This window comes from Cyanistes caeruleus, chromosome 20 (assembly GCF_971803275.1).
Source record: "Cyanistes caeruleus chromosome 20, bCyaCae1.hap1.1, whole genome shotgun sequence".
In the NCBI taxonomy this organism is placed as follows: domain Eukaryota; kingdom Metazoa; phylum Chordata; class Aves; order Passeriformes; family Paridae; genus Cyanistes; species Cyanistes caeruleus.
Genome location: NC_141720.1, coordinates 2325034 through 2396399, shown reverse-complemented (window position 1 = coordinate 2396399; position 71366 = coordinate 2325034). Strand labels below are relative to the sequence as shown.

Sequence of the window (71366 nt, the reverse complement as noted above, 5' to 3'; positions counted from 1 at the left end):
GTGGTGCCCCAGCTGGTCATTCCTGCTCTTGTTTGTCCGAGCAGCAGAACATGCCCAGCTCCAGTGGTTATGAGTAAGCGAGGATGGAGCGCTGCTGGTGACAGCAGCTTCCCAGAAATGATCCCCAGTGCACACAAGTTCTGTGGAGCTTCCCAAATATGTGTACACATCTGTAAATCTCATTTTGGGCTTTCATCTGAAATGAGATTTGTTCTCCTGATCCTTTTGATAGCCTCCTGTAGACAGGAGATGTACAGAAGCTGCTGCCGAACACAAGGTGTGCTTATTGCATGTATTTAAGGGTTGCAAATAAGTGTTCCTTAGGCAAACATTTCCACCCATGAGGTGATGTGTTTACACACCCTGTGGTTCAGGACCAGCAGTTGCTGGGGATAGACTGTGCCTCTCATGTTTGGAACCTCACAAGCCACATGCTGGGAATCAGGTAGCCTCAAACTGACTTCACTCACAAACACAGCTCCAGATGTGAAACTGCCTCATCCTCCCTTCTTAGAGAAGACTTCCCCCATGATTCCCTTTCTCCCCTACCTAGAAATCTGAAAACTCAAGTTAGCAGAGGAACCATCAGGAAACAGAAGAAATTGTATAGCCTGCACAATATGGAATACATTCGAATAAATCAGGAAAAATGTTACCAAATTAACTACAAAACTTTCAGCTCCCTCCTGGAAAGAAAAGGGCTTGTTTTTCAGCACATGGGAACCAACACATTCCTATGCACAGGGATGCCCAGAGTAGGAGGCACATCAATTTAAATTGATTTTGCCATCCAGCCCCTCTGTTTCTACATCTTTGGTGAGACAGGCATTCAGCTGGTACATATTATGGCACATTCAGAAGGAATTTTGGGAAGAAGCCTTGTGCTATGGAGTCACTTGTTTCCAGAGCAAGGTGCTCTTCCTTTCCATTCCTCAGGGAATAATTACCTGTGGGTGCAGGAAGCTCTACAGATACTCAGATCCTGGGTAAAACACTCATCCAGAGTATTTAACCACACTTCAGTTCCGGGATAAAACTGACACTGGCCCCAAATAACTTGTCTGACCTTACAGAGTTCACCTCCATCATGCTTTCCCCCATCCTCTTTTCCTGCCTGAGCACACTTCTGGGAAGGCCACAGCTCTGCCCTGCCAGCCTTGCTGCTGTGTGAACATCAGTGTGAAGGAAAATTCCCTCTCCAACCATCCAGGAGCTGCTCAGTCTTTTAAAGTCAGAAACCCCAGAGTTCAACCACTTTATCACCTCACCCAGATGCCCAAAGAATGTTTCTGACTCTGTTTTCTGACTCTGTTTGATACAGATCTTAGCACCCAGTGCTTCTTAAATTGTGGTGTTTTAACTTAGACACTTACAGAAATATCCTATGGTTTAAAAATCAGTGTTTACCTAAAAACTGGAGTATGGTGTCCATCACACACCTTAGCTGCTGAGAAAGGCCAGTGTTAGTAGCCAAAATAATTGGTAAAAGCACAAGAAAGGATTCTAAGAAACTGAATTCAGGGCAGGCAGGAGCTTGGAGCAGCCCTGTGATTGGGGCTGAGCATGGAGGGCTCACAGCCCACCCCAGGAGTCCCTGCTGCTCCTCTGCAAGAGCCCAGGAGACCAAGCTCAGCTCCTGAACTCCTGCAGCAAGCACAGAACGCGCCAGGAGGAGCTGCTGGCAAGGCCAGAGAGATGGGAATGAGCTTGTGAGCCCATCTGCAGGCATCCCAGCTCCGACACCTCCCGAGCAGGGGTGTCCCAGGTAAGGGATGGCAGCCCAGCTGTGCCCAGATGAGGGAGTTTCCTTTGAGCACCAGTCCCTGAGCTAATCCAGCAGCATCTGGCAGTGATGCTCTTGTTAAGGCTGCTATTTATAAAGCCTGATTGTTCCTTCAGGGACAGCTCTTGGCACAGGAGGCCTCAGGAGAGCTGCAGTGATCTGGTTAACAAAACATCCAGCAAGCTGGGAAATCAAGTCTGCTTTTGATTTATAACACAGCAAACTGAAATTACGATTTGCCAGGCTCGTTTTGGCACTCTCATAATTCAACTATAGTTCTGATTATTTTTTAAAAATAATAATTAAAAACCCACCGAGTTTAATTACCATAATTATGGGAATACTCAGAGTGAATGGGACACGAAAATAATGAGGCAAACTTGCACAGCTCCAACTCCACCAATTAACAGGATGTTAACTTTGTGAGACAAGTCTTAGCAGGGAAAAAAACTTCTCCATTGGCACCATTGCAGCAGAAGGGACAAACCCACCTCGTGTTTTATTACAAACCTATTGCACCCTCTTGTGCCACAGCGTCAGAATTACTTTGGCTTGGCTGGAAATGAATTGCTCTGCAGCACTTGACCTTCAAATCTGCTCTCCTGCATCAGAACTTGGGAAAAATGTGCAGTGGTGTAGCAGCAACACGTTAAAGGCTGTTAGTGGTGAGCTGGTTTTCTGTACAAGAATGAATATTGCTGACTTCAGGCTTTTGGGGAGTCCCTGGATGTCTGTTTTACATATGTCACCTCAGGATTTTGTTGGACAATGGTGCCCTGGAGCCAGGAGGGACATCCCTGTCCTGGGGGATCGGGGACAGCATCACTGCTCAGGATTGTCCTGCTCTGCTCCGGGCTGGGACAGTTCTGGGCACCACAATAAAGGAAGATCTAAAGGTGTGAGAGTGTCCAAAGGAGGGACACGGGGATGGGAAGGGTCTGGAGGGGCCCATGGGGAGCAGCTGAGGGCACTGGGATTGTTCAGCTGGAGCAGACTGAGGGCAGAGCTCCCCGGGGGCTGCAGCTCCTCCCGAGGGGCAGCTCCGCTCTCTGCTCTGGGACAGGGACAGCAGCCAGGGAACGGCTGGAGCTGGCCCAGGCCAGGCTCAGGCTGCAGAGCAGGGCAAGGTTCTTCCCCCAGAGGCTGCTGGCACTGCCCAGGCTCCCCAGGGAATGGGCACGGCCCCGAGGCTGCCAGAGCTCCAGGGATGCCCAGGCTGGGATGTTGGGGGGTCTGGGCAGGGCTGGCTGATCCTGGGGGTCCCTCCCAGCTCAGGATGTTCTGTGATATCAGAAACTTTGTAGAATCACTTGATAGGCGCAGCATCCCACAAATCTGCCTGGCCAGAGCTGAACTGGCCCTTTCCTGGGTTCTCTAGGAGAGGAAAGAGCTAAAAACCTACCAAGAGGATCCTTATAAAACATGAATATCTCATCCCCTGCTCAGGGAGGCCAAGGCAGAGGAATATTTCTTTGCCTCAGGTGCTGTGCTCAGTGTTTGTGCTGCATTTTAAGCAAAGCAAGGAACAGGAGCAAGTTTGAATAAGGTGTATAAAAAACAGAGAGTCAAGGCAGAGCCACCAGGGACTGCCCTGCCTAGGAAAGATCAACGAGTTCCCCTCAGCCCTCAACAAGGCAAGAGGGAACAAAACCCATTTCTTCACTCTGGTCCTGGCTGATAGGACAAGGAATAACAAGGCTAATTTGATCCATGGGAGATTAAGGTGAAATATTAGGATGACAAAAGAAATCTCCACAATCAGTCTCTTCAAGTAGTCCCTCACTGCAAATTAAGAGCAGCTTAGGCAGGTATGTCAGGGATAACGTGGGTACAGCACATCCTGCAAGCAGCAGAGTGAATTACACAACTTCTCCAGGTCCTTTCCACGCTTGCTGCTGCTGTGCTCAGCTCTGGAATTGCTGCTCTCTGATTAGCACCGAGGTTTGTTTTTCAGGGGATCAGGCACGAGCTTGTCCAGCAGCTAAATAACAAATCTGTTCTCTGGCAATCACATCCCCAGTCCCAGCGCTGCCTCTCTCCTGCTGGGAGCACCGGGGTAACGCTGATTTGCAGCTCCTGAGCTCTGTGAAAACACAACATCTCTAAACATTTCACTGCCTTAACTGCAAATTTCAGCCCGAGCTAAAGCTGCTTCTGCTACAGCACGGGAAAATATTTCAGGTACAGGAAAGTACCTAAATCCATAGATTAAATAGCAAGCAGGATCCTCAGCTGCTGCTGTCAGCACAGCACCAGAGCTCCCCTCAAAGCAGCTTTGGCCCCTTCCTCACTGAGGATGAAATCTAAAGAAAATACACCAAATAACAAAGTTTTAAAAAAAAGGAAAAGGGGAATAAAAAATCACCACAATGCCTTGGTTTAACAGGGATAACCTTCCCCATATATTTTCCTGATGAAGGCACGTGGCTGCAGCAGGAATGGGGGATCTGCTTGGATCTGCCAAGTGCTGATAGGGAAGTTCCCAAAGCTTGGCTCAGGGGCTGTAGGACAGGCCTGGAGCAATTGGAACTAAATTACACTGTGATCCATGAATCAAAGCACTGGCAATTACCATTTCAAGGCAGGTGAAACAATAACAAATAATGAACAAAGAGATGTTTCAAGCCCTTGCTGATGCACTCCCTGTGCTTGCTGCTCGCTGGACACATTTTACCCAGAGCCAAGGTGAGCCTGTGATAGCCTCAGTTAATCACAGCTGAGAAAATGAGGGTGTAATCTCCTGGACTGGAAAGCAGCATTTCAAACCTCCTCCAGCATGCACCCAATAAGGCTTTTATAGCCTCTGCTTAGATTTAAAATGGGAGAACAGAGAACAGGTATGAATTGGGCCAAATTGCACGTTGGCTGAGAGGCAGCACAGCCTCTGAAACCCCTTGGCAGGGGTTAAAAACACTCCTAGGCAGCAGCAAACCATACACATCCCACTTTATGGAGGTTTTTAGTAGACCAGATGAAGCTCTCTGCATTGAAGACATGACATTTTTTACAAGATTTATATAAAAATTTGTATTACATACTTAAATTACTGGGTTTTTTTGTTTGCTTGTTTTTGGATTATTATTATTCCAGGTTCTCCCCCACAAGGCAGATCTCTGCATGCTGGTGACAGGTTCCTCTAAACATCTCTTAGCAACTCCTGAGAAGTGGCCACAAACCACAGGTGGAACACCAGAGGTTTCAGTTCTTTCCTGGCCTGCTTTCCTTTGTCTCTCAACCCATCCAACCTCTGGCCACAGCTCATCTCTCACAAATCAGACACCTTTAACTCTCCAACTTTCTCTTAGCAGCTCAGAAAGAGACACAGCTTGGAAGACAAAGAAGTGATACCTACAGGCAGCACCGTAGGATCATGGAGTTATTAGGGCTGGAAAAGACCTCCAAGATCACAGGCCAGCCCCATGCCCACAAAAACATATCCTAAAGTGCCACATCCACTCATTTTTTGGACATTTCCAGTGTTGGTGACTCCACCACTTCCCTGGGCAGCCCCTCCCAAAGTTTAACCACTCTTTCAATGACTATTTTCCTAATATCCAACCCAAACCTCTCTGGCACAGCTTGAGGACGTTCCCCCTCACCCTACCACTGATTTCCTGGGAAAAGAGACTTTTCAGTATCAAACTAGGATGTAAATTTCTAAATTCAACAGCAGAGTGACAGAGCAGTGCCCAATTCCCTGGCAGCTATCATTTCTACCCTCAGACACAGAAAGGAACTGAAAGCTCACAGGAGGATGGAGGAAAAACTGGGAAGAAGGTTCCAAGATGTGAGTGGGGCTGTTGAGGGCTTCCAGCTGCCAAAATTTATCCCTGTTTTTACTTTTAGGTGCTTGCAAGTGTGGCTGCTGGCACCACTGAGCTACTGATGCTGCCTGGCCCCACACAGCAGCTCCTGTCGAGCAGTGCAGGGTCTTTTGCAGGGATGGAGATTCAACCAAAGTCTGTTTGAATAAAAACAGCCCCAAGAGGAGGATTTTGGCAGGGCAGGTAGAGAAACACAGGGAGTGTTACCCAACCCAGCTCAGCCTGCTGTTAACTCGTGCTAAATTCCCATCAACAGCACTGGAAACCATGCAGGTAAACTGGAAACAACGCTGGGTTCTTGCAGAGGAGCTGCTGGAATAAGAGTGCCTGCAGGAGAAGGGAAAGGGGAGCCAGCCAAGCCTCAGGTTCTCCAAAGAATCCATGGCTGGGCTATTTCTGGGCACCTGTCCTGCTCTTGTTCTCCTGGCATTAAATTCCCATCCATGGAGAGCTCAGGCTGCTGTGGAGCTGCTGACAGTGATTCCCCCTCTGGCAGGGAGGGTGTGGGGGGTCAGGATGCAGGGATGTTCCTCTGCAGCCCTCACCCAGCTCTTGCCTTTGCTGCAGGCAGCAGCTGAGCTCAGCAAGTTGCATTTCCAGCATCATTTCAGCCCCAGTTCTGCACTGGCAACATGACTCCTGCTCCAAATGCCACTTCTCCACCATTCCCTGAGCCCGGGGGGGGAAAATGGGGGGAAAGGAGGAGCAGAGAGAAAGGGAGGCTGATTCTCACCGCAGCTGCAGGCTCCAGCTCTAAACTGCTAACCCCTCTGCTCCTTGGAAAGCTGACTTCCAAATCCCTAGGTGTTTCATTATCTCTTCCACTCCCTCCCAGAGTTTCTCTCAGGTAATTGTTCCCACCATAGCATCTGCTTCAATTTGAGCCTGTTTCCTCCCTCACTCCGAGGTTTTTCAGCACGAGTGAGGTGATGGCTTTGCCTCAGCTCCCTCGTTCCCTGCATAAGCAGTAAAAGGTCTGAGAGGCAAATAAATGAGTTTGTGCAGGGACAAAATTCCTGCCCAGGTAAGAGAGGGAAGCAGCAGCCCCTGGGGAAGCAGTGACAGGTAACAGGCTAAGCACAAAATCAGAAATAACCTTCTACCAGCCAGACAACCTGAGCAGACACTCATGGACGTGGCCTTTAGACCCACACTGCTCTCACACACAAATTCCTCCAGCTCCAGGAGGAACAAAGGAATTGTCATTCCCACATCACTGAGGACAAAGGGCTGGTTTTCAGACAAGTCACCATCCCTGCTATGAGCTGCAGTCAAAAGATGCTGAGAAAAGTTGTATCTTCAGTCCTGGTTAGGTCATCATTACCCTCACATGAGAAGTGAGGAATCATGAGCTCATCCTTTGGCAGGAAGGGATTGACTGTAGTTTGCAATATTCAGAGTAATTTGTGTAATTTAATGCAGAGGGTGAAGTTCTCAGCCAGGGTAAATCAGAGCAATGTCAATTTTGCATGATTGAAGCAGCTGGGTCAGCCTTTTAACAAAAAACTTCACTCTTTTTAAAAATTTCTTCTGTTCACCTTGAAGAAGCCTCCTTTAAAGCCATATACTGTTTTTAGGCTGCAGTAGCTGTCAGCTAATTACTACCTGTGTTGTAACAGCCAAAGTGTTTCCATCACAGCTTTGATTGAACCTGGGCAGATGGAAAAAAGCAGAGAAAGCCCAGTGCAAAGGTGTTCTAATCAATTAGGAGGTACGTGGATAATCATGACTCCCATCAGGTAACTAATTACAGAACTGAGTCAATAACTGGCTTTTTAAAGTGTAACAAAGTTCACTGGGACAAATTCAATGCTGCTGCAGATTCCTGGGAGCACCTCAGTGGCAGAGGAGAGATGGTCTGCCACCTCCAGCTTTTCCCACAAACAGAGATTTAAGAGCAGGCAGGAGTAACTTGTCTCTGGTTTCTGTGTTAAGCAAGAAGGATTGCTGGAGAGCTCTGCCATGGAGAACCCAGAGCAGACCAGGATATTGACACTGCATTCAAAACCCTGAGAGCGAGGAGAGGCTGCTGCTCTGGGCTGGGACACGGCTGATTCTCCCCACAGCAGCTGGCACAGGGCTGAGCCTGGATTTGTGCTGGTAACTCAGGGAGGGTTTGGTTTTGCTCTCAAGTGCTCACACAGAGTCAAGGCCTTTTCTGCCTCTCTTGCCCCAGCAGGGCAGAGGCTGGAGAGCAAGGATTTGGGGGGACACTGCTGATCCAAGGGATATCCCTTGCACAGGGCTTCATGCACAGAGTGTAAAGCTGGGGAAGGAGGAAGAGGAGGATGTGCAGAGTGATGGGATTTGTCTTCCCAAAGCCACCACCGCTCATGATGGAGCCCAGCTGTCCTGGGATGGCAGAGCTCCTGCCTGTGGGGAGTCAGGAAAGAATTCCTTGGTTTGCTTTGCTTGTCTGAATGGCTTTTTCTTTACCTCCAGCTCAACCCACGAGTTCTTTTCACTCCTCTGATGCTCTCGCTGTCCCACTGAGGGAGACTGAGCGACTGCAGGGCTGAGCTGCCAGCTGGGGTTCAGCCATGGCAGAGCCTGAGCAATGCAGCATGTGCTGGGCCACGAACAAATCCTCCCTTCTGGCCATTCAGGCAGCATTTCTCCTGCTACAAGGCAACAAATCAAGCTCTGCTCGTGGGTGTGTACAAGTCCATGATGTTCCCCGAGTCTGGGCGCACATCACTGAATTTGGACCTGGGTCCCAATTGTTTCCTCCCCCACCTCCCTGCTCAGACAGGCTCCTGTGGAAGCCAGAAGTGTTGTTTCCTGACATGCAGACATGAGGAAAGCTCTGTTTCCTCCTGGACTAGCTTATGGGAAGACCATACACTGGGCCAGCTCTCTTGGAGCAGCTTTAGGATCACCTCCCAGCGACATGATTCCTCCCATCAATCCAACACCAGCAGCACTCCAACCATGGCAAAACCACCTCCATTTCCACACAAAAGGCTCGGCTCCAAAGGTTTTATACCAAGGCCAGGCCCTGCAGCCATGACCTACAGCCCCCCACCATGCCTGGGAGCAATTTGCTTTGGTAGGAGCAGGATCTGCCTTTAAACCCAAGTCCAGCAGCCAAGTAGGTGGTCACTTAATATCTCCGGGTACTTTCAGGGAAGATTAGGTGAAAGTCCAAATCCAGGTTGACATTCCCTCTCTCAGAGAAACAGGCCTGCAATAAATAAGGCTGCGTGCAAGTTGTTGTTCCTGCTGAACTGCTCCACTCAGCCACTTACAGCCAATATGTTCCTCATTAGCACTCGGGGAAGCTGCGAGAGCACAGGGCTCTCTGCACAGCCCCATTCCCCTTCTCCTCCCAAACACATGGAAACACTTTAAAAGTAAGAGCCCTGGGACCTGTGCAAGGGCGACAAGTGACGAGATGAGGAGAGGAGACCAGAGCCAGCCCCTGACAAATTTGAACCATCCAGGCTTTAATCCACAACAACCCCCCCAAAAAAATTGATGCTAAACAAGCCTTGCCTTTTCCAGAGAGGAGATTACATGTGTAATGGAAAAATTATGGGTATGGGGAGTCTGGCCTACAAAAATTGGTTAATATTAAGAGCCTTCAGTTTTGCTTTCCATGATTAATGGAACTTCCCCTACATGTAACTCAGTCAACATTTCCATCCCCCTCAGAGCCTATTGAGAGCCCCCTATTTTTTTTTTAATTTAAGGAAAATGGAATTTTAAGACTTTGTAGCATTTCCATAACTTGCTCAGAGCAGGTGATCGGCCATTTCCCCTTTCAAACACCATGTCCCTCACGAGGCAGAGAGAGGGAACAGAGGGGTATTGCCTTCACAGCTCCTACCTGGGACAGCATTTAGGGCTTCTCAAGCTAAAAGACTCCTTGATTTCCCTCATTGTAGTGGGGGGCAGAGCAGAGCTGGCTCTCCCAGAAGGGGCCATCCCAGTGCTGCTGGATCTGCTGGATCACGGGGATGCCCAGCTCTTCTCCAGAACTGAAGAGGCATCACACAAATATCTAATGAAACAGTTGAGCCCCAGCACTGGACAAAGGAGAAACAGGCCATTAACGCCAAACCCACAGGACTTTAAAAGTTAAAGCTGCTGGAAGAAATGTTGGTGCATGTTGCTTTCATGCCAGTGGAAACAGAAGAAAAAGCTGAAACTCTCTGCACTGGCATAGCAGGTTCAGCTTTGATCTCTCAGGAGGTTCATTTCCTTCATTAGGCTTTCCTTAAAATCCACTTTTATGAACCCTTTTAATTTCCCCCCTGCTTCTCACCCCCATAAAAGCCTTTTTAGATTCATTTGACAAAAGGGCAGGGTGGGGGAGGAGAATCTCATTTAATTGCCACTAAACATTACCTGGAGATGCTGGTTCTGTATGGGGATGCTGGAGCTGCTCATTGTGAGAGTCACGGGCACTGAAGGAGGGAAAAAACCCGCTGAGGCAATAAAAAATCATTCAGAGGAACACAGGGAGGAGAGAGGAGAGCAGATCCTCAAAGCACCAACACAAGGAAAGGTACAGGACAGAGAACAGCAGGGACATGTCCAGCAGAACGTGGCTGCTCACTGCTGCAAAACATCTCCTACAGTCCCAGTTAATTTCTGGATCCCTGGGAAAACCAGAACCTGGCCACAGTTCTGGAGTCCACTCTGCAAATGCAGCCCAGTGGCACAGCCTCTTCCTCACAGTGGGGCTGCAAGGCTTAAAAATTCCAGATTAAAGGAGTTTCAAGAGGGTTCAGCATCCCCCTACTCAAATTCCAGCAGCAAGCTGATCACAGCATTTGAGCAGGTGGTTTAGGGCTGCTGTTCCTATAAGGAGAAGGATGGGATCAGATCATTTGAAATGCCTGCAGCGGGGAGAATTTAACTCTGCATTTATTTCGGATGTACTCCTTGAAAATAAACAAAAAATGAAAAAAATAAAATAAATAAAAACCCAAAAGAAAACGTGCACACATCACTTCATCCACCCTATATGCAAGCCACAGGTAACAGTGTTGAGTTCACTCCTCCAAAGGGAAATCTGGGTCCTTCTCAACATCAGGGCACCTTGCACCCCAAAAGCCTTCAGCAGCAGGGGCTGGACAGGCGTTGTGGGGTTGCTGAATGCAGTCCCCCATTTATGCACTGGTCTGGGCTGTGTCATTCTATCCACCAGGAGTAGCTCAATTTTAACAGCAGTTTGTGGTTTTTACCCCCATTCTTCCTATTAATCCTAACTTAGGAGTAGCCCCGTTACTTGGAGTAAATGAAGCAGCTCAACAACCAGAGCAAACTGCAAGCAGCTCATCTGTGTAGATGAACTTGCTCAAGTCCTCAGAAGCAGATGCTCCTCTTAATGAGAAAACTGTGCCCAGATCCCTGCTCAGGCTGCCCTGAACCCTCAGGGGTTGTGTCCTCTGACAGGAGAGAACAATTCCCACTTCGCCCTCTCAGCCTGCTCCTGCTACACAAAGTTGTCATTTCCAGATGATTTCCAAGGGACAGATCCTGACCTTGCATAAAACACGAATCCACACAAGGAAGGCTATTCAGTTATTCTGATTCTAAGCCTGGCATAGCACAGAAGAGGTTCTGCCCTGCCTTTTCCTTTCTGATGTTCACTTAATTCACTGTAACATGAACACAACTGGATTTAACAGGACTCAACAACTGCAATGGCTCGCGCTATTTCTTTAGTCCTGGAAGCACAGGCCACTGCTCTTCTGCTACATCAAGCCCAGGCCTCCCCCAGCCCAAACTCAATTTCAATTACATTTAACAAAGCTAGGTGGATGGACAGCATGAAGTCAGATGAAGTTCAGTGCAGACAAATGCCAGGTAATGCACTTAGGAAAGGATAATTTGAGCTACACAGGGAAGAAAAAAAAATAACAGAATGCTTTTGCAAGATAATCATCTGCTGTGAACAGAGAGGCAGGGAACTGAAAACACTTTAATGGGAAGGGATGGCAAGTCCTTCCTTGGGAAGCTGTTCATCCCAGATCGCAGCAATCTGAGCTCAGCCCCAACTCCTGCAGCACTGCAGCAACAGCAGAGCTCAGAGACATCACAGAGACTCTTCCACAGGTAAAGCTTGAGTGGAGTTGGAGTCTGGTGAGTGCAGGAAAGGATCCAGGGATGAGCAGCTCTTTGTGCACCTCTGAACGTGCAGAGGTTCTGGGAGAACAGGCAGAGAAACTTCTCCCCCAAAACCCCCCTGAGCTTTAATCCAGGCATTCTGAAGCTCTGTAAGACACAATCCCCACAGTGAACAGGAGCCACAAAGTGCCAACACCCATTTCACAGGATAAGAGCCTGTGCCAAAGAGATTCCCCAGTGAAACCCTCTCCCCTGCACAGCCTTCACACATCGGCTCCCACGGAATCCCAGCCTGGGCTGGCAGGGAAGGGACATTAAGGCTCATCTCATTCCACCTCCTTCCAAGGGCAGGGACCCCTCCCATCAAACCAGGTTGCTCCAAGCCCCATCCAACCTGGCCTTCAACTTCCAGGGATGGGGCAGCCACAGTCCTAACCCTGTCCCCCTCCTTCCACAGCAGCCCAGCTCTGAGACTCAAATCCCTGTGTGGTGGGGAGACCAGGGCAGCCACAACAACAACTGCAGCCTGCACTCTGCAAAACAAACCCCAACCTCAATCTCAAGCTCTGTAATCCCCATACAGGATCCAGATTTGCTGCAAAGAAGCGACCACAGGTTCAGTCTTCTCTCTTCTCTGCTGCTCCAGGGGAGAAGCCCCAGCAGCAGCTCCCAGATCTGCAGCAGGAGAAGGAGGTTGGCAGGGGGTGCTGGCACTGCCCAGGCTCCCCAGGGAATGGGCACGGCCCCGAGGCTGCCAGAGCTCCAGGGATGCCCAGGCTGGGATGTTGGGGGGCCTGGGCAGGGCTGGCTGATCCTGGGGGTCACCCCCAGTTGAGGATATTCTGATTCTGTGAAGGAGAGCAAGCCCAGCTCCTCACTCCCCCCACATCTGGTGCCTTAAACACCAAGATCTTCCCTTCCACACAGCTCTGGAGGACAAGAGGAGCCGGCACAGATAAGGGAGATGCAGCACTCCCTGCTCTGGGCTCTGCCAGAGCTCCAAGGAGGGATTGCAGACCCCACGGAGCACCTCAGGCTGGAGCTGGAGCACATTCCATGAAGTGTGGGGCCATCTGATGGCAGGAGCAGGCTCAGCATCCCAAAGGCTGCTCTGCCTTGCTCCATTCATCTCCAGTAATTGAAAGCGTGCCCTGGGGGGGAGCTCCGCGCAGGGCGAGAGGGAGGGGGGGAACAGTATTTATATTTGTCTTCCCAGATTTAGTTTGTCTTTATCTCGAGCTATTTTGAATGTCATGGGGAGTTAATGAAGACATGTTGTGCATCTGCAACGCATGGAGCAACTTCTCTCCTGTCTCAGTATATTAAATTCTTCCTTACTTACATTAGGAATTACAGGGAAAGAACAGACACAAACAAAAAGGGAGGAAAGATAAAAAGAAAGTAGAAAGAGATAAGAGTGGAACAAAAGGAGGAGGAAGGGGATTTTTTGTTTTGGTGGGGAGGGTGGGGATTTTTTGGTTTTGGGGCTTTTTCTTTGGTTTTGGGTTTTTTGGGTTTTTTGGGTTTACTTTTGTTGGGTTTTTGTTTTTAATTTAGATCTCAAAGTTGCATCACAAGACATTTTCCCATCCCCTTCACCATATCTGTCTTGATCAGAGATGCCAGCACTGGCAGAAATGTCCTGGTCCATTTGGGATGACACAGGAACACCCTCTAAAACAGCCCCTTCAGCATCTCCCTGCCCCACAGTGCCCATGACAAATCCAAGGTGAGGGGACCAGCAGAGATGTCCATCCTGAGCTGGAGCATTGTCCCCAAGCCCTGCTGGGACCTCCCTGCAGCCACCAGATCCCCCTCCAGTGCCCAGGAAGGGCATCCCACACTCAGGGCCCCAGCACAGGCACAGACACTGCTCTGCTGCTGGGTATTTTTAGCTGCTTTTCCTCCGCTACAGACAGGAAACTGAGGCAGACAGAAAATACAGGCTCAGATCTACAAAGGCTTTTGGCCTCCAACCTCTGTCTTAAGACAATCCCTGGCTTAGATCTCAGCAGTCCTTTCCAAGAGGAGAGACAAGGCAGTGACAGAAAAAGCCCTTTCCTCAGGATATCCCTTCCTCAGATCTCCTCTCTCCCTTCTGGGAGAGGCAAGAATACAAAATTCCCTCAATCATGGGGCTGTTCTCTTCAAAATTAAGATCTTCCCTTTCCTGGCACTTCCCATCCTCTCTCTTTCCCTGAGGCAAGATCTGGCACACCTTAGACATTCTGGTTTGGCCTGGAGTTTTATTTAGACTGTTCCTTGCTTAGGGGATTCTCTGTTTATATCATTGGAGGGTGTTAATAAGGGCAGAATGGTTTCCAGACCCACACCAGCTGACTGGATTTCCTGAACCCACGCCATCTGTAAAAACAGAAATGTTCCCTTCTCCCTGTACACACAGATAAATGCATTAATGCTGAAACTCTGGGGGCAGGAGTGCAGGAGAGGTTGGGACTTCTGGCCAACTGAAAACCCAGCAAGTTCTGGAATGAGGCACAGAACAACCATTTTTATTATGGGGGGCTGAGCCGAAGACATGAAAGATCTCCTCGCCCTGTGGAACAGACAGAAGAGCTTGACATTTTAAAAGAGCACACTGAGGAGCTCCTGGCACCTCTCTCAGACACATCTGGCACTGGCCACCCCCAGAGACACCAGAATGTGCAAACTGAGGCCTGGCTGATGTTACAGCACTTGCATGTGCCTATCAGTCAGCTCTTCCACCCCAAGGCAAGCTTCTCTGGAGCTCCCAGAGCACTGAGCAGATCCTGCACCATGCAGAGGCTGCACAGAGAGGGGACACGTGGGGACCAGTCCCTGGGGTCTGTCACTCACAAGGGTTTGTGTCCTGTGAGCCTGACACCAGCTTGATAACAGATTCCCAGTTTGGACCGAGCTGTACACAGCAAACTGAGCTGGAAATTCCGTGTCTCAGCCAAGCCCCTCTCACCAGGCTCACAGAGGAGCTGTGGCATTATCCAAACGCTGGTGTGCAGAGCACAGAGCTGACTCAGCTTCACCTTCCCTCCCTCTGCTCTCCCCACCTAGCACAGCTAAGGAAATGCTGAACTCTTCAGATGGAGATGGCAGCTGCCAGTAGAGTGAAAAGAATTCATCATTTTACAGCACAAAAATCATTCTCACATGCAAACAGGCTCAGGCGCCCAAGGGTTGGTCTGGCTGAAGCAGCAGCAACAGGCAGCTGTGAAATATTCACCAAGAGACAAAAACCAAGGGGTCAAGGAAGGAAATCCCTTCTCCAGGGACACCCAGCACCAGTGGCTATACCAAGATGGATAATTTTGTTTGTTCATCCAACAAAAAAACCCCAAAAGGTTAAAATTCACATCACAATGCACCTGATGAGCTTTCAAGGAAGGAGAAGACTTTTGAACCAGGAGCAAGAACGGAGCTACTCAGCTACTCTCTGCCTGCAGCAATGTGTCCTTCAGGCTCAGCCCTGCCTTCACCCCGAGATTTTCCTTGGGAGATCAAAATCTCCCAAGCTCAATAAATGGTGGAGATAAAACAGCTGAACAGGAATAGGAGTGAGCAGCCAAAGGAGCCTGGGAGTGCTGCAGGCCATGGGGACTCCTCGCTGGCAGGACGTGGATGCAGCTCCTCTGCAGCTGCCCCTGGCACCAGGACACTGCTCAAGCCCTGTGCCAGCAGTGCTCGTGGCTGAAATGTCACTGGGGGATGCCACTGCCTTCCCCTGCCCAGCTCAGAGTCAGCTCTCAGCTCAGGAAGCACCACACATCTGCAAGGGGTTGTTTCATCCCCTGCTGCCATCTGCTCCAGGAAATAGCAGAAGCCCTGACCACACATATCTGCCTAAACCTTTTAGCTCCTTGACAGCTTTGACAGCTCAGACCATTTAATGGCAAGCCTCTTATTTAATTGCAGTGGAAATGAGGCTGTTTCCCTTTGTGAGTTCCCTCCCTGCCCCAGCCCACTGGAACCCAAACACCTGGTTATTGTTTTTTCTCCTGTGACTAAAATTGTTTCCTACAACATCCATCTCACACAGCTACAAGACTGCAAAGGGCACAAAACATTAACAGCTCGATTGAGTCAGGTTTTCATTGTTTCAACATTGAACTCAGGGCATGAGAGCTGGCTCTTGCCTTGACTTCCAAGTGACAAGAATTTGTGTGTGTTCACAGCAAACCCATTCACCAACGCCGTGCTTCTGAGCAATTCTGCTTTGTGCTATCAGAAATGCTGCAATACTGAGATTTTCCAAGGTTTTTAATCCTTGGTATGTTCAGAATTGCAATCTGGGCCCCAAAATAGAACAGGAGAGCTCACATTATGCCAAAGTGACAACTATTTACTTCAATTAAAAGGAGCAATTTTCTACACGTCCTTATTAAAGTCACCAAGCTCCAGGAGAGCAGCCCTGCAAATACTGGCCAGAATCCAAAAGCACTCCACTATAAACATTCTTATAACAGACCTAATGCATACACATGAAGATTCAAAACATAAATCCATATTCTTTTGCCTCCATCCCATCAAATTAGGCAGAGTTGACAAACATAATTATTTTAGATTCTAATGAAATAAATGATCTTCATTATACCTGTGTGCTTTACCTCCAGGAACAGAACCCCTCACCTCCCAGTTTGATCTCAAGAACTCTGAGATTCATGACATTCCAAAAGCCATCCATTTTTTGGTAACTCAGTTTGCTGCTCTCCACTGTGTGTTCATCAGAAAGGGCCTTGGAATATTGTATTTATCAAAGTGCATTCAATAGTAATGGACCATCTAATCCTAAAATCCTCTCTCGAACAAAAGCCAAGAACAAGCATTCCCATTTGCAACTTCTTTATACTTCAGTCAGCCTCCCAAAAGTCACTTTGTATGGTTCACGGTTTAATAGGAGTTTAAGCAGCATTCCCTTCTGGGAGTTTTGTTTAAAAAATTACCAAGTTTATTGCCTGTGTCAGAAGCTTCCTTACTCTGTTTTTATTATCTACAGCAGTGTTATGATTTAATCTCTGCCTCAGTTTCCCTGGTGCACAAAGCACTCAGGCAATCTCCCAGTAATTGCTGTGGTGGCAGAAGCAGCAATCCCTTCTGGCCATTAAAGCACCTCATTGTTTCACACCGTGGGTTTGTTCTCCGGAGTAATTAAGAGCGTGAAAGACAGGAATGAGCCTCATTAGCTCCCACAAGCACAGGCATCCTCCAGCTCCTCCAGGAACCTTTCCAAGGTGCACCAACTCGCTGTGGGTACCCACAGGTGAGCAGGGAACGCAGCCTGGGGCTTTTCTCAAGCTCTCCGATGGATTCTTGACATACAACACCAAGCACAACAGCCCTGACCTCTGAACTCAGCCCACTTGATGAGATCCTAACAAAATTCCCGTGTTCCAGCCTGCAGAGATCAGAAGGATCTGGAGGGAAATGCGGTGAGAGCTACACAGAGCCATCATCCCCAGCCTCTCTCCCTCTCCCCTAAAGCCCAGTGACAGCCCCTCAGAACAAAGCCAGCCGTCCACCAGATCTCCCTTATCTTATTGTACATCAATTTGCTGAAACATTCATGGGATCACTACTCATTCCATTTACCCTTAAGGCCAACCCCTCTGCTTATTAAATTAAGAAGACGAATGAGAGATTTTCTCTCTTGCTAGCAGCCCAGGGGATTCATTAGTCAAGTAAATGATTGCACTCGCCTCAAGTTATGCTACTGCAATGTTTGTAATGTGTCTTCTGATCTCGGCTCCCCGTGCAGTATTTGGAAACAAGGTTGGCTTTCAGACAGGTCACATTTAATTCCAGTCATTTGGCTTCAGCAAATGGAATAAAAAAGCGCCTCAAATTCACTATCCTGCATTCCCTCCCTTCACTCAGCCCTCCAAACGTTTCACAGAGCAGACACACGAGGGGAATCAGGAGCTCCATGCGAGCCACCGATCTTTGTCCCATTTATGTCGGTATCAGGCACAGTCACCACTTCAACACTGGCAGAAAGCACAGATTTGGGGACAGTGACAGAGCTGCTCTGGGCAGGAGGGAGCAGTTCCCCCACCACGTTGGATCATTAATTAAGCACAAAGGTAGCTGTTAACAAGCTCCCTTCTGCCTTCCAGAAAGGAGCTGGCTCTGTAGCTGCAGCCGGGGTGCGATAGCAGGAACGCAGGAAGGAAATGGCATTTCAGAAAAAGGTTAAAATCCACATCCCAATTAAACTGCACCACGGCGTGGATGGAAAGGAGGCTGAGCACAAATGAACTCTGGGGAATAGCTGTCCCCAATTCCACAGGGCTGCTCCGTGAAAAGCAGAACCTGGATGAACAAGGGTGAGCGCTTGAGAGGTGGTGATGGATGTCGTGGCAGTGCTGGGTGAGCAGCACAGAAGAGATTCCCTCTGGTGAGCTGCAGACTGCACACCTTGGAAGTGACTTCCAAGCTGTGCTGTCGTATCTGTGGAGTCAGCAGGACACAGCCTGCCACCTTTATCACCAGGAAATCACTCCATCAAGAGCAGTGTCCATGTAATGGAGCTGCAGTGAAGCACATTCCCTCCTTTAGGAACAGCAAGAGCCATGGTTCCTGTCACCCCCTGCACCCCCTAGACATGGCCATGACTTCACACACAAAACTACACGGATGAATCTGAAGCATCAGGCATGAGCCATCTGCCCAGCTCCTGAAGGTTTCCCAGCAAGCCTGGAAGCAGTGAGGAACGAAGGATGCTGCTCTCCTCCCAGCATTGCACCTGAGCGGAGCAGCACAGCAGGCAGGCGCTCAGAAACGCTCCCTCCCCTGACACACCTCACAGCAGTAGCAGCAAACCAGAGCACCTGAGCTACGAACCAGCCTGCAAAGGGAAGAGCCAACTCCAACAGCAACAACTGTGGGAAGGGAATGAAGGTGTCCGAGCCAACAGCTGTCCTCCCTCTCCTTGCCCATGAACCAAGGGCTGATTTTCCTCCCAGCTTTGCCACAACTATCTCACCCGACCTTCATCGAGTCATTCATACCCTGCCTATAAATAGCATAACGTGACAAAGTTATGCCTGTGTAGGTTTGGGATGGAACAACATTCCCTGCCCTAAACCGGTGGGATTTAATTACGCTGCCACAAATCTGGAATTAGCCCTTAAATCTACTTCCCACTCTGCCTGCAGTGACATTGATAGCCCAAAGATTAATCTTGATCACAGCAGAAATCACAGCCAGGGCTGCTGGAACATTTTGGGGGAGCTGAGAACCCAGGGCTGGCCCATCTCTGCAGACCCTGTTCCCCCCTGGGGGGAAAGCACACGTACACTTTTTATTTATATATATTTATATATATATACTTTATATATTTATACACTTTTGACATCCTTCTTCAGGGGTTTTAAGCTCAATTCCTGCACAGCAGCACCTCAGGGAGCGCTCAGCCCAGTGCCCCCAGTAGAGCCCGGTCTGGGAATGTTCAGGGGCAGCTTTGTAGGATTTACTTGAGGAATTACACACTGCAGGTCTCCAGCTCAGGACAGGACCCCTCCAGGAGCTGTTTTACACCGCGGGGGCAGCCCTGGAACCCGCAGAGCTCCAGCCACCTGCCAGCTCCGCTTTTTAACACAGAAAATGGACAAATTTAAGGAGCTGCCGCCATCTAGTGTGTGTGAGAACCCGATCGGGCTCTGAGCAGGTCCTGCTCCCCTCCAGCCTCATCCCAAACAACAGCCCTTTCCAGCAGGGAAAGAACACCCGTGATTTACCACCCAGCATCTCCCACTCCTGCTCCTCAAAGGAGCAAATCCCCTGATCCCCGTGCTGAGGAACGGGGAACGAGGGGGGTTCAGGGAGGAAAAGGTCAGGGTTGGATGGCAATGGTGAGAAAAGGATGGAGAAGGGATCTCCTGTAGTGCCTGAAGAGGATGGTGGGTGCCTCTTTTCCTTCTTTTGGGATTGAGCCCTAGATGTAACCCCAGGCTGATGGCCTGAGGAGAAGGCACAAGAGGAAAAGCTTTGTTTAATAAAAAAAAGACCATGGGAGGTAATTGTGTTGCTTCTAAAATGTGGGATAATACAGGATCCCTCCCAGTACCTGAGGAAAGGAGAGAGGCTGTTTACAACGGCCTGGAGGGACAGGACACAGGGAATAGATTCCCACTGCCAGAGGGCAGGGCTGGATGGGATATTGGGATGGAATTATTCCCTGGGAGGGTGGGCAGACCCCTGGATCCCTGGAATGTCCAAGGCCAGGTTGGATGGGAATTGGAGCAGCCTGGGATGGTGGGAGGTGTCCCTGCCATGGCTGGGGTGAATGGGATGGGCTTGGAGTTCCCTTCCAACCACAGCCATCCTCTGAATCTTTGGTCCCCAAAACTGGCTGATGTCACCAGAACTCCAGGGCTCTGTGGCTGAGCCCAGCTCTGTGTCTGGCTGTCCTGCCTAAGCTAGACAGAGTTTAAAAGGAGCCAAGCCTACCTGTGGAATTTGAACAGAAAGGAAGATACCCTGAGAAAAATGGATGCAATTAAGAGACTGTGCTTGGTAGTAGGATTTTGGAGAGAGCTGTATGGAGAGGATGTCAAAGATAAAAGATAAATGTGCAAGAATTATACAGTGTAAATACGTTATTTCTGCTGCAAAAGCAGATTTTATTTCAGGCAACAACCTGGCTCTGCAGTTTTGTACCAAGTACATCTGCAAGGGCTCTCGTGTGAGCCCGAACGCTGCACTGCACAGACTTATTCAAAGGGCTTTGGAGATTTTCTTATCCTGGGAACAAGGAAGAGATTCATTACAAGTGCAGAGCTTTAGCTGCAAGTCACAAAATTCGGTGGCTGGTATTGGTGGGACCATTTCTAACAGGGTTAATGCTGGTAATTTTTGGGTGTCTTCTGAAGAGAGACATAAAAGGAAGTACAAGGATTTAGACTAAAGTTTTCTCTGCAGCAGATGCAAAATTCCAACAAATCTTCAGTTCAGTGAAAGCCTTGAACAGGGCAGACATCACCAGTCAGACAATGCCAGCTCCTGCTGGGACACTGGTGCTGCCCGGTCGAGCTCAGCATCACACACAAACCTAAAGGGATAAATTGTGCAGCCCAGCCCCGGTGAGGTGGTGTCAGAACCTCTGCAGCTCACATCCCTCCCCCATCCCTTTTCCTTGGCCATCCCTGAAGTTGGGAGCCGGGTGCTGCGTTGGATTTCCTTTCGCAGAGGCAGGCACGGCTCTCGCAGTGTCCAGGAGATGGCAAGCTTTCGATTCGCATCACTCCCTGCTTCCACCCGGCTCCCAAAGCCCAGGATTTGCGGGAAGCAAAGGAGCGCTGATGGTTCCTGCGGTGGGATCCTGTGCCCAGGTGTGTGAGTGAGCAGAGGGGCAGAATCCCCTCCCCTGCTGCCCAGGCTGGGCTCAGCCCAGGGCAGGGGGTTCAGGTCCAGCTCTCATCCCCAGCACCCCCCGGTTCTTCTCCCAGGGCTGCTCCATCTGCTCATCTCAGCCTGGACTGATCCCAGGGCTTGTCCTAAACCAGGCGAAGCTCCTTGAGCTTGGTCTTGTTAAACCTCAAGAGGAACTCAGGCTCAGGTTGCCTCAAACACACATTCAAGAAAGACACCATGGCAAAAATCATGTTTACACATTCCTGCTCCCTACATCATCCAAAACAAGGAAGAAAAATACCATTTCCCTTCTTTTCCTGCCTCTAACCCACTGCAAGCTGCTGGTCATGTCACCAAACACAGGAGTGGAGCTGGAAACACTTGAAAATATTAATACAGCATTTGTGTGCACTTGGGCATGATAATTGCATTTATTACATGGCCAGGAAAACCTACAGCCCAGGCTGCTCTTCTTCCCTGCCACAGAATTTATTTTCATTCCATCTTCCTCCTTTCCCTCACTCTGTGAAATCTTTCCCAGGTGGAGATGTATTTAAATACACTTCTTGAAGAGATAAGCAGGGCAGACCGAAAGAAATAGCTGCTAACAGGCAGGGAATCACCCTTTGGGCTGAAAATTAAACCAGTGTGGGGCAACTTTCACCGGATCTGCTCCAACAATCCCAGCCTGAGAGCTGGGATTACTCATGGCAGCAAGACACGGGTTGTTAATTGTATGAGACACTCGGGAGCAGCCCTGGCAGCCCTCCAGCAGCTCACACATCCCCTCTGTGCCTGCAGGGCTCCCTGCTCCCGTCTCCTACTGCACACAGGGCTGTGGGAGCCAGGGGAAACAGCAGCACCCAGGGACCCTCCTCTGCCCCAGGATACCCCGAGCAGTGGGAGACAATCTCACCCCCTGAGCTGTTCCTCCACTGAGCCTCACTGCTCTGCTCCCACTTTCCTGTCTCGGTTACCCATAGAAAGAGCTGGCCCAAAACTCCAGAGATGAAGCCCAAATACTGCAGAATGTGGTGGAGGGACCTGAAAGAGCTGTAGGGTGAACCCTCCTCAGGTGACAGGAGGGACACAAAGTCAGGCTCCTCGCAGCTCTGTTCACATTCACTCACCCCTGAGGGGCTGCAAGGAAGAAAAGAAAAAGCTCTGGTGCTCCTGGAATGTGCATTTGCTAGGGTGCAGATTTCAAGTTTTAGCCACAAAGGGAGTAAAGGTTTCCAAAAAGTTTATTTGTTGTTTTGGTCCTCAGTAGTTTCAAAGTCAGATTTCAGATGAATTCAGATGCTGCCCATGAAATGTTACAGATGGAGCTGCTGGGGACTGCCTGCCTGGCCTAGGCTTGAACCTCTGTTAAAAATCTGCTCTTCCTTGTTATTCAGCAGAGAATTAAACACATCAGCTGTCCTTTTCCATCTGCATTCCAAGGTAAAGCTCAGCAGCAGGGCTGGAGTTCATCTGACAGCTGGCACAGAAGGCAGGGTGCTGAATTGGCCTTTTTTTCTGCAAATAACAGAATTTGGGGTGGATCTGAGGGGTGGAGCTGGAGGGACTCTGCCCTGGCATCCCCTGAGAGTGTCTGTACGTCTGTCTGTCCTTTGCACACGCAGTCATTCCGGTCTGGCTGAAACCCTGGGGAGCTCAGAGGGTGAAAAATGAGGTTATACCTTGTTTTCTATACTGCTGCTCTTCCAGGGGAGGTGGCAGCCCTTTTTCATCCCTGACAGGACTCATGCCTTCTCCTGTGAGTGGCAGAGGGATTCCTGCAGCCAATTTTACCGGGCTGGGAAAACTCCATGTGTTTTCAAACGTTTCTTCAGCTCTGGGACATTATCACCTCTGGCGGGTTCAGAGAGGGTTCTGGGCTGGACACCAAGCTTTTATCAAATAAAGAAGTCATGACTGTCTGAACCAGGCCTCGGTTCTTTCCCAGGCTGTGTTTGCCTCTGTGATAATCCCTGGGAATGCCAACAAACGCCTGTGTTCTCCCAGAACATGCAGCAGCTGCCCTGAGCAGCTCAGGGCCAGGCACCAGCCGTGGCAGTAGGAGCAGGGAAGGAAGTTGTGTTTTACAGCCAGGGGAAGCCAAGGCTGTTCCAGATACACATAAAGTGCCTCCTGTGTGGAGAAAGCATCAGCTTCCAGTCTTTGGCAAGTACACTGGATAACAGAGGTGTTTTCATGGAATCATGGATTGGTTGGAGTTAAAAGGGACCTGAGATTCAGCTCATCTCACCCCTGCCATGGCAGGGACACCTCCCACCATCCCAGGCTGCTCCAGCCCTGTCCAGCCCGGCCTTGGGCACTGCCAGGGATCCAGGGGCAGCCCCAGCTGCTCTGGGCACCCTGTGCCAGGGCCTGCCCACCCTGCCAGGAACAATTCCTGCCCAAGATCCCATCCAGCCCTGCCCTCTGGCACTGGGAGCCATTCCCTGGCTCCTGTCCCTCCAGGCCATTGTCAACAGCCTCTCTCCATGGTTCTTGTCAGCCCCTGCAGGTACAATACAGGGCAGGGCAGAGTGCCTACCCTGCACATCATACTAGAGACCTAAAGAAACAAAATGCTAAGCAGTAGCATCCTTTTCCTGATTTAAATGCCTGAAGAACTGCACAAGGAGGAGGGTGAGGAAGAGCTTCACATCCAGCAGGAGCTCAGGGATGAAACAAGACAGAGAACAGAAAACTTCAGACTCCTTCTTGCCTGGCTCATCCCCGTCCTTCGGGGTGTTATTCAAAAAGGGATTTATGGTGAGCTTTAGTTAGAAATCTGGCATTGCCTCTTTGGGCTCTGGCTGCTCCGACTTTGCTCCTAATGCAGCAATTTTTATAGGAAATCAGGAACTCATTTAGCAGCTTTAGGTTGGTGTTTCAGAAGGAGAAGTGGAACTGCTGGGTTAAGTTGCTGCTTTATGGGCAGGAGTTATGGGATCTGGGATACTGGTGCTGAGGGACTTGGCCCCAGTCCCCTACCAGCAGCAGGGTGGTTTATAGGGACCCCGTGCAAACTTTACAGGAAGGGACTGGCTGGGGAGCTGGGATGGAGGAGGGCAATTCCTACAGCACAGCTTCCCACAGGAATCCGGGATTGACTTGGAGGTGGTCCATGAGAAAGCAAAACGTGCTGAGATCACAGCTGAGCTGATAGAGAAGAGGGAATCCTTCCCCAGCTGGAGGCTGATCTATACATGTAAATATGTGAAGTCACAGCTTCCATTAAAGTCTATCCATGGCCAGCATCTTGGCATGGGATAACTGCTCCCTGTGATTCATAGGATTGACCTGGATTTCAGCAGCCAGGGAGAATCTGCAGGATCTTACCTCGGCAACACCAAGAGTTCAGCAGAGGGGTGGAAATTATGGACCAAGAAGACAAAAATGTGGGGGAGGATGTGTGCATGAAACAGCTTGGGAGTTTAGGAAAATATCCAGCCTCCCACCAAGTTGCTAGGGGATAATTAATGAAATGCCTCATTCTCTCCAGTTTTGCTTCCAATCTTCTCCTCCCCAGGGCCGTGAGCGATCATCAAAGAACGGCGGGGTTTGGCGTGGTGGCTCAATAGTGATGGATGGCTACAAAGGAGCAGGTTTGGAACCCACCTCACCTCCCCCTGTAGGAAATGAGTCACAGCACAGGTGGCCAAAATGCAGGTGGAGAGGGACCCAAGGCTCCCTGGGGCTGTTGGTGTCACCTGGAACACGAGGGACACGATGGGACAGGCACCAGCCCCTTCTGGATGTCTCCTGATTGTTTTTTGGGAGCTGATGGATCCTGCCAGGCTGCTCACACCACTCCAGCTGGCAGAACTCCTCGGCTGGGAGCACCACACATCAGAAAAGACAGGAAAATCAGGAGGAAAAGCTCCAAAGCAAAGAGAGAGGAGTGATCCGAGCTCTGGAGAATGTGACCTGCGATGAAAGATGGAAGAGACTCGGTCCATTTAAGCCTGGAGAAGGCAAAGGGGAAGATGTGATAACAGTGCTCAAATATGTGGAAGGGAATTGCAGGAAGAAAGGAATAAAGTGTTTCCTGAATAATTTAGAGAAGCTGTGGATTTGCCAAGGTTGCAGTTTCCGAGCAGGTTGGGCTGTTATCAGAGAACAGTTCAGATACAGCAAATTCAGCCCTGGGCATGGGGCTGCTTAAATCATTCCTTAAGGTACCTTTCAGATTTTTCTATGATCTGTAATTTAAAAAAATAACTTTTCTATTGCTCCAGGTGAAGAGCACAGCAACAACAGCTAACATGGACAAAACAACCTGATACTTAGAGCTGAAGGATAGCAATACCCAAAATATCTCCATAAAATCATATTTTTTTAATGGAACCTGCAACTTAACCATCAGATCAAAACATATAAAGGGTTATTTGTGGGGTGACTTGAGGCTAAGGGGAAATTAATGTTCCACTCATTCATTTTAGAAATATCCTCATTAGTAATTGCCCCATTTTTAGTCAGAAGAAAACAGTGCACTCAAATTCCTGGCAGCAAAACACTTCCCTCGCTCTAGATAAATATTGATATTGGCCTTAAGTCAGTTTACAAAAAGAAATGGAAAGAAAACAACAGCTCTGGTGATGCCTGTCAGGCTTTGAAGCATCTTTTGAGAGACTGTTTGGTGAGTATCGTTGTGCAGGACACAAAGTCAAAGCTATTCGCTATTAATTGTCTGCTGTGAGGAATCCAGGGGAAGGATCCTGTGGAGCTGGGATGTGGCTGGCAGTGCTCAGCCCCTGGCCCAACACAGGCACCAAAATTCCCACAAAAAGATCAATCTTCAGCCCAGTTCACCAGGGCTGTGCTCCCTGAGGGCTTTCCGTCTCCAGAACTGAAGTCTGGCCTTTGGTTGGGAAGTTGTGGAGATTAAGAGTGGAAACATGGGGCAAAACAGAGGAATTGTTCCTGGCAGGGTGGGCAGTGCCTGGCACAGGGTGCCCAGAGCAGCTGGGGCTGTTCCTGGATCCCTGGCAGTGCCCAAGGCCAGGCTGGACAGGGCTGGAGCAGCCTGGGATGGTGGGAGATGTTCCTGCCCTTTACAGGGGGTGGAATGGGATGAGCTTGAAGGTTCCTTCCAACCCAAACCATTCTTTGATTCTATTACACAATTCTGTGGGCTGTGACTTCACAGACACTGGTCCCTTGGAAAGTTGAAAGCGTCAATTTAACTCCAAGACAAGACAAAGCAAGTGTCTTTCTGCCAAACAGAAAAGAAGGATTTATGCTGAGGTGATTATTTACCACCTATTATTTGGCACTGGCACTTCATTTGTCAGGAATATCAGGCAGCTTTCATTTGTGAGATATGGGAAATAGCTGCAAAGAAAATAGAAATGGCTTAAGTCATCCACAAACTCACTGCAAACTAATCCTAGGTCCTCAATCATGGTGTCCTGTAAAAGTCTGACTCTTCTGTTCTCAGCTCCATCCCTTTTTTTACAGAATGAACTAATCACAGAGTGAACTAAGTTGGAAAAGATTTTCAAGATCATCAAGTCCAACCTTTCTGCTGGGGAAGTCCCAGATCTCCTGTCAGGATCAGAAGTTAGAAGACATTACAGAAAGGCCCATGTGAAGGAAATTGTTGTGTGCAGATCTGGGGAGAGCCTGCTGTAACAGCTCAGAGATGTCAAATGTTGTCCCGTGCCTCAGTTTCCCTGTGTGTGAATGAAGACTCACGGGTGCTGTGTGCAGTCTGTGCTGCTCTGACACATTTTCTGTCACAGCCAGGAGCAGCCTGAGCTCTCTGAGGGTCACTGGGGGCTGCCAGGGGTGCAGACCTGCAGGAATCCCAGCTCACCTTCCAGCCACCATCACTCCCGGGATGTGATGATCAGCCCAATCCTCAGGATTTTCCACTTGTTACAAGGACAGGATGGCAGCCCCACAGCTCAGAAAATCATCAGATGAGCAGGAAACGACCTCAGCCTCTCCTTTTTCAGTGTCCCAGCAGGATGTGTGGAGGAGAAGATGCAGTTTGGAAAGCCAGGGCAGCACACAGGGGAGTCAGGCAGGAGGAGAGAGGTTTTGGGTTCCTCCTGCACTGTGTGACCTCAGGCACATCACTCAGCCTCTGCCCCCACTCCCACTCTCTGTGCTGTGGGCAGGGGGATCCCTGGATCACCTTCTCCCACACGCATTTCACCCCATTATTCCACATAAAAGGTCTATTCCAGAAAAGCTTTGCATATAAACAAATCCAGCAGCACAGAGTTTCTCACACAAATTCATTCAGCTTCAGATCTATCTGCTCTTTCTTGCTTTGCTGGATAACTGAGGAGCTCCACATATCCCAGTATTTTATTTTTTTCCCCCAGTAATACACTTACATATTTACTTCACCTCTCAATATTCTCTTTTACAAGTTAAATATATTTAACCAATATATGTTCTTGTTCTGAAGCATTTTCTCAGCCCTCATGTAACTTCTGAACCTTTCTTTGCAAGCTTTTGCATTCCCTACAGAGCCAGACTGATGTCACAGTAGCACAGCTCTGGAGATGTGATGACACAAGACATCACAGAGGCAGATTTTGGGGGCAGGAATCATGTAATTAATTAGATCAAATGGAATTAGAAGGAAAAAGTTTCATAAACATGATTTTTTTAGGTTAAGCTCCCCAGCAGTGCCATAGAAGGGGACTGAATCACCCTGTTAGTCCTGCTGTGGCTCCACTTGTGCAGAAGCAATGGGATGAACTCTGCACTGACAGATCCTCTGCTGCCTGAACTGCTCTGCCTGTCACCGTGGGCACAACAAAAGCCAAGGGCACGCTGCCCTGGGTGACGTGGGAATCAATCACAGTGACTGAGAGATGGGAGAAAGGCTCCTTCAAAACCTCCCTCTGCTTTTCAAAGGGAGAAAGTTTGTCTTGGCAGAAAAGTGAGATCTGCGTGGAAGATTTTAAAATGTGCGCTGAAGAGTTTTGACAGCTGCTTTTTTGCCAGGAAGGTTATTTGAAATTCTGCTCTCCAGAGCTGTCATGTCTTCTGCGCTTCTTAAACTCTTGTGGAGCTCCCTCTGATCTCTGGCATGTCCAGCATTCCCTGGAGTTATTCTCTGAGCATTACTTTTCTCCTTCTGATTCAGCTCTTGGACTCATCTTCCAGATGAGGCTAAAAATGGTTGTAGGATGGATGAGCTGCTGTGCGAGGCTGAGCGAGCCCCACGGGCCAGGCTGAAATATCCAAACAAACAGAGGAACAAACAGCGATTCTGGGAGCACACACAGCAGCAGAGAGCACCCAGCAGCCCTGGCCAAAGTCCTCTGTGCTCGTCTCCATGGCCCTGTGCTGCAGGATAGATACTGAATAGCATCTTGGAATAGTTTGGGTTGGAGGGACCGTGGGGATCACCTCGTTCCACGCCCTGCCGTGGGCAGGGACACTTCCACTCACTCACAGGGGGTTTGTCCAAGGAGAGGTTTCACAGACTGAAATGAAGGAATCATCCAATTAATTAACACTTTGGATCCCATTATTTCTTTGTTGTTTTGTAGGTTTTTTTCCAAATTCAGCCAAGATTGAGTGCATACCCATTTTGTCAGGAGTGGGTATAAACTGTTATAAAAGGGGATGAACTGTTGTAGTGGCTGTAACTTATAACAAACTGAGATAAACCAATACAGCACCACATTCAAGCTACCAAACTGACCCAAAACTGTGAGCCCTAAGGAGACTCAGAGAAATGATTGGCAGCTGAAAAACTATGGAATCTCCAAAGGATCCTCCAGATATTTGGCAATATCTGATTGTACAGGGGCTGGGAAGTGTTTTTTTTATTTACAGAGAGTGTCAAAAGCTGTGGGGACAACAAAAAGGTGAGTTGGGGATTTTGTCTGTTTTGTTTTGTTGTGCTCTCAATCTGTGGGTAATTTTTTTGATCTAAGCTGATTTATTCCCAATCTGAAGATGAAATAAAATAGGTTCTTTCTTTCCTAGCCTTGGTCTGGCACTTGCTCTGTGTGAATTCCACATCAACACACGCCCGTGGATCCAACTCCTCCAAACTTCATCCCAAGCTCTGGAAAACAAGCAGGCTGAAAAGTGCAGCTTAATGGCATCCATGAGACATCCTTAATTCCCCTGATTCTCTCATTAATTTTCTCCTCTCTAATTGCCCACAAGTGGCTCGGGGCAAAGGGAAGAGGAAGGCGAAGGATGCGGCGGGGAGGGAAGGGATGCATTTCGTGGAGCAGGCACTAGCCGGCGTGGTCCCCACAGCCATCACAACCTGTCCTGGTCCCCAGCTCAGACACACGCTGGGAAACGAGGATTGTTCAAGGGGAATAACGAAAGGGAGAATCCTGATGTTCGGGGGAGTTGTGTGCGAAGAGAAAACCCCGGGGGTGCTGTCAAAGGGTGGATGGATGTTATTAAATGGCTCTGAATTGTACAATCACAGCATGGTTTGTGTTGGAAGGGACCTCAAAGATGCTTTAATTCCACTCCTGCCACAGGCAGGGACTCCTTCCACTCTCCCAGGGTGCTCCAGCTCCAGCCTGGCCTCGGGTACTTCCAGGGATGCAGGGACTGCTCCTGGCTGCCTCTGGCACAGACATCACAAGGCTTTAGGACAATTTCTTCAGTGGTTCAGCAAAGCAGGGCCTGCCCAGACAGATTTGCCTCCCTGATGCAAGGAGGACACAAACTGTCTCTAAATCTGAAATTATCTATTCCCCATCTGATCTACCACTGTCCCTCTGTCCTGCAGCATCTCGCCTTTGCCTACCACACCTGAGCACCTCTGTGCTGCCCCAAAAATGATAAGCAAACCTCCCCCAGGCCTGCTTCACCCCACACTCCCTTTCTGCCCCTCTGAGCTCTGCATTTGGTTCCTCCTTGGATTTTCCTTCCCTGGATGCAGCAGTGAGGAGCCCCCCAGCTCCTCCTGAAAGGTGTGGGGTCCCCCACAGCTGCTCCCCAGGAATTTGGGAAAAGCTGAACTACCCAAAGCTGAGCCTTTCCAGGAGTTGTGGCTGATTCCTGAGGGCATCACTCACTTTTCTAAACTTTTACCAATGAAGCACAGAACAAGGTGTTAAGAGGGAAGCAGCAAACATAAATCTCTTTCTTCTCATCCTATAAGGGAATTATTCATCTATCTCCAAAAGGTGCTAGGCAGATCTGATAGTCTTTAGAAAATTACATTTTACTTTATTTTAAAACATTTACATTTACATTACTTTAAAACATGGAGGAGTTTTTTTCAGTATTTCACTGGAATTTTAAAAATCCCATCAGCACCAAAACCAGGTAGGACCACACAGAGTTCACCTCTGCAAGCTTCACCCTAACTCTCCTGCAAGCCAGAAACCTGAGGAACCCCTCTTATACCACTACACTGGATTTTTAACTCCCTCAGCATGACTGAGGTGTGAATTCAGAAGGTGTTTGATGCACCAAGCAGGTTCATGGGGCCGTGGTTAATGAGCCAGGAGTGCTCCTGGCTCCGAGTGTGAACACTGGCAAAGCTCCCAGTCTGTGAGGAGCCCATTCCCGACCCTGCTCAGCCCTTCCAGCTTCAGTTTCCATGTGCAGAAACCCAGTCCTGAGGCTGGGAATGCTGGGAATACTCTGGCTGTGCCTTACAGACCCCCGAGGGGGCCAAGAAATGCAGTTTATTGCTGGGCACCAAACAGATGCAGCCGCGCTGTGACATAACCGGGGTGTGAGTGACATTAACACCATTTCCTCAGGGCTGCCTTTCAACACTTCCATCTGGAGCTGAGAACAAAGGCAGGGGGGTTAGCCAGGGAAATCTGGGCGAGGGGAGGGAGGGCAGGATGTCTGGACACACACTGGCACACGCTCAGGGATGCTCAGTGGCAGGGACCCGCGTGTTCCCTCCTACAGGTGCAGGAATTGGGTCCAAGGCAGGCAATTGCTGCTCTCACCCGTGGAATTTCTCACCCAGACCATCCAGGATCTCTGTGCAGGCCCTGCCTTGGTGCAGGACAGCAATGTGAGCTCTGGGGACAGCGGTGGCTCCCATTTGTTGGTGACAACAGATGCCAGCAAGGAGTTCTTGCCTGGTACCCTCCACCTGCAGAATTCCCTGATTGCTGGGTGAGCAAAAGCCAAACCTTTCCCTTCCTCTTTCACTGAAATCTCTTGCTCTGGGGTCTCCTACATTTTCTGTAATAGGTACTGAAAATATTTTCTCTCTGTCTAGTTTAGCAGCCAATGTGCTTTCAATCCTGCATGAGAGGGAAGGGATTTCTTTTTGACAAGTCTTGTTAATAATGGGTCATCCTTAGCACAGACAATCGCCTGGAGTTTAACCTAGAGGGGTTTTTTCACCCCATTTTCTTCTTCCCACCTGCAAAGCTATCTGCAGAGGCCCTGCCATGGTTATTTGTGTTTTCTGGGCCTTTCTTCCCCATCCCTCTCCCATCACAGCTTGGTTTGCCATGGGAGCATCTCCAGGCAGAAAACAAAACACTCCAAAGACACCACGATGTTCTTCCTCCCGTAGGAGTTCCCCAGGTGGGCTCTGTGATTCCTGCACAGCTCCTGGCCCAGACTCAGAGCGGCAGGAAAACCAAATCCCCACAGATTTCACATCTACCCCGTCTGTGTGAGCTGCTTTTCAGGGTTACATTTTCTCTTCATATTTCGATCCTCCTGTTTGTGCCTGGAGAATGTGGGCTCAGAAGAGCACCTGGAACTTGTGTCACCTGTAGCTGATGCAGGACATGCAGCAGTTTCTGGTCTCTGTGCACATCCAAACCTCGCATCCCATGGCCAGGCACAGAACGTGCAGCTCACAGGGAGCACTCCCAGCACAGAGATCACTGCCCAATATCTGAGGTGAAGCTGATCCCTTAGGATTTGGGCTTTTATATTTTCCATCTATTTGCAATCCTGCAGTTCTCCAGTGTGTAACTCCAAACTCCACACACACTGGGAGCTGCTGCTCCCCCACTTTGGGCAGACACAGCAATTCCTCTCCAGGCCTGGCAACCAAGGACACCTCAGTGCCTCAGGCCCCAGAGATGGAAACAAAAGGGAGTTGGGGGCAGCAAACTTGGGGGAAATGACTTCATTCCCTGCAGCTGGAATTGGGGGATGAACCCCAATGTGCAAATGGACCAAACTTATAAAAGTGTGAAACTCGTGAGCCACGGCCCATTTTTGGGTGCAGCCCCTGGGGGCTTTGTCTGCCCAAAATGTCCCTGAAGGCTCCTCAATAAACAGAACTGCTTTTTATTCCCTTAACTCTGTCTGGCCTCTGTTTTTAGGTATCCCCAAAAAGGCATCGAAGAGAGAACAATTGTTGTGCCAGTCCAAGCACTCCTCAGGTCTTAAGGGGTCAACACAAAGTGTGTGTCAGACATTCTGGCTGGGTACAGTGCCTGAAACAACAGAACTGCAATTCCTGAAGGGATTTTTAGGAGTTACCGCACTATAAATAATAAATAGCAACAACAGAGACATTTAGAGAAATATATAACCATACTTCACCTCTTCTTACATTATTTATTCATCATGATCAGGCAGTGAACTCAGCAATGAAAAACACAATTACACACGCCCTGTATTTTGCCAAAAATATCAAAGTGCAATGAATTTCTTTGTATAATTCACTGCTATTTCACTGCTGTTCCTACTGAATTCAATTACTCAACTGATATGTTTTCATCATGTCTTACAGGCAAAGCAAGTTCTTTCAGTCTCTGAGTAGCACTTGGATTTTAAGTGCTGGACGACTCAAGTCATGTTTCTGTCATTAGGTATTAACTGTCCATCTGTGGCTGGGAGCCTGTGAGTTGAAGCAACAGAATTCCTTCTGGTTTTGAGTGGAATATCTGTGGCTGCCACAGCCTGAGTGATCTCAAAAGGTTTTATTTTCTACAGAAGTGAGAGAATAACAGCATTACCCACACCTGCCACAGGTGACACAGCACTGGAGGATAAACAACGCTCACCCAGAGCATATGCAGGTTTTCCTGCTTTTATTTGGATTGTGTGACAGGATGAGCGTGGTCCCCATGAAACTGGGGGAGAATTATATTTCCCTAACAGTTTGGAAAAGGCAGAATGGCAGGCTCTCCCCTGCTGCCCAGTGCTGGAAGTCTGTAATGAAAACAAACTCAAGTCAGTGAGCTTGAATTTCTTTGTTCAGACACTCACCAGGAGTTGTCCCTGCATAGCTGTTTCTCCTCTCACACCTTCCCTTTTAAAAATGCAGAATTTGCCTTCCACAGTGGTAGATGCAATTGTGAATTGAAGGAGGGTTTGGGTTGGAAGGATCCATAAAGATCAGTCCCTTCCAACCCCAGCCTGGCAGCCCAGATCAGGTTGCTCAGGGCCCCATCCAGCCTGCCTTTGGACAATTCTGGGGCTGGGGCATTCAGCTGTTTGATTATTGCCAGAACTAGATCAGGGCAGCCAAGGCTGAGAGCTCTGGGGGCAGTGATGGCACAACCTCTGACCTGCTCAGTGCTGCAGCATCTTCTCCATGAGGATTTCCCCCCATGCCCACAAACACCCCACGCCACAGCTTCCACTCCCACACAAAAGCAACCAAAGAAAGCAGATGTGGTCCCCTGCCTGTGCCCGTTTATTTAAGACCCCAGACTCAGTTCCTGGCTACTCCTCCCTGCACCTCTGGTGCTTCCCCACTCACAGCAGTCACAAAAGAGAGGTGAATCAGGGACTTAACCCTGCACAATGCCAGAAATGTGTGCTGTGCACAACAGCCGTTTCCAGTTCCAGCCAAATGTCATGAACCTTTCTAGGGACAAACACCTCCCCTCCTCACAGCCCCAGGCCTGTTGTTGTTCCTTAAACTCCTGACAATGTCTGGGGTTGTGTCAGTGCTTTTCCAAGCTTTACCAGCAAAACCCAAACCGTGGCTAATCTCTTCCTTTGCAAAACTTGCACTGGGGGATATTCTGTCACAAGGAGCTGGTATTAAGAGAGGAAAAAGCCCAGACTGCTATGGCAGGTGCTGGGGCACATTATGGATGCACAGAGTGCACAAACACAGCTCCACGTCTGGCTGGAATCAGAACACATTCCTGCCCTGAGCTGGCAGCTTCCCTCAGTCTCCTCCTGCAAGACCCTGACTGACCCCAGCCCCATCCCATCTCCCTCCCTGGCTTTCTCCAGCTAGTATTTTGAGACACAAACAAGCTGCATTGTGAGCTGGAGGTTCCAAAAAGAAGAGAGAAACTTGCTGCATCAGTCAAATTCCTGCACTCCTCTTTCTCTTAAGTTGCATCTGGGCAAGCATCCATAGAGTCCAGGAGCAAGAGAGCAAAAAGGAACAGGGAAGGAAGGAAGGGGCCAGGGGAGGACACACGAAGTTATGAACTAAAATTATGAAATGGAGAGAAAAGGGTGAAATCTGGCAAAGGAGGAAAGGGAATAGGAAGAAAAAGGGAAGACAAGGAGAAACTCTGAGAAAAGTGGCACATGGTGTCTGCCTGGAGAGTTAGCATAGATTTAGATTTCACTGTTAGAGGAGGGAATCAATGGCTGGCCCCACGCCTCACGCTGGCAGCCTCTGCTGTTCAGATCTCAGGACCAGCATCTGTCAGCAATTTTCAAGAGGAACCATTAGAAATCACAATGTTTAACAGTTTGTCTTGGCCCCCTGGAATTTTACCACCCCCATCAGCTACCGGAGGAGAAAAAAAAAAAAAAAAAAAAAAAAAAAAAGCAGGGGGTTGGAAGGAGGAGAGGGGAGGAGGGTGGAAGTGAAGAAGGAAGGGAAAACAAAATGGTACTTGTGAGATTTAATGTGTGCCTCCCCCCTGTTTGTTTTCCACATCCGCAGAGGTGATCTATGGACGGTGGGGCTGGCCTCACTCCTGGCTGCTCCAATGGCTGGAAGCTCCCTGTGAGAGGGATCCAGGCTGGGGAGCCTTCCTGGAAGCACAGCAGACCCCGAGATTTACAGCACTTTGCAGGGCACTCTGCTCCTGACAGACTCCTGGGCACACAAACCCCGCGGAGACCGAGCCGCGGCCTTTCCCAGAAGCGCCTCGCTCACTTGGCTACCAGCAGACGATTTATTCCATCTGTTCTTCCCTGCAGATCTCTAAAGAGTGAGCCACAAAAGGCAGTGTGGGCCGTGAGGGAAGGGAAGGGCAGTTTCTCAGAGGGTTTTGGCAGGCCTGGCCCCGTGCGGTGCTCCGTGGAGGGGACACCCAACGCTCACAAGAGAAAGGTTTTCAAAGGGAGTCTTCAAAGGGCTGGTCCTGCTTGGCACTGATAAAACTGGTAAAAGCAAGTCTGAATGAAGGAAAACAAATCATTGTGGTGAGGTTTGAATGTGTTTTCTGCAGCGCCAGTGGTGTGAACCGAAGCCACTGTGCTGGAGGAGAGACCGGCAGCTGAAGGATGACTTACAGGGGCCAGAATCAGGCACCTGGACCATTTTCCTGCCTAAATCCAGCCACAGAGCACCAGGGATTCCAAATCACATCAAATGCTGGGTGGGATTTCAGGTCCAGACCTGAACTTTGATGCTGCCTCAACTTCTACATGAGCTCAGTGTAAATTGTATAATTCCAGGGAGGTGAGATCTTTTTGTGACCAGCTGGATTGTGCAGCACAAACATTTCAGTTCTTCCATAGTCATAACTATGGTCTGGTTATGACTATTGGTCTTTAAGTAAGTGATTTATATTTTTCTGGGAGATAATTTGTGGTTTATAGACTCAAAGATTCCAGTTTATACAGGCTCCATCAGGCCTTGCCAGGAGAGAAGAGAATTTGAAGAGTTAAGATGAGCCTCAGCAGCTGGACATGTTGATTTTAAAGGTCCTTTCCAACAGAAATGATTCTGTGATACAGCATTACCTGTGAACAGAGGAGGAGAACCTGGATTTTGAGTCACCCTCCCCAGAGAAAAGGAAACTGTTCCTTGAGTTCCTGTTCCACTCTACACCAAAATGTATTTCCTCACAGAACCACTGACTTTTCAGTGATAATCTGCTAGGAAAAAGCTCAGGTTAAATACAGAGCTTTGCAGAGTTACTCCTGGGCAGAAGGCCGCGTTATCAGTGTAATTTGATTTCTTTTTAGAGCTCTTGGAGTCCCTGTAGAGGTCTCAGAGCACCCCCAGGAGCCCTGCCCAGCTCAGAGGTGAACACCTTCAGCATCCAGGCGGGCAGGCTGAGCAGGGAGTGACACAGACACCCAGGGCAGAGATGTCCCTCGGGCTCTGCTGAGTTCACAGTGACTTAAAACTCTTCCAAACACAAAAGCCAAAGGAGTTTTGAAACCTTCCAAGCAGAAGAGAGCGAAATGAGTTTTTCAGATCTCCTGGACGCTCAAAGTGTGTGCAAACACAATGTGACTTGCAGCGTTTCAGAGCCTGAATTCCAGCAACACCATAACAAAATGCAGGTTATTTAATGTCATTCACACCAGGCACAGGGTGACAGATGAGTGACATGGGCAGAGAGGTTTAATCAGACTAAAACTAAGCAGTTGGCACTGTCTTGGCTGTCAGATCTTGATTTTACTGCACATGGCATTTGCAGTCTAGCCAAGTTTTAGAAAACATCTACAATAACCTAAGCCAAGCTTGGCTACCTTTGACACTGGGCTAGATTAACAGAGAGAAGCTGTAGGGTTTAGATTACTGGAAAGATAAATCCTTATTTGATACATTTGGTTCATATTTGAAAGATTGCACCAAGTTTTTTACTTGGTTCTATCCCTATTTTCACAGTCAATCAGCTAAAAAAAGTTGTCTTTTAATTTCTTTTTTTTTTTTTCTTCTTTTCTTTGGATGAAAAAAATGCTTCCTGCTTAAAATGATATGATTCAGGATTTTAGAAAGGAGCAGAGGAATCTTAGCATCTGTTTTCACGTTGCCTTGACAGGGACAGGCCTCAATTAAGGATCTTATTAAAAGTGTCTCCTCCTGCATTATATCAAATCCTGGTGCTTTTGCAGAAAGTTGAAAATGTGCACACATGGCAACCACAGACTCGGAGTCCAAAGGTGATGGAGCTGTCAGGAAAGCAAGGAATACATTCTGGATTAGCTGCAAAGGAGATGGATCATGGAAACTAAACGAGTCTGTGGCAGCTTGGCCAGTGCCTAGGAACACTTTGGGTCCAAGTCTACTGGAGTGTTTACTGGGGAAGTACAAAATATTCTCCAAATCCCAGCCAGAGACTTTTAAATTAATCTGTTGCTTTTTCCATGTTTAATTTGCTTTAACTGCCTTGCTTGACAGAGCATGGCTCCTTTATTTAATTTGTGGGTATCTCTGACATTCCAGGATTTCCCACTGCTGCTGTTGGGATAGTTTAGGGTACCTTTGTAAATCAATCGGTTAATTTGGGCACATGGCAAATCCAAGAATTAAAACAGTAAATAATAACTTTTAAAAAAATAAAGTTTGGGTTTTCCAGCTTTGTTTTGTCACCTCAAGAAGGTTTGAAAACTTTTCCAGGAGATTTGTATGAACAGAGAGCTGGATTATCTGGCCCAGAGCCCTGTACCTGTTGACCCCTTGTCCTTGCACCAGCCCCTTGAACCCTGAGCCATCAGGGTGGAATTCAGCCCTGCTTTACACCAGGCCAAACCTCGGCCCATCAGGTCCTTCCTGCACAAGCTCCTTGTTTAAATCATTAATCCCCCATAAACACCTGCCCTCGTTTCAGGGGTGTTTGCAGCTCTCACCCTGCACAAACCTCTCTGTCCCTCTGGAGCTGTAAATGTTTGATCCCTCCCAGCAGCTCATCCCTGGGACCAGCTCAGAGGAGAACATTTCTGGGTGATGTCGTCACCTTTCCTGAAGCAAAACAAGTCGTTGAGAGCAGCAGATGAATTAATTCTCCTTGGAAGTTTTATGTAAGCCTTGGTTTGGAGGCTGCGGCGCTCACCGGGGTGAGCCCAGGGATGAAGTGGCTGCGTCCAGCATTCCTTGCTGGGAAGAACCAAACCATTTCTTTGGGATTTCCTCAACCTCCCCTCCTCAGAGCCACTTCCTGAACAGTTCCTTGTGAAGCAGGTCTTCCTCTGGTGCTGTGAGTTTGCGAGAGAGGCCTTAAGGAGCAGACACAGACCTGCAGCAGAAGTCAGCAGATGGAAGATGGATTTTCCCATCTGTACCAAGGCCCTGGGAGGAGTCCAGGAAAAGCAGGTGGATCTCGTTCCAGGAGCATCCAAGTAAATAACAACTGCACTCTGGAACAAAAAGAGGGTTCCACAGAGCTGCAGTTGATGCCTGCAGAGTGTCAGGAGCTGATTTTTTTACTTTCTTGGATCACTAAGACCAAATATTTATTTGAGTGTACAGAAGTTTCAGAATATCACTGGAAATCAGAGATGCTGGTTAAGTTTCCTATCCTTTTTGAAACTTCTATGAATTCCTGGCTGTATAGGATGATTTGTTTGGGCATTGCTTCAATCTGTGTGTACTTCTAAATGTTTCAAGCAGGACATTCCACTTTCCACCACAGGGGTGAAGTGACTTGAAGTGGGAAAATCCCACTTTTCACATCTCAGGTTGAGGAGGATGAAAAGAGCAGGACAAAGCCCAGCCACCACATGACCTCCAAGTATATTCCAGAATGACTTTTTGAATCAAACAAAATTGTAGTATTTTCAATATTTTCATCTGTACAGACACATCCTCATTATGTGCAGGTGAGCAGCACCAAGGTTAATTAAGCTTTGGTAAAAAGAGTCACCCTGACAAGCAGCCTGTCCATTCCCATGGGTGTTTTCTGGGACAACTGGAGGCATTTCCTGGAGGTCTCCACCCCACAGCCAGTGGGTACTGCCATGTAGATACAATTAAATACCACAGTTGGCCTCAAATCTCACGAAGCAACAGCCAGTCACTGGATCAGAGTAGGAAAAAATTCTTCACCAAAAGGAGTGTCCAGCTCTGGAAGAGGCTGCCCAGGGAAGTGCTTGAGTCACCATCCCTGGAGGAGCCTGAAAGCCATGGAGATGTTGCTCCTGGGGACATGGATTAGTGGTGGACTTGGCAGTGCTGGGGAAAGAGTTGGATGTGATGATCTTGAAGGTCTTTTCCAACCTAAACAATTCTACAACACTTGAAAAATATGTCTTTGAGCTCACAGGGCTTTGCCGTGCCCTGCTCTCACTTCTCCTTTATGGATTCAACTGTGAGCGTGTTGAATCACCAAGTGACATCCTAAAACTGTTTTAGAACATGGCCAGAACATTTGGTGAAAGGAAAGAAAGCATCATGGCAGTGTGAACCACAGTTTAAGTTATTCCTTTTCCCTGGAAATTATGGGTCAGATTCTGTCTCCCAGACAGAAATGGTTCTGTTCTTGTCCTGCTCTTCCCAAAGCCACAGCGTGGTCCCCATACGGAGGAGACTTGGATGGGTATGAGAGCAGGAGGCAGCAGGAGCCTGGAAAACAAGAACATCAGTTCTGAGGGAAAACCTCACTGATTCCTGACTCAAAAACCATGATCAAAATTCTCTCCTTTTATTGGGAGAATAACCAAAAAATGGCTGGACGGGATGTGCTTAAACTCCTCTCTGGTTGTGACTTTTGTGCCTCAGTTTCCCCATAATCCCTCCCTGCCCCCCACCCACACAAACCTTTGCTACATTGTGGTGTCTAAAAACACAGAGATGAACTGTCAGATTCTTATTATTTAAGTGGAGATCACGATTTCCTTGTTGTGGTCACAGCTATAAGCATCTCTAAGAAAACATTTAAAGCTCTGGCTGAGGTTTGGGTCTGAAATGAAGGAACTGGAAGTAAAGAGAGGTCCTGGCCAAAGTCAACCAAGACAAGAGGGAGTGAAGGAATGTAAAAGAGTCTGGAAAAGTTGATTTGCATGGAGCTCAGAGTCCAGAAAGGGCTCCTTTATACATTAAACAGTTGAGTTAAAGCTTCAGTTCTATCCTTTAAACCCTTTTTGCCCATTTCACGACAAAAGTCAGCACTAAGGAAATCTAAATGAAAGCTTTTGGAGCTGCCCTAAGGAGTGTCACCCCCACCAGTGCCCAGACTTGGAGAGGTTTGATTTCTGAGAACTGCCCACCATAATTTGGGCCACAGTGACACAGAGGAAGGAGAGACACTGCCTTGTCAGCCCTGAGACATTGCCCACAGCATTTCTTGGAAGGGGAAAACACCACAGCGCAACCACGTGTACCCAAAATTGTCATTAAAGAAATCCACCCTGCTGGCAGCCAACAACACAAACCCAAAATCACAGGCTTGACTTTGAGTCAGGGTGTTTTGATAAAACATGAAAACCAAGTGATTTCTGCAGAGGGGGAAGCTAAAGATAGATCTGACCAAATTGACAACATCAGCAGCACTCAGGGCTGGACAGCCTGGCTGGAAACCTCCTTCCTTCCAAGGAGAGACAGGAGCTCAGTTCCTTCCCATTTTCCTCTCCTGCAGGGCCCACATCCCAAATAACTCTAAGAAAAGCTGTCTGTGAAATGCTTTGCATTTGGTGCTGAAGGCTCTCCCAGCACCACCACTCCCAGACAGACTGGCTTCAGAGAGTCCCTCTGAAAAAGGAGTTCCAGCAGCAAATCCTTCCCAGGGAAGACGTGGAAGAGGGCAGTGGAAAAAGTTGCCTATAGAAGGAGCAAAATTAGACTGGCACAGTAACAGTCTTACTGTAAAAGAGAATGGAAAGGAAAATCTGCAAGTCAACGAGAGAATTCACAGGGATAAATAGAGAAAGGCAGATGTCAATGAGTCACTGCTCACTCAGAGAAATCAGCCTTTTGCCTTTTCTTTGAGTCACTGGCACGTCCTGCAGAAGCAGAGGCAGCAGCGACCTCTTGACATGAACCAATTTTAACAATTCATTACTCATTTGGTCCTCCAGGCCTTGAAAAGCTCTGTGAAGGATTGAAACATGACATCACCCCTCATCCATGCTATTCCCCACCTGGAACACTGGCTGGGGGCAGCCCTTGGGTATGGGGAACCTGTCAGAGGGCAGGTTTGGGGCTCACAAGGATTCCCATACCTGCAGTCCTTGGTGCTGTGGGACCGACCCTGCAACGTTCAGGAGTCACCAGCAAAGAAACTGCCCAGGCTAAAAACGCCTCCAATAAATGTGTTAAGTTCTTGTCAGCTCCACCATAAAATACCAACTCCAGACCACTGCAGGAGTTCTTAACAAAGCTGTGAGAAATGTGTTTCTCAGCGGGACACAAACAGGCATCCAGAGGTGCTCTGGGGTCCAGATGTGAAGCTATAGGGTCAAAACAAGGGAAGACAAAAGCACACAACATGAAACATGACAAAATCCTTCCCACCTTCCAGGCAAGGTGGTCTGGCCCAGCAGCTTGGTGCTAAGCCCTTAATCTACAGACTGCACTTTTACATCTGTGAGTGTTTTTTGGGGGCTCATTTTTCCTTGCAGGACGATTTCAGGCTGCAGGATAAGTTATGTATAGCACGTGGAGCTGTGTGTGCAGCACGGAATCAAGAGGCACGTAAAGAATGCAGCCAGGAGAAGGAACTTATTGGAATCACATGGGATTTTTAGATTGCATGTTTCCAGGCCAGCTTCCATCAGCTCCACTCCTTCATTTTTCGGTCTGGTTATCACACAGCATCTCAAGGTTCCTCTCTCTGCCAGATTTGTGCGTGACTCTTCCCCTCCACATCTTGCTACAAGGGACAGTCAGTCCCAGGGCATCTTTGGACTACAAATGGATTTAACCTCAAACCAATGTAATTTCTTTTTTTCAGGGCTTTTTTCCTACCCTGCAATCATGCTTAGCTTCTTTCCCAGGCCCATGACACGGTGATGTCAGAGAAAGGAGCAATTTCTGATTCACCAGGGCAGGCAGTGGTACCCACCAGCTCTCACACTCCAGACTGCAGGAAAGAGGCACTAAAAATGAAGTCAGGATGAAATCCTGAATGCAGATCCTCAATTTAGAACTGTTTCCATTCCAAAAGCCACTCCAAAGCTTTTGAGAAATGAGCAGGGGGTTTCATAGGGAACTAGGATAGGAGAGAGGATTGTTCTGATATTAATTTGAAGAATGAAGAGCCATAAGAGAGAAACAAAATACATTTTCCTGCTCATACGTGAGCCAGACCTGTGTTTTGCAAAGGAGAGGGCTTCAGTCTCAAGGCTTGCTGAAATGAGGCATTTCTGGCATGAATTTATCAATGTTGCTCCGCACAGTGAGGCAGTAACAGCTCCTTCCTGCTACAGAGCAACCTCTGCCTATGCAGGAGAAATACTGACACAGAGAAAAGGTGAATAGAATAAAAGTTAAGAGTTGTTCACAACACAGTCTCAACCTAACCATCCAAATCCAGTCAAACACATCACCCAAATGGCTTCTGAACTGAAGGGGTGATAGCAAACTCCTTTGAAAACCAGTTCTAAATTCAGGAATGCTGCTGTGTGCCTGGTGGAGGGGTCATTTGTGAGACATCCTGGGCAAAGACATTTATTTGGACATTTCTCAGAGAGTGCAGTGTCATGGTTGCTATTTCAGAAAAGGGCGTATCTAAGGTTTGGTTAAAGTTTACAGAGCTGGATCCTCTGAAAGACTCTGGGAGAAGAAAACATGAGGCAGAAATTGGGCAAAAGAGCTTCTTTCCACCTCAGAACTGCACCCAGACTCCTTCTGGTGCTGACACTGGGTGAGTGATTTAACCCAGAGAAAAGGGTCTGCTCCCAGCTGAGCCTTCCAGGCAGAGCAAGGGAATTGTTGTTAGGGTTAGCACTTAGTTACTCCCTCCTACAAACTGACAAACATCAGCCCAGACTTGTAATTGCTTTCAAACTTCAGCCAGCTGCCATGGGGAAGAGGCTGGAGGACAATAAATATTGGCTGACAAAACACTGGAACGGATCCAAGCTCCTACGCAAAGGAACATGTTGGGCAACAGCTCCCTGTGACTTGGTTCTGACTAGAAATGAATTTTATCCTGATTTTTCAAGTTCTTCACATCCTTGAGTACTGGAGAAAATAGAATAGGTTGGAAATCTTTGCAAATAGTCAAACATGTCCAGGTTCCTGGGGAATCAGCCACATTTTCCCACTCGGATTGCTCAGGACTCAGCCTTTGCAGCTGAATGGGCAGGAGCTTCAGTCAGGTCTTCACACTAAGTCTCCATTCTCAAGAAGTAAAATTTAGCATGGAAAGCTGGAGATGAAACTAAAACAGAGCCTTGTCTAAGTCATGGATATTATCAGAGTCACTGAGCTGAAACCAGAAATTATTCCACCAGACCACAACATCAACTACTCTGAATCACCTAGAAGGTGAAACCTTCAGCACAGGTCAAACCACTTATGAAGATGGTTATTTTGAAGATCAAAATACAAACTTAAGCAAACTAGGAAGGCTGTTCATGCAAATGTGGTTGGAATACATGGTTAGAAAAGCAGCTGTGCAAACACCGTGGCTGTGATTCGGAAATCGGGCTGCGCTTGTTAAAGCGTCTCTGGAGAAAAGGATCTCCGTGGCAGGATTGTCCCCAGCAAATCCATATGGGCTGTGGAAGGAGTGGATTGCAGGAGGGACAGGTAGTAAGACACAATTTTCACTTCTGAGTAACTGCACAGACCGTGCATTAGAAAATAATTGATTTGCTAAATAACGAGCCAAAGGTCTTCTTGTGCTGTTTGGGGAAAATGCTCCCATCAGCTCAAAGGCCTCAGTAACAGTCTCAGGATATATTTTGTTAATCAATGCAGAGGTTACCTCTAGGCCAGCGTGGAATGAGCCTCTTGGGGTGAGCAATATTTTATTAATAGCCAGTGATTTACCCCTTCTGCAAACAGGCAGAGCTTTGGGTGTCCAGGACTAGCCCAACACCTTTGATCTTACCTGAGTGCAATGCCAACAAAAACCCTTCCTGGATTTGGAGCTGTTGCCTTTGAACAAGGGAGTGTCTGAGGCTGCTAAATACTGAACCACAGATGAAAGCACTCATTGTCATCTCTCATCTGCACATATTTAATTGCTGTTTTAGTTAAAGCAGATTAGTAGCAAACTTGAGTTTTATTTAAGCTTACCAGGGGAAGAATCAACCTCAATCAGTGGTAATTTATGAAACAGATTAATTGCTTCATTGCTAGAGCACTGCACAACATATTCAATCCAGTCCTGCCTAATTGTGGCTCCTATTTACCAGTGGTTTTACACCAAACAAAACACAGGTTCTCTGAAGAGCTCTTCAGGCTCTGCACTCCCACCTTTCCATTATTTTCATTTTGTTCTGTTTCCATGGCCACCGCTATCTCTTAAAATCATTTTGACTCATCAGTTCTTTCCCACACAGGAGTCCAAACTGCAGGAGACAAACACTGAAGAGGTGGGTTAGTCATGGCTTTAAAGGCTTAGGAGTTCAAAAGCTCAAAGAGCAGGCAGCAAAGTGTTACCACAGAGGTGAGCAGTGGGACTGGCACTGGGATATGGAACCACAGGTAGGATTTTTACCTTTCTGCCCTATTTGTTCTGTTTTGATGCCCAGACTCAGTATTGGGATGACTCACAGTGCCCCTTGCTGGTTAAACAAAGGCCAGAAAACTCAAAGCAGCTAATTTGTGTGCCATATAAAAGCAGACACTTTAATGAGTGCTCATTCAAACGTCTGAGAGTATTCTAGAAGTGAGTGACCAACACAACCCCTTCAGTACCTCCAGTCCTTCCTCAGGCAGCATCAACTCCCCTTGTTCTACTGGCATCTTTGCAGAAGAAGGGATATTTAGGATACTTTAGTAATACCTGAAGAAAACCTGCAGAGCTGATTTTTTACTACAGCTCTCACTGATTAGGAGGAGTCTTTTTAAGCCATCTTAAGCAAAAAGGGCCTTCTCAGCTCATTTCCACATCATTGCCATGCCCTACATTTAGTTAAAAAGATTAAACCTTGAGAAAACAGACACAGGGAAGGCAGAGAGGAGAAATGTTATAGGGACCTTCCTTATCCACAATCCTTCACATAGAAAGGGAGCTGCCTCTTCTCCTTGTCCACGTCTTCTGGCTCTCTGTCCACATCTCTCTCCATCCTTTCTAAAGAAAAATCTTTTTAAAATCACTGATGGGACTGAGCAAAATGGCTCCTCTGAGAAACTTTCTGGGCTTGAGCACCTGGGAGTCACTGTGAATTGTCTCAGTGTCACTGGAAGTGTCACTGCCCTCAGTGAAACATTTCCATGTCCTTCACACCAGTGTTTGGCAGTGGGGACGGCATAGGCAGGGAAATAAGGAATTGCAGGAGCTGGTGTGTGCTGGCCTTGGCTTTTTTCTGTCTGGTAAGATGATTCTGGTTCTAGGGAATGTTCCAGAGCCCTCCATCTCTGAGCATTGGTGAACCTTTCCCAAAGAAATCCCTCAGGACACAAACAGAGCAGGAAGAAGGAAGACATTTCTAACAAAGACTTGCTAGAAGAAACCCAACATTAACGAGTCAGAGATCGCAGAATATGCTGAGTTGGAAGGGACACACAAGAGATGAGTTAAAGACATTTTTCCTTCCTTCCTGTTAACAAAACCTACCAGAAAGATGCATCAATCCAATTGCTGTCCTTAGCCAGGTCTCCTTCTTCAAAGCTGCCGAGTTCCCTCTCACTCTGCCATGGTCACACCCCCTCACTCCCTACTCCAAAATATTTCATTTGGGTTAAAAACCCCCAGACGTGCCCTGCACTGAATTAGCATTGCACAACAATAGAAACTTTTAGGCTCCTACTTCATTTCTAGGAGGACCCACATGCTGCATGAGGAAGGATTTCCTGGAAGAGAAGAGATGATCTCAGAGCTCAGGCAATTGGATACAGACTTAGGCTGGGATCAGCTTCTGTCACCACCAAGCTGAGCTCAGTTATTTCAGCCAGGTTTTGTGTGCTCCTGACCTGGCCCCAGGAGCCTGATGTTCCCCAGCTGAGCTCAGAGATGGGAACAAATAAATGCTCCAGACTGCTGGGAAAAAACAGCCCTTGAGGGTCTCTCACTGAGCAGCCAAAATTAGGGATTATTCCATCCTGTGTTCCTGTTTCCCCATCCCATTGTACCCAACAATAGGGAAAGGAATATAAGAGGGGTTTGTATCTGCTAAAATGTTGTGATGGGCTCAGTAGGGGAAATAACAAACAGAAAAACTCGGAATGGATTTGATTATTACAAATGAAACATATGACTTACCTAAGGTATAAAGAAAGGTAAAATACAAGAAAGATAACAAGACCAAATTCAGGTTACTCAGGAACTAATTCCCACTTCTGCCAACTTCCAAAAGTCTGGCCTTGCAGCTTTTAATGCACTTACACAAAAATAGCTCAAAAGATGCATGTGTTGGCAGAGTACTTTGACGGTAAGAGTAGCTGTAGTGTAGCTAAATCTCTCAGATAAATCCTAAAGCTTAAGGCTTTAACACTTCAGGAAAACAAGGCAAGGCATCTCAACTGTCTTTTGTAGGTTTTACAATACAGATTTTCTTTAGAAACACATTTTTTTCAGGTACGGTGGACAGAAGAGGAAGATGCTGACTGGGGAGTAGGGGCAGCTAAACACATTTTAGGCCAGGAGGGAGGTTAGATTCACTATTCCATCACAGATTTCACATGCAGCCTTCTGAAATGCAGATTATCAAAGGCATAAAGGGGATTCAAATGACAAAGCTGGAGGTGAAGAGCTCTGTAAGCCCAGAAGCCTCCTCCTCTCCCTCTGCACAGCTCAGGCATCAGTGCTGTCACCAGCTCCTCCTCTGAGGCTCCAGGCTGGTGACTGCCTTTGGAAATCCATCCCATCCAGGACAGTCCAGAGCTTGTGCTGGATGTCTCTGAGGCTCAGAGTGTGGGACAGTTCCTGTTCAATGGTCAGAGGAGCTCAGTGCTGTGTCTGGAGAATGTTGAGCCCCTCTCCCATGCCCTGCAGAGCCTCAGGGCAGGGGAGCTCAATAAACATTCCAATTTAAAAAGGTTTTCTTTCTCTCTTCCCTCTCTTGAAGCAGGATGCACACCTTTCTACACACTCTATAAAGACCTGAACCAAATTTGAGAAGCTTTAAAGCTTTTCAGAGTCTGAAATATGAATCTGTAGCAAAACTGAGAGCCAATCCAATCCCCACACCCACACAGTGCTTGTGCTCCTGGCCTGCCTTCATAGCACATTTATAAACCATTTTCTGTTTAATAAACTCTGCCTGACAAATCACTGGACTGAAATTCCAGCATCTGAAATAAGCAGCAGTGAGAGATAAAGTAATGGCCTGAAGACAGGGTTATTAATCCTAATTATTTCTGATAACAGAAATAGAGGTTCATATTTAGCCAGCTGTGGATAGTTTCCCAAAAGCAGAATTTCAAAACACTTCCTTACCCAAATCAGCCTCTCTGACCTCAGATCTCTTCATCCCCAGACAACTTCCAGGATGTCAGTCCAAGCAAGTCTTCCTAAGTGCACCTCAGGGACTGATTCCTAGACTGGTACTTTCCACTGGAAGTGCTCTGGGCTCTCTCTAAGGATCTTGGGGAAATATATCTTTGCTTTCCCTCTCTCAGAGTTAAGAAAGCTCATTAAAATATTCAATAAAACCCAAGAAGTCTCTTGGTTGCATTACTTGCCAGTTTAGGGGGGGGTTGTTTGTTTTTTTTTAAATTATTTTTAATTTGTTGCTTTGTATGCAGCAATCTAACAAAGTTTAAAACCCCAACTGCAAACATTTTCTATGCTGGCAGAACTGTTTTCTCATGCTTGTGACAGCTGAGTGACCTACTTTTGTTTGCTTGTGTGGCAGCCTCTGTGGTAGGAGGCCGGACTGGGACGTCAGCAGGGCTTGGAGAGGGGTTGGGCTGTGACTAAACCTGGCTCACCTGAGACCAGCTGGGATTTAGAAACCAAAAGTCCAAGATAAGAGACAGGTGACAGTGCAGAGCCTGGGCTCAGATCTGGGAAGGTAACGGTGTCACTTGGAGGGGGTGTGGATCATCCTCCTTGATTATCTGTGATGGTTAATTAAAAAAGCTCATCTTACGGAAGAGCTGCAGCTTCACCACAGCTCCATCACAGGTTGCCATCTTCCACTCACTGCTTCCAGAGGCTGCCCCTTTTCAGCATGAGAGAGTGAAGAGCAAAGCTTTCAGCCACAGCCAACACTGCTCTGGAAGCACCTTAAGAAATTCCAGTTTGACCTCCACGTTTCTCCCCTCCCACATCTTTGAGAATCCCTGCAGGCCTTGTGCATGCCTTCCATTACCCAAATCCTGCACTGTCACTAGAACACTCTGAAGAATTGCCACACCTCTCAGGAAAACATTTCCCCATCCTTCAGAGAAACGTATTGCACAACATAAATTTTAACTAAGAAGGGGCCAGAGAAGATACAGAATGAAAACACAATTAATAATATGATAGGAAGTGCTAACAAACGAACAGGGAGTAAAGAATTGGGCAAATCTGCCCCGTGGACTCTCTCCATAGTGGTCACATCCCAAGTTCATGCAGCTCCTGCTTGTAGGCAATTTTCTCTCAGTGATAAATAAAGACACCATTTTCTTTGTCGACAACATAATTTCACTGAAATCCAGGGATTTATGAAGGCATGACTTGGGATCACTCTGTGGCAAACACACTGCTTCCTCTGGGTAAATATTATTAGAATGGCTGGGAGGAAGGAATGCCCTCAGAAAGGAAACGTGCTGCAACCAGGAAGGGAATTTTAAACTTGGCAAAATAACCTACAGGAAGCTCTTACTTGTGCCAGACTTTATGCCATTGATTCAGGAAGGCAAACAAATGTTAGCTGGGTTTGTTTTCCTCACATCCTGAGTTTTGTCTCAGGAAGACCAGGATGTCCAACAAGACAGTGCAACAAGCTATACCCCACTTGCCTTGTTCTGGGAAAAATTCCAGGGCTAGGAAATGTTCAGAGGCTAAAGTTGAAGGTCCCTCCAGAAAGGAGACTCTCTCCATCCCCATTAATGTCACTGGGAATGCTGCTGCCAACAGAGATCTGTATTTGGCTGCTGGTAATAATTACCAATCCCTCAGCCTTTACTGCAAGCTGGGTTATCCCTGGTTTATGCCCATTATCCAGACCAGAAAACATCATCCTTACAGGGCTGGAATCAAGGGTGCACTGGTCAGGGAAATGTTTCCAAAAGAGTCCTCTGTAATCCAATTTTCTGCTGTTCTTTGAAGTGTTCTTCCCCATGTCTGCCTCTCCTCTGCTGTGTGTGAGTTTGTGATGGATCTTCCTGCACCAGGCTCTGGGAATGAACACACAGCTCAGCTTCAGCTGGGCCTGAAACAATCGGCTTGGGATGAAATCAGAGCTCTTCCCCATATCAGCCACTAGGTAAATAATCTGCAAAATGCCAAAATCCGAGGTTCTCCGAGTCCTCTTGAGGTAAATAATCAAACCATGACACTTGGCAGCAGTTCTTCACTGCCTGTTGAGTTTGAGTTCACTGCTTTGTGACATCACAGCTTTTCCAAAACATTAAATGGAACAAAGAACCTTAAAGACTCCATGGCAGAGCTTGAGGAACTCCATGCACAGCTGAGGAACACACATGGGACAGTGTAAAGGCACAGAGCAGGGACAAAACCAGAGAAAATGGAGATGAGTAGATGTGGTAGAAGCCTTACAATTAGGAAAGAGCCGTGAAGCCTTAGAGAAAGTGAGCCTTCATAGGATTTGTTCATGCTCAGGTATATTGTCACTCAGCTCCTAATTGAAATTACTGCTGAAAGACTTCCAGTTATATCATATGTTATCATCAATTCTTGCTTGTTTAGTAGCAGACACAGTCTCATCCTGATTTGAGTAGAAAACTGTGGAGTTATCCATAGCCTGGTGCATGATCTGTAAGTGGAGCACATCACAGTACCTCTGCTTTCTTCAAAGATTTACTCAGAAAGGTTGGCAAAGTTTACTAGACACTGCTCTGATCTTTCTCCTTTGCTTCCATTTTTCTCCTGTGTGTATGAGTCTGTTCCCAGAGGGGAACAGCACAAAGGTTCCTCAAATCCCTTCAGAACTTCTGCAATGCCCATGAAATGCTGAGGGACAGGGAACACTTGATTTGCTCACTTACTGCAATTGCTACGAGCACCTGCAAAATACCACAGGCTCAGATTTCCAGATCACTACAAAATTGCACTGATATCATTTCAGTGACCTTCAGCACCCCCAAAGGGAGAGAGACAGAAGCTTATTCAGTAGCTTATGATAAAAAAGAGTAGGTACAGCTCAGATAGCAGTACTGAAGCTCTGAAATACTTTTAAACATATTTTGGGATAAGAGGTGAAAGCTGCAGCCATTCAGGTGAAAAATGAATTGGCTGCCAAAATTTATCTTGTAACATAATCCAGTGCTGAACAAAGAGGAGATGTTTTTCTTCATATCTGTATATCCTTTCCCCATTTTTCTTGAGACCAGGGAATTCTGCAGGAGCAAGACTTTAAAGAGAATCTTTAATCTCCTCCAGAAAGTTTCAACTGTCAAGTCTTAACATCTGACTGAAAAGCCTTTTTATTAGGTTTTTATAATTTCTTCTGGTTATTCCTGTGATGGAGGACTTTAAGATTCTTCCCACTTCATCCTTGAGGCAATCAGCACAGCTTTACAGAGGTCTTTAGGGAATTAGATAGGGCCAGACATCTGCACTGGGGAGCCAATAGTTAACTTGGATGTTTCCCTGCTTCTGTTGATCACTCACTAAGTTTTACCTTCTACTTTATGAGTTTCAGTTCCTGGTACAGTGAAAAAACGCCATTTCACTGTGCAGGGTGCTTTACAACTTTTCATTTGAGAAATAAGGTAATTAAAAAAATTAATTTAATCTGCTTTCATCTTGAGGAGTATTCATTTAAAAATGGGAGCTAGTAAGAATTTCTGGCTAAAGATATGAGTATTTTGGCAGGTTGCAGCTAAATAAAAGCCCTTTTTAGATCAGAGAATTGTGGAATAATTTGGGCTGGAAGGGACCTTAAAGATCATCTGGTTCCAGCCCTTCCATGGCAGGGAGAGCTCCCACTGTCCCAGGGTGATCCAAGCCTCATCTAAACTGGCCTTGGGCACTGCCAGGGATCCAGGGGCAGCCCCAGCTGCCCTCCCAGGGAAGGATTTCTTCCCAATATCTCATCTAAACCTGTTCTCTGTCAGTTTGAAGCCATTCCCCCTTGTCCTGTCCCTCCATCCCTTGTCAATTGTCTCTCTCCATCTTTCCTGCAGCTCCTTCAGGCTCTGCAAGGCCACACTGAGCTCACCCCAAAGCTTCTCCAGGTGAACAATCCCAGCTCTGCCAGCCTTTCCTGCCAGCAGAGCTGCTCCATCCCTCTGATCCCCCTGGAGCCTCCTCTGGATCTCTGCAGCAGGTGGATATTTCCATCCCTTGCTGATGCATCTTCCTCACAGGAAAACCTTTCCTCTTGAACAGTCAGTTTGACCTGAAAATCCATCCCCTTTCCTGCTCATTGATTGGGCCTTCTCCTTCTTATAAAGGCAGATTTTGGTAAAACAATGGCTTTGTTACATTGCTTAAAAATGCTGGAGTCACATCCTCTGCCATGGGAGTCTCTTTCCCAGCTGGCAGGCGGGGAATGTCCCCAAGGTGTCACACACTCCCTCCTAGGCTTCACCAGCATTGAGATGATCACTTGTGTGTTATTCCTCCCACACATCTTTCCCCCTTCCCCATTTATTTTTTTCCATTTTGTAACCCAGCTCTGACAAGGCCATCCTTGTCTGCAGGAAAAGCACCGGCCACCGAAGCTCCTTTAGGCAAAGAAATCCCTCGCGCTATAAACTCGTTTCCTCGTGCTTCATTAAAATTTATTCATTTTTCCATGTCGTGATAATGATTTGCTGACCTGAGTGACAAAGGGGCCTCTCTTGTGCACAAACAGGCGCTCCCAGGCTCCTCCAGCACAGAATTCCCAGGGGAAGAGCTGTGTTTACCCACGCGGGCTGACTTTATTTCTCTTCTGTCTGGAGTCAAGCGAGGCACGTTCCAGTTGAAGTCAAAATAATCCCAAGAAAATCCCTGAAACTTTAGACTTTCTGGAAGAGTTTTGGAACACCCCCAAAGGCGAATGGAGGGATTTTATGAAGCATTCCAGTACTCATATGAAAATGATTGTGGGGAAATACACACAATGCAGATCGCTGCGGGGATTAGGAGTCTTCCAGCAAAGAATTCCTTCGGCTTTGCATTTCTTGGATAAAAGTGTTTTAAAAAAAAAACAGCAGGGCGTTATAATCTCATTTTCGGGTGATTTGTTCTGACTGATGGGAGGTTTGATGCAGTGGCAGGTGAGGTGACTGCACTGAGGTCTGATCACAAGTGTTTAAAGGGAATATTGGCTCTCTAAGCCTATTTTCCTGCTTTTTTCTCCCCCTCCACATGTCTCTGCTTAACCAAACATCACCCATCTTGATTCTTCCCTCGGAAAGAGCAGGATAAATCAGGAATAATCCTTGTGAAATGACTAACTTAAGTCAGCCTAAGCAGAGAATCAGGTCTCAAAGCCCAGCAGTGAGTTGTGAACCTGCCTTTTCTGTCACAAGTACAAAGGGCAAGTGAGACATTCCTGGATCAGAGGGAAAGTCTCTTTTCATTTTCAGTGATTAACAAGCAGAAAAAACAGACCCCCACTTTTTCACTTAAAATAAAAAAAAGGAGAAATATCTCAATTTGGCCTTTTATGAATCTTTTTGTCCAACTACAGAGCTCTGTAAACACATTAAAGGAGAAGAACTAACAAAATAAGGCACGTTCTCAGTGAATTTATTACAGGCAAACAACACATGAACACTGAAATGAGCCAACAGTGCTTTGGTGGCCTATTTGAACTGCTGGTTTCACTCTGTTTTCTCAGTAGATAAAACGTGCACATTAATTATGTGCAAAATGCTCACACAGAAATGGGTGTAGGCCTGTAATTGCAGGATTTTTCTTTATAATTTGGTTATGATTTTGAAGCCCAGTCCAGTTTGGCAAAAGCAATCCATTCTGTATAAAAATCTGCTTAGCAGAAATGGATTTCAGCAAATCCTGTGACTCTCCCACAGGCCAGCAGTGTGTCACAAAGTGACCTTCAGCAATGGTCTTTATTCCTAATTTACCAGGAGGTTCATATTTTAAAATAGTATTTGGAAGATAACTGTGGCTAAATAATGACATGCTTTCTAGATTAGGTCACACATGGCCTTTCTGCCAAGCACCTTATCTAAATTATTCTTTTTGGGGGAAGACACCACCATGCTTTTTCATTTTTAATCTATTGTTTGTCTCCTTCCTTCCTGCACAGTTAAAAATGAAGATTTGAGATATTCTGCAGTGAAAGGGGAAAACTTGGTGACTTGAATCCCGCTTTTATTCCCAGATTTCATTTATCTTTATTTCTCATTTCACTTGAGCAATCTGAACACCAGAGCTGTCCCTCCTTAGGGCAGTGCCTGAAACACGAGGCTGCTCCACAGGGAAGAGGTGAGGAATTTTCACTTTCCTTCTGCTTGAAGGTGTTTCCACTTTGCAGAGGACATTTCCAGTGCTTTGATCACCCAAATGAGGGGGTAAGGCTGAGCTGCTGCCTTGTGGCTGGAGAATGAAATCAGATCTCTTTTGCCATGTCCAATCCGAGGATGCTTTAAGAAGAGAATAAAAAAAATTTCAAAAAAAATTTCAAAAAAATAATAACAGCCCATTTTCTCTGCAAAATACCTTCTTCTCTGAAAAATTCCCTTCTCTATTGAAGGGAATGAGATGTCAAGCACAGCCTGTCCCCAGTGTCTCCTGGCTTGTTGAAGGGGATAACTCCCTGCTCAGAGCTTTTTTCCCCATTTCTCAGTGGTGAAGCATCAAAGCCTTTCCATGCAGTGAAACAGAGCGCAGCAGCCCTTAATTCTGCATTCCCAATCCCTGCTGGAACTTGAAGCACAGGACCTACGGACAGAAACAGCTTTGGAGGACAGAGCTGGCAGGAACAAGGAGCAGGAGGCAGAGGTGAGCTGCTTTCAAGTGAAATTGGAGTTGTTCTGATGTCACTAAGTCTGCCCTGGCTCCTGAAAGCCATGAAACACTTCATTCCCCGCTGCTGAGACATGACACACGTTATCCAAAGCCTCGTTTAATCAGCTTAGCAACCTGAACCAGGCTAACAGCAAAACCAGCTCCTGCCAATCCCCTCTCCAGGGTTTTTGCTTTCTAAGCAAGCCAGAGTTATTCCCAAAAAACCCATAATCTCACCAGGAAGAATTTATCAAGCACACACTTTTAAGGGGAGCTTCTCAATCTAGTCAGTGCCCCCATTTCACTGGGCATTTCTTTAGAATATTCCAGGTAATTCAGAATTTCCCTTCCGTACATCCCCATTCTCTGCACGTGCGTTTTGCCAGCGTTCAGCCAGGAAGGATCAAGGCTGCTTCCCTGCTACTGCAAGGAACTTTTCCATGTGCCCACAAGGTCATGGACACTCTGGCACAGGTAGAAATTTATTTTTAAAAATTTTATTTCTTTATTTATTTCATTTTATTAAATGAAATTTATTTAAAAATTATTTTTTAGGCAGGATCACTTCAGCATTCTCCTTCCTACCCCTGTGCACACTTTCCTCAGCACTTTTCTAAAAGCAAACTGCACCACGAGATTTGAATTCTCCTCAATGAGCTTTGCTGCTGGAGAGAACCTGTCTGATTATTTTTCCCTTTCCAGAAATGAATGAGAAATTGGGTCTTTCTGCCCTGATCTCTCCTTGCTGCTCATTCAAAACATTAAATGAATTTCGTGCTCTTCCTATTGAAAATTAGGAAGGAAAGTACAAATCCTAATTAATTTTTGGAACTTGTAGCCTGAAAAGCCCCACTGTGTTAGGTCAATCAGTTTTGTTCAGATGTCAGGAGCTGTGCTGGATTCATTTAACGTGTTTCAAAGCCAAGAAAAGAGGATTATAAAACCTATAGGGAAGTACAGCACTTAAACTTTAAAAAATTTTGGGGGAGGGGTGGTTTTTTGCATTTTCAAAGCTGATTTTTGCTGTCCACAAACTCCACCAAAATTTATTCTGCAGTACCTGATAACACATGATAGTTTGTAAGCAGTTCTGTCACAGGCCAGTTGTGCTATTATGACCCAAGCCCCCTCCAGACTTCAAGTGCCTTCAAAAGAAAGTTTAATTTACCCAGTTAACCCATTTTTTTGAAGTCACATTCAGCGCTTTTCAACATTTGGCTCTGTGTTAATTTGACCTTGTACACATAAGAACTCCTCATCAAACAACGGATGATCTACAGGCCTGGTCAAACCTTCTGCATCACTCACAGCCCATTATTTCTGAAATGTTGTTAGCAAGGAAACTCAAACAATCCTTTTCCCAGGCTGTCCTTTCACCCATGGCCTTGGCAAGCCCTGAGAGCAGAGCAATCCCAAAGCCCTCCCAGCTAAAGCGACACGTTCCAAATGGATATCCAGTTGTTTATGTCAGGGTGATGATTCCCTTCTCTTGGATCTCATTTGGATCTCCTGGTAGAATTCACAGTACCCAGCTGGTTCCTAAATTGAAAAGGAACTTTTCCTGCTCTGTCTGCCTTTATTTCTCCCCTCTTTTTGAACTCAGGAGGGATTGAGACAGCACAAGTGACAGCAGAGACGGCATCTCCTGGGTGGAAGGAGCTGGAGCCGAGGCACCCACTTTGCTCCTCCTGGGAGACGGCTCCACGCAGTCAGACACCACCAGGGTGCCAAGCAATGAAGTCAGCAGCACTGAACTCAGCAGCTGTACAGATGTCTTGGGTTTGGGGCCATGCTCAACATATCAACTCCAACAGGAGGTTTTTGGAAGGTTCCTCAGGAGCCAGGCGGTTCTTGCTGCGCTGTCCACAGGCAAACACTGCTCTGGCTCTTTGGCCAAACTGGAACAGTGCCAGTCACTCAGGGAACTGCTGCCATTGGTACAGCAAAATTGTTCCTTCCCACAGTCATCTTCACTGCTCTTTGTGGTTATCTTGAATAAATAACTGTTATTTTACCTCAGAATTACAGCAGAAAAAGATGGTCCACCTACCCCTAAACTACCACATTTCTCTTCCCAGAGATCTCTTGTCAGAGAGGAACTTGAATATTGAAGAGAATTAAAGAGCCACAGAATATCCTGAGCTGGGAGGGACCCCCAGGATCACCCAGCCCAGCTCCCAGCCCTGCCCAGACCCCCCAACATCCCAGCCTGGGCATCCCTGGAGCTCTGGCAGCCTCGGGGCCGTGCCCATTCCCTGGGGAGCCTGGGCAGTGCCAGCAGCCTCTGGGGGAAGAACCTTGCCCTGACCTGCAGCCTGAGCCTGGCCTGGCCCAGCTCCAGCTCCTGGGGAGCTCTGCCCTCAGTCTCTTCTCCAGGCTGAACAAATCAAGTGATAATAATAATAATAATAATAATAATAATAATAATAATAATAATAATAGTCACAAAGGCTATTTGTGTTGAGAAACTGCTCAGCCAGGGCTGCACAAGCAGCCACTGTCTGAACCATGAATCCAAGGGTGCTCCTGGGTGGCAGTGCAGCAGCTCCCATCCACTTCAGCTGTTCTTTGTTCTGATGACATGGACTATTTCCTACTCGTTTCTAAGAAGTTCTGTCTTGGGGATTAAAAGAAATGGAGTTTGACCTTTTCATTATCCCCACTAAGGCAGCCTTACTGACCACTGGAACTTCTGAGAGCTGTGCTGGCAAAGTTGTTGTATCTAATGATGTGAAGCAAACTTGTCAGAAGGATGAAGCCTCCTTAGCTGCACAAGATCAAGGGACATTTTTAAAGGCAGGACTATTTGCAGCCCCACCCTGAGGATAAACAATCAGAAGCAGACACCTTGCACCTTGGATTTAGAGAATCAGCTTTTGCAAGAAGAAATCTGCCTCCTCCAGCTTTTTTTTTCTGAAGGGTTAAATTTGATTGAGGGTCATGGGAACCAGTCTTTCACAAGCTGGATTTTAAAGGAAACTTTGATACTTGCAGATCAGAGTTCCAGTTTAGTTCAGTTCCCATTACATCAGTAGATCTCCACTTTATTACCATGTAAGAAAGATTCTCTTCCCAAGCACTTTCTTGGCACTTCACTGTAAGAAACAGCCACTGCTTTTTCACAGAGCTGCTCCTTTCCCTAAGGCTGATACAAGCTAAAATGTGAGAAGAAAGTCACACCATTTTACCAAATGAAGGCCTGATTTACTTGGATGATTTTCACTGAGACAGGGAATTACATCTTCACCTTTCAGACTGCTGCTTCTGTGTCGGAGCCTGGAAGGGAGCATGACCTGGGCACTCCTGACATCTCACACAGCTTTGGTTCCTTCTGCTAAAAAACAGGGATTCTCCATTCCTGGCTGCTTCCATGTGGTCAGAGAAGAGCAGTTGTCAAGTTTAGTACCACGTCTTTACTATTTGTGCTAACTCATCAGCTATAGTCTCTATCCTATGGCCAGCATTATCAGATTTAGGACTGGAACATGATTTGTTATGAAGGTACAAACCTGGGACGTCCTATTAGAGGATAATAAACCACTGAGAACATTCTTCCATTTCTCTGGCCAATTCAATTTGAATCATTAAGTCTTATTGGCAAACACAAAGAGACAGTCAAGGTAAATAACTTGGGATAATTAACTGCCTGAAGTACCACCCATGAAGCAGATAAATCAGACTGCTCTTCTGAATCCCGACTCAGACGAGGTTAAAGGAATTATTTCACCATTACCACAATCTAATATGTGACCAAATGTACAGATGCTGCATTCAAGAGAGCAGAAACAAACTAACTGCACTGCTGTGGGGAGGCTGACTGGATAAATGCCAGCATGTTCACTGCCCTGAAAATAGAAGACAAGAAAATACACATATCAAGTTAAACTAATGATTTATGTGTCCCAAAGGGCAGTACCAGGAGAATGAACCCCTAGAAGGCACAAATAATGAACACATTGCCTGTAAGAGAAGTGTTTATTTCTCCTTCTAGTAGGAGGCTATTTCCTAACAGAGAACATGAGGATTTGATATTCCCCCCAGCATTTTGGGAGGATCACGGATGCTCCTCAGGGACTGTCTGCAAGGAAGCTGCTCCATGAGGGCAGCAGGTACTCACTCCCAAAGGCAGCCTCATTTGTCAGTGGGTGGGCTGGGAGCAGAGATCAGGGCTCCTGAACTGCAGAAAATGGTGCCTGGAAACATGTGCTGGAAAGCAGAATAGTCCAGGGAAAAATGTGTCTGGAGAGAGATGGGAATAAGGTGACTCAGTAGAGAGAGGTCATGGCAAAGCACACAAGAGAAGTTTTCAGAAATTGCAGAAGAAAAAAAGAATTTAGCAGAGCCCTGACCAGCAAGTGTTGTTTTACTGTAAAATAGAAAACAGCTTTCCCAAGGAAAACACAGGGACTGACTTGTACAGCAGGGAAGGGGAAGGGGAAGGGGAAGGGGAAGGGGAAGGGGAAGGGGAAGGGGAAGGGGAAGGGGAAGGGGAAGGGGAAGGGGAAGGGGAAGGGGAAGGGGAAGGGGAAGGGGAAGGGGAAGGGGAAGGGGAAGGGGAAGGGGAAGGGGAAAGGGGAAGGGGAAGGGGAAGGGGAAGGGGAAGGGTGATGATGATGGATTATCTTGGCAACCTCCTCCTGAGCTCAGGGCAAGGTCTCTGCAGTGTCACTGCCCTGTGCCACCAGCCAGGGTCTGTCTTTATCTCCCAAACCTGATGTGCACCTCAAAGCACAGCGTAACTCCAGCCTCAGGAAACGCCTCTCTAGGACCATAGAGTCATCAAGGTTGGAAAAACCTCTCAAATCATTGCATCCAACCTGGAGCCAAAATCCAGGAGCTCATACAGGCTGTATCCTGAATCCACACTCTGGTAGGACAGCAAGGATTTTAGGACCTCAAATGCATAGGCAGGATTCTGTGCAGGTGTCACAAACCCATGGTCCTTCCTAGATGAGCTGGTTCTAATAGTGCTCTAATTCTGGAAAAAAACAGAGCCTCAGGTGATTTTTAACTGTGATTGTGTGAGTTTAAAGAGAGCAGGGTCATGGATTATTCTCACTCCATCCCTAATTTCTTCCTCCTTTTAAGCAGCTGCCCAGAAGCAAAAACCCTGCCCTCCAGCAAGTTCCTTGCCTGGATTGATTTTGCAAGGAATGGTTTCTGGTACCTCTGTGTCACATCAGCTTGGAAGCCAACCCTGTATTTGCCCTGATGTGTTCATGCCTAAAGCTGCAACTCAGGATATCCTCCAGCCTACAGCTGTCAGCAGAGCTCTTCACAGAGCCACACCACAGCCCTGAGCAGGCACATCCCACTCACATGATGGCCCTGAAATCCCATCAGGAGCAGCTCCATGTGCTGACGTAACCACGGGGAAAGCGATGTCCTTCACACATGTAAGAGATCCCAGAAACCAGCAAGGATGTGGGATGAAAGGACAAGAGGGGAATAAAAGAGCTCTTTGAATAGACATGAACCTACTATTTATAATAGAATGAGTTCACAGGAAAGGATACTTATGCTATCAGAAACCACCAGGCCATCTGTTTATTTTAGTAGTAAAGAAGATCTTCCCTAGGGGACATCTGAGTGTGCTTCAAGGACTCTCAGGCCAGCAGGAGCCAGAAAAGCAGAGGCAGCAGGATCCCTTTCCTCCCTCCTGGATTGTCTGCAGACGGTGAATCAGATCCTGCAGGATCCCACTCAGCAGCCCATGGATGTCATCCACACTCCTGCAGCTGGGAAACCCTCGGGGGTCTCCCCAGACCGGGAATGCCCAGGCTGTGACTCAGACATGGAGCACATGGATTAACACCAGAATGTTCGCTAGGATTTTTTAATGAAGGATGATAATTGTGGATTATTCTGTTGCTGACTGGTCTGTGGGGGTGAATTGTTACTGGTGCCCACACAGATCCATGCTGGGCCATAGCCTGCAGCACTGAGGGACATTTAGAGTGACCAGAGTGGTGCAAAGTCCCACATGGCATCAACATCCACATTTATCCAGCAAAAGTCAAAACCAGAACAGTTTATCCTTTACCAAATGCTCCATGGACTTTGGGAAAGAAACTTCTGTTTTCCAGGATGGCAGAAACACCAGCAGTGCAAAGTAATCCCACTCACCTCCAACAAACAATCCCAGCGGGACACGTTTTACTTTAAACTGGGATACTTAAGGCAGAATTGAAAGAACTCTGCTCAGGGTTGAGAGCGCTCGGTGTGTTTCTCTTTCATGAAAGATGCAGTAACGTGTTTGTTTGCTGAAATAAGCTGGGAGATCAGTGAATCCACAGATCTATGATGGATGAGCTGCCAGGACAGTGCTGAACTCCCTGATACTGAAAGACTCACAAAGAGCACATCATTAAAATTCAGAGGAAGCAGCCGTGGAGTGTATCAATCCAGGGAATAACAACATCCTGAGAAAGAGCTGTTTGTAGTTTTAGAATCTAGAATCACCTGGAATAAAGATAGGTGTTCCAAAAAGCAGTCAGACATTGTATTGTGCCACAGCACTCCTTTGAAGCCCCATCAATGTGCTGATGTTCTCACTGTCACTGTATCCACTGAATAAAAATGTCAAGTGTTTTATGAAAGCTAAAAAGCCTCGAGTTTCAAGGCCAAAAGTCATGGTAACTGCAATGAAGGCTTGGGAATGAAGGCTGCTTTGAACTTACTGGGAAAAGAGTCAAAAGAGAAAAACAGTTGATAAAGCATTGGATAAGAAATGGCATGAGAAGTAGACAACTGAGGGGGGGAAAAACCTGTAAAGAAGCATCTCACATCTACTTTATAGAGCGTTTTAACCAGCAGAAAATGTGACTTGGGTGCTTTCAAGCCTAAATGAGACCAGCTCCTCTGCTCTGACTTCAGGAAGCCCCTGACATACTACCTGCATTTAAAAAGTTAAAATGAGGTAAAAATTCTTGAAATCCTTGCTCTCCTCATTTCAATAGAATATTTAACTTTGTCTTTTCCTTGGAAATTCACTTGCACATGGCTTGAGAGCTACCAGTGCTTCTTCAGCCTAGAGTGCACAGCAAAATCTTTAGGCAGACGATAGAGACAAGGGACGGGTCTTTGTTTGGAAATCCAAAAAGTTTTATTCTTCCAAGGGCTCCAGGGACAAAGACAAACTGGGATTGAGGGTCCATGATTATATAGTGGGAAACAGGGGAGGATCTGAGTGTCAAGGGCCAATGGGAACAGGGGAAAATGGAGCAGAGGCGGGGTTAGGGACAGGAACAACCAATAGGAAAACAGGGGCGGAGCCCTAAACTGGGGCCAATGGGGATTGAGGGAAGAGAGAACATTCCAGGGAGTTTCCAAATACAGGGAAGAGGGGCTGAACCGGGATGACATAAACTGGGTGAGCCAATGGCAGAACAAACTTGACAATACATTAATGTATAACTGCAAAGCTCTGTGGGAGAGAGGCCTTCTCTCACCCCAGCCTCAGGAGGTGTTTAGGGTTGCCTCCTTTCCAGGATTGAGGTCTGGGGATTTTAGTCCTTTCATCCCTTGGTCCTCCACACAGAACGACCATAAAACTAAAAGCATTAACAATTGTTTGTAATACTAAAGTGAAAGGGAATGCAAAGGGAAAGATCCATGGGCAGCTCTCCCAATTTCCAGTCCTGCTGAGTTTTCTGACACACGCTCTGTGTCTCAGTCACCTCAGAGTGCTTTGCTTTGCAGGATCTTATCAAAAACATCCCTGCAGAGGCTGTTCAGGATGCCCTGGACAGCAGAGCAGCTGCCTCTGGATGTTGGATCCTGCCTGGCTCAGGAGAGCTGCTGCTGTGGCCACTAGATCAGATTTAATTAAAAACTCCAGGCCAGCACACAAAGCAGTGATGTGGAGTGCTCCCAACAGCACACACCAAACTTTTCATCTTTCCAGGCTGATAAACAGCTTCATTTCCAACCTGTTTTAGGAATCACTGCAAAGAATTCAAAGGAGGGAATGGAGAGATGGGATAAGAAAAGAGGGTGACAAGAAGTTTTCTGTTAAATAAGAGTGTGTTTTGAATTGATATCTTGAGCACCAAAACAAATGGCCTTCAGATGTGGCTTTACAAATTACAATATCAGTAGGAAAAAAAGTCTCTTAAATGTTAAGTTTTCCCTCAAGATTCAAGTGAGTATTCATGCTGGCTTCACTCCTTCCCCTAACTTCCAAGCTGAAATGTCAGCTCAAACTCTATTTACAGCCCCTGCTTTAGACTTTCCTATGGCACTGTCAAAGTAACATTTGAATTTCCATTTCATCAACTGAAAGAAAAACAACCCTAAACTTTGGATGGAGTGGATGCAGGGATTAGAGCTGTGTACTGCTTACATGTCTCCTGTTGTTTTGTCTAAATCAAGGGGTTTGTGCAGGATTCTGACATGTGTGCAATATCTGAGCCATAAACTAATGCTAATGGGACTAAGGCATGCTGAGAAAGTTAATTAAGGGTGTTTTTCTGTAGGATATTTAGCTGCAAATGTGGCCTTATGTGCTCTACTCCTTTCTGATTAGGGTGAAAATCATATTAAGGCCAAAGCACCAAGAGAAACATTTTGTACCTTCTTTGCAGACGAGTTCAAGGTTGTGTGTTCTCTAAAGCAAATAAATGAAATTATCTGCGCTTAAGAGCATTTTAGTAGCTTCTATTTAAAGTCTCATCACTTCCCAGAGAACTTCTCCCACATCTGAGAGGTGGCAAGCTTGGAACTTGTTTTCTGTTGATTCACCCTTGTGTGTCTGAGATCATTATAAAAACAAGCACAGAGGGTCCAGGGTAACTCTGTTTTTCTTCAGAGAGCAAATCACTACAAATAAATCCCAAATCACTCTTGGGATGCCTCTGTTTGGGTGCAGAGCAGCCCAGCCCTGTCCCCTATTCCAGAGGCTGTGTTTGTCCTGCTGGACAGGGAGCACCAGGGACCAACACCCAGCTCCAACACCACATTTGCACATTTGTCACCCTAATGACAGCCAGGTCTCTGTAGGGCACATTAATCCCAGAGCTTAGTGCAGTGCTCCAGAAGAGATCCCAAAAGAGACTTCACAAGGAGTCCTTGCTTGCTTGGCCTCCTCCTTTCCTGCCCCTCCTTTAAGTGAGCTGTAGATTTGTACCCATGGAGCATTCCGTGCACTGAGACCTTTCCAGGTCTGTAACTGAGGGTCAGCAGCAGCTCCTCTTGCAGAACAGCTCTGCTGGAGGGTTTTGTTGGGATTGATTTGACTGAGGTCATGTCAAATCACATCTCCAGCACCAACCCTTGCTACTGCTAAGTCTAAAACTTGTTCTCTGCAAGTATTTCAGAATTTCAGAAAATTCAAGTATTGCAAAATCATCTGGATTTAAGGTCTTTTTCTCCTCTTTTTCCCTGCTGAGATCAGACTCATTTTGTAGCCTTTGCTTCTCTCAGAGACTGAATGATCAGACATCAGACCTTGATCCTTGTAGCTCTTTTCTCTTCTGTTTAACTGTCCTTCTTTTGAAATGAAGAGAAAAAGGAAATAGGGGAAATAGAAAGATGATTTCATGACATCACTTGCTTCTCTCCATCCCTTATCACTATCAGCACCAGGCTAAATTCTCCCCAGGGAAGAGCTGGGAGCTGGGGTCCCTCTGGGGAAGTGTAAGGAGCTCTGCAGAGGTGGGGAGAAGTTCCCATCACAACCAAGCTGTGTCACAGCAAGAAAAACCTTCATCAGAGAGAGCTGCCAGTGTTTTACCTGTCCCTGTGCCTGCTGGCGTTTCCTCTGCTCTGTCAGGAGCTTCAAACCCTGTGGAAGTCAGGACAAACCCCCTCAATGCTATTTCAGGTCAGCTCAGGCAGCCATCAAAGACATCAAAGACATCAAACATTCCTGTTTGCAGACACACAGGACTGCTGCTTGACCAAAAAAAAAAGATGTTTTTTCCCACCCCCTGCTGTTTCCTTTCTCTGTCTTTGCATCTCTGGCCTTATCTGGCACGTGCACTTGCACCATACTGTGATAAAATGTTAGTAAAATGAGAAACTGGCAAACTCACCTCCCTGGCAACTTCTACGAGTGACTCACTCCTGCTATAGGAGCCATTTCCTTTAAAGTGGAAAAAAAAAGAGAATATAACACAGAAATAAGGAACCAGTCAGTGAATTTTCCATAAATAATGTTTCCTCCTCGTGTTCTTTCACAGATTTACTTCATTTTTGCTCGTTCCCTTTGCTGCTCCAGTTCCCAACTCCTGGTTCTGGTAATTTGTCAATGAACTGCAAAAGGGGCAGAGTGATTCATAGCAAACCCAGACAACCAGCAGCCTATGGGGAACCTTCCCCCACTCCAGAGGGAAAGATTTGATTCCCTGGCTTTAAAAAACTCAGTGCAATTAGAAGGGAAAAGGGGAAAAAAGCTGTTCCAAACATGATGTCACTGTTTCCACTGCTTCATAAGGAAAGCATGTCCCCTTCTTATTTTAAAGATGACATATTAGTGCTTATTTTCCTGTCAGTTCTCTGTGTGTGAGGGAGGGGAGACAAAAGGAATAAGGATTTTCTGGCTTCTTTTACCTAACTCTGAAATTATCAAGAGCCTGCATCAGCTAAGGAGTGGGAAGCAGCTGAAATATATCTGGAGAGAGCAGAGCAGCCAAGCCGAGCTCCAGGATGGAAAGCTCCCTGCACTGAGGAAATCCTGAGGTGGATTGAACTCCAGAGTTCTCAGGGGGTCCTTCAAAATGCCCAAAGTCTGACAAGAAATAGGGCTGTGTTCAGAGGTTAGTCAAGGGTTAGATGAAAGTTGCATAGGTGTGGAATAAGTATCAGTACAGACCATTTCACATTAAAATCGTGGCTCTTTTTTGTGCCCCTAAACCTGGTAAAAATTGCTGTCAAGGGTGTTTATAGGGTAGAGGAGATAAACCTGCACCAGCAATCTGAACCTATAATTTAAGGTGCAGTAGTAAACGGAGTTCTCTGACATTTTCCCCCCAGCACGGGTGCATGATATAATGGAATATTTGGCACAAATCTGTTCATGAAAATTCATGGCAATGCTGCCATACACCAAAATTTGTACAGCAGGATGCTGGTAAATAACCCAGGCCCAGGTACCACAAATCACCACAGCATCTTCTGTCCCCCGTGGCTGGTAACACTACTGGGGACTCCAGAAATCAAGGAGGATGGAAAAGAGAATCCAACAGGTCCACAAACATTCAAAAAAACAAATTTTTGTCTTCTCCTGAGTGTGAAGTTGTAGATTATTTGCCCTTTTATTCCCAGGGTCGTCACTCTGTCTGTTAAGAGCAACTGGTTGGGAAAACCTAAAGTGATTTCTGAGTTCCAGCTTTGTAATTGACCAAATCAGAGAATCATGGAATGGAAGGGACTTCAGATCATCCCATCCCACCCCTGCCATGGCAGGGACACCTTCCACTATCCCAGGTTGTTCCAAGCCCCATCCAACCTGGCCTTGGACATTTCCAGGGCTGGGGCAGCCACAGCTGCTCTGGACAACAAACACCTTTCCCTGGCTCATCCTGTGCCTCCAGAGCATCTGGCTGTGTCCAAGGGGAAGCAGATCCGTGGCTGATCCCCTCTGTGGTGTGTAAAAGTGCCAGTGCTCAGCAGTTACAGTGCCCAGGCAGACAGAAGGGCCCGCAAGCAGCTCTGTCAGCTTTCCCTTCCCTTGTTCTCTAAAGGCAGTGTAATGCTGAAATTCCTGTCTCCACTTCCTCCCTCTCATCATGCAGAGTTCAGCATGAAATGTGGTTTTGTTTATAGATGTAAGGAATTAAATCCATGTCTCGGCTTGACCCTGTCTGCCCCATTCCATTAAATACCATTCCTCAGACTTTAGAGACAAAGAACGAAAGGATAAAACCTCTCTCAAGCGTATGCACCAAATGGCAATTGCTGTTTGGAGTTTTTGCACTCATAGATTGCTCTTCTCATTCTGATAGTGACTCTTCTTTCCACACAAACAATGCCTCATAATCCTCTGGGGTTTTTTTCCAAATGTTTTTTAAAATTAGAGGTGCTGCCCTGTATCCCAGGGCAGGGTCTGGGCTGTCATGCCCACTTCAAGGAGTGACTGCAACATAAGATTTTCACTTTATTATACAAGTGATGAAGTCATGGAAGACTCAGAGAATGAGACACGTGTCCTGGCAGTGGAATCCTGCCCCCACAGCCATCCCCATGGACGCTGCTGCAGGAAAAGACTTGAGAGGAGGAGGAAAATGCCTTTCCCACCAGCAGCTGGGTTCAGACACTACCTGTGGCTCAATCCACGGCTGATTCAGCTTTCTCTTGTGGTTACAGTGAGGTAACCCTGGCTAAGATAGTGCACAGGGGACATTAAGACTTTTGCTCAGAGAATTTAATCAGGCACAATACGACCCATTGTTCTCTGCTTGCTTTATGGTAAGGAAAATCCAAAGCAGCTTACAGCAGGGGTTAAAGAATGGACATTTTGCTCATTCACACAGCCATCACCATCACTCAACAAAACGAAGCAGCCACATGGAGAATGGCACAGAAACTTTGAGAAATGTTTGCAGTTTTAGTCTTGTAGTGAAGGGAAGGATGAGTTTTTGGGGGGTGGCACTTCCACCCTGCTGAGATGTCACAGCCTCTCCAGGGACAGAGCCAAGCTCGGCAATTTCCAGCTCTTCAAGCAGGGATTCACATCTCCCAGGAGGCAAAGCCTGTGCTGGGAGATCTCCACTCTCATTTTCTACCAGCAGACACCCCAGGGATGCCCCTGCAGTGCCCCAGCCAGGCTAGGACAGTTTCCTGTATGTATTTAGCTCTCCTCATACATTTCCGAAGAGAAAAACCAATCTGAAATGTGTTCTAACAAAGATCAGCCAGAAAAGGCACTGAAGCACCAGACTGAGCAGAAAAACCCAAGTGGAGTTTCTGGAATTTGAGTTGGGGTGTGGGCAAGGGAGCTCTCAGGCCATGGGGAATGCAGTGGGAGAACTGAAAAAAAAACGAATGATGAAGAAACAATAAAGAAAGGAGAGGATCTTACAGCCAAGAAAGAAAGAAAAATGAGGCACAGGGTAGATAATGGAAATATTTATGAATTCCAAACACTGGAACCCCTCATGCTTTCCCCGCTCCAACAAGTGAGCCAGAAATCATGTATTTCATTAACCTTTTTGTGTTTACTGCCACTCTCAATTTGTCTCTCAAACAATGGTCTTTACTACAGCTACAAAGAGTCATCAGATGGAACATTACAGGAAATAAACCATTTCTTATCCGGGACAAATTAGATGTTCTTCTCCGGTTCTTTTATTTCCAGGAGCTGGAGTTTGGGAGAGCAGCTTGGAGGAACTAGCATGGCACAAAACATGGCCATGAAATGCTGCAGGGTCTGAATGCATAACCCTGCACTCAGTTAAAATCCTTTGATGCTGGAGTGGCAGCTGTTGAATTCCCAGTTCCTCAGGAACATGAGATGTGTTTTCTCCAGGAAATCCATTTTCTGCCATGCACGTATACGTGTGTTTGCTTGCAAATGCTGTCTCTGATTTTCCATCCTTCCCATGCTCTGAGCTGCATCCACATTGTTCCTGAGAGCTCTCCAGGGCCCTGGGGCTCGTCAGGACTCTGCAGACTGATGTGTGGGAAGCTGTCCGTGCACGAGGACGGACAGCTCCCTACAAAAACTCCTGCTGACCCATTCATGCGGAGCAGCCCCGTGCAGAGACGTGCGATTATTCCGGATAACTCATCCTGGAAGCTCTTTCCCCAGCAGTCTGGGAGGTTTGGGAAGCCATAACAAAGTTGTAAAGCATGAAAAAGCCCAGGATGAAACGCTGCTTCAAATTATCCAACTCCCTCTCCTCGAGGGTGCCGACAAGAGCGGCAACCCAGCAAGAAACCAGGAGCAGCTGAGCAGAAACCAACCCCAAATCATGGGAGTTTTCATCTCACACTGGTGATTACACAACTGCTGGGCTCTTATGTAAGCAGGCAGATGAGCCTGCCTGTAAATAATCAAGTTAAAATCGTGAAGGTCCAGAACTGTAAGCATCCTCCCCACTGGGAGCCCAAGGAGCCTTTTGTAAGAAGCATGGATCTCATTATACTAAAAATATCCAAAAGTGATTTGATTTTGTCATGGGTAACTTCTTTGCTGAATCTCCTTTATAAACCTTGTTTTGCTTTTAATGATAAACAAAATCCCCCAGATGCCAGTCTGGTACATATTACTGCTTTCAGAAATGTGGGCACGATGGTGCAAGTCTCTTTTTCCTGAATTAGGACAATTTAATTTGCCGTTTCAAATTGCTGGAGACTTGAAGTTACTTTATCTTTTTTCCCTACAAAATGAACAAAACATCCTGTCCAGCTTCATCTGAATCTTGTAAAAAGCAGCATGAAAGAAAGCAGATAAAGTTCAGTAAGAAAATAGTGTTTTCCTCTCCTTGTTGCAGCCCAGAAAGTTGCTCTGAGAACCAAACTCAAACCAACCAGAGCTGCTGATCTCTGCCTAGGGCAGGTAAATGCAGCCTTTCCATAGAATTACCTCGGTGCATTCACATTCAAATGAACCTGGACAGAGCTCAGAAACAAAAAGAACCAAACAAACCCTCGACAGACATCAAAAGAAGCAGTATTTTGATTTCCTAGATGAAGGATTCTGCATATAACTGATATTCAAATAAAAGAGAAAAAAATTCTCCCTTGTAACAGCTGGTATTAATTCAGCTGCTTTTTCTTGAGAACAATGTAAAAATCCTGAAATGATCCTACTGATAAAGGAGCACCTCATGGCCTTTCACACCCCTCTTGTGGGATCCCTCTGGTGGGATCCTCCATCCCTCTGGCAGCTGAACTGAAGCTGAGGGGTGAGAGCTTATTGGGATTGGAGTGCCCTCAGCCTCATTCCTACACCTTATCCCACCTCAGAGCCTTCTAAGCACCTGGAATTTTGTCTCTGTGCAGACAAAAACAGTTCAGCACCTCTGTAGGATGATCCCAGCAGGCTGAGCAGCTTCATAATAGTGGAATTATTATCCTGGAATCATCACTGGCATCAGCTCAGGAAGCACAGAGCACCATCCCCAGATTTCCCTTACCTCTGATTAAAGTCATCAGCCTCTGGATACCTAAAGAGCCTGTGGAAGCCCCAAGAGAGCTGGAAATCAAACACAGCAAGGGATCTTCACAGAGCATTCCCATTCCTCAATGTTCCCTCTTCCCTAAACTGAGGAAAGCCAGGCTGGGCAAGGGAAAAGCCAAGGTTAATATTTGCACAAACCAGGGCAGGCCAGAGCCAGGACAAGGGGGACAGTCTGGGTCTCAGAGCTCAGCCTGAGCAATGGGAGATCCCCAGTGGGAGATCTGGCAGTACAAGGGATCCCCAGGACCACAACTGGTGAGAATCCATGGATATTTTGAACTCCAAATCCTGGTATCCTGGCCCACAGGCTGTTTGCCAGCATTGGCACAAGGATCTGCTGGGATGAAGGCTGGATCCACAGCAGGATGGAAACCACATCCAACAGCTGGGTGCCAGGAGCCCTCCAGCATCATAAACACCTCTGGAACTCCACCAGCAGCTCCTGCTGTCCCTCTGAGGACTGATCCTGGTGGATATTCCCTCTCTGTCGTGGTTCTGGGGTGAGGGGATGGGAAGAGACTGCTCTCCCACATTTCCTTCCCCAAGGAACTCAGTAGCTTCACACGGAGCTGGCAGATGTGAGATGGGGAGGCTTCTCCTGCAACGTGGTGCAATAAAATAGAGCAGAAGGCTCCCAGCTCCATCTGCCATCCCATCAAGACAAGCTGCATTTGGATTCTTCCTCTGAAAATGCAAAGTGCAGGCAAAAATCCAAAGGGATCTTCTGCTGTAGAGAAGTGTTCTGGTGTAATTGTAATTTCTTCTTGTGAATGAGAAATCTTTGGGAATAAAGGCTCACACCAGAAGCACAATGCCCACCTCAACATGAATTATCAAATATTGGAGGGAATACTTTGGAGAACAGCTGAGAAACTGCATAAAAAGCACATTTCTTAAAAAAAAAAGTCAACAAAATGAAACACTTTTTCCAGAAAAGCTGCAGGATATCCATAGGATATTCTGGGAATTACAAATAAGATTCAAAACGCCAGCTTAAAGGAAACTGCTCCAGCTTGACTTAACAGCGGCAAAAGACTCCAGAAGTAAATCCATGGCACTGAAAAATCCAGAATTTCCCAAGATGCTGGCAGCAAACATCACAAAATCCTACCTTTGGTGCCAAAGGAATATTCCAGTTAATGAAACACACAGCTTGGAAGGATCTGCTAGAATTTGTAAAAGATGCCTTGAAGAAATTCATCCCTTCTAGCAAAATTTCCAATTAAAAAAAAATAAAATTATTGAGCGGGAGCTCATTTTACATTGGAAAGGAATTTCTCCATCCCAGAGGATTCCTGGAGATGAGCTGAGGAAAGGGGGCAAACAAGTGACTCAGAACCAGGGGGAATTGGGTCTGGCAAAGCCAGAGCTAGAGGAATGTGATAGGGATGCTTCATATCCCAAAAAGGATGGCCTGGGACAGACCACAAACAGATGAGGTAAACATGGATAAAATAAGTGAGGAAAAGGGAAAAAGAAATTTTTGGAGAGGGTTAAAAAGCTGCTTTAGATGGGAAGGCAGAGGGAAGAGGGTTGTTGTCCTGTTAATCCAGTTCTCTGGCACAGAATGTCATTTGGCAGTGGAAACTTGGTGGCAATAATATTTGGAGTGGCATTTATGAATGTAAATGTCAGGAAGGGAGAGAGACAGGTGAAAAAAGAGAAGGCTGTTGGCACAATTACTGAATCTTGATTAAATGAACGGGAGCCTTGCTCAAAGCCTTCATTAATACACGGCCATAAAATGGGAAACTCCAGTGCATTGGAGAGAAGGAGGGGTTCAACCATTACAGATAAGATTTTAAAATAACAATCTCACAGCAGCAGTAGAACTCAGCCTGGATTTAAAAATCTTAAATTTTGTGATATGGATGCCTGATAGAGACTGGACATGACCTTGAGAGACCTTTCCAGAGCTTTTCCCTCATTCCTCCAGCAGCGTCTTACCAGTGTCAGTGTCTGTGTTCACCCAGCACTCCGCTCTTCCCAGCTCCCCACGCTGAAGCTATTCCATGTGAAGCCTTAGGATTCTGGCTTTTATATTTTCCATCTATTTGCAGTCCTGCAGTTCTCCAGTGTGTAACTCCAAACTCCACACACACTGGGAGCTGCTGCTCCCCCACTTTGGGCAGACACAGCAATTCCTCTCCAGGCCTGGCAACCAAGGACACCTCAGTGCCTCAGGCCCCAGAGATGGAAACAAAAGGGAGTTGGGGGCAGCAAACTTGGGGGAAATGACTTCATTCCCTGCAGCTGGAATTGGGGGATGA

At 47.1% G+C, this 71366-nt stretch overlaps 3 long non-coding RNA genes across 13 annotated transcripts; 2 read left to right on the top strand and 1 right to left on the bottom strand.

The window, feature by feature from the left end:
* The first annotated feature begins 26194 nt into the window (after nt 1-26194).
* On the top strand, nt 26195-28984 carry LOC111937152 (uncharacterized). The gene is made up of 2 exons (XR_002868457.2): nt 26195-26271; nt 26485-28984. It is a non-coding gene; the product is annotated as an uncharacterized LOC111937152 (long non-coding RNA).
* A 15567-nt stretch (nt 28985-44551) lies between these two features.
* On the bottom strand, nt 44552-48060 carry LOC147649686 (uncharacterized). Its single transcript, XR_015278177.1, has 2 exons — nt 47828-48060; nt 44552-47480 (listed from the first exon to the last, which is right to left on the bottom strand). It is a non-coding gene; the product is annotated as an uncharacterized LOC147649686 (long non-coding RNA).
* On the top strand, nt 47474-60579 carry LOC111936937 (uncharacterized). Of its 11 annotated transcripts, none has more exons than XR_002868353.2 (6): nt 47474-49667; nt 49758-49877; nt 53272-53450; nt 53812-53966; nt 54293-54446; nt 55576-55999. It is a non-coding gene; the product is annotated as an uncharacterized LOC111936937 (long non-coding RNA). The 11 variants fall into 11 exon arrangements; XR_002868356.2 differs by having other exon boundaries at nt 49755-49823; nt 53381-53450; XR_002868350.2 differs by having other exon boundaries at nt 49755-49823.
* Nucleotides 60580-71366: the final 10787 nt, after the last annotated feature.